Raw genomic sequence first — 72,089 nt, 5'->3', positions numbered from 1 at the left:
ACCTCCGGGTTCCTTAACAGCCAGTAAGTGAGAAATAAATAAAAACAAAAAAGATATAAATAAAATACAAAAGAAGAGAAAACATAAAAGAAGAGAGATAAACAAAAAAACAAGACATGAACAAAAAACAAAGAGAGATACATAAAAACAAAAAGGAAATGAATATAAAAACAAAAAAGTAATGATTAGAGAGATAAACAAAAAACATTGAGATATATAAAAAGCAAAGGAAATATAAAAACAAAAAAGTGATGATTAAAAAACAAAAAGAGATTAATAAAATACAAGAAACAAGAGAGATAAAAAATAGAGATAAAGAAAAACAAGATAGGTAAACAAAGAGAGATAGATAAAAACAAAAGGAAAATAAATATAAAAACAAAAAAGTATAAATAAAAAACGAAAAGAGATAAATAAAATACAAGAAACAAGAAAGATAAACAAAAAATAGAGATAAAGAAAAACAAGATAGGTAAACAAAGAGAGATACATAAAAACAAAAGGAAAATAAATATAAAAACAAAAAAGTATAAATAAAAAACGAAAAGAGATAAATAAAATACAAGAAACAAGAAAGATAAACAAAAAATAGAGATAAAGAAAAACAAGATAGGTAAACAAAGAGAGATACATAAAAACAAAAGGAAAATAAATATAAAAAGTATAAATAAAAAACAAAAAGAGATTAATAAAATACAAAAAACAAGAGAGATAAACAAAAAATAGAGATAACGAAAAAAAGATAGGTAAACAAAGAGAGATACATAAAAACAAAAGGAAAATAAATATAAAAAGTATAAATAAAAAACGAAAAGAGATAAATAAAATACAAGAAACAAGAAAGATAAAAACCAATAGAAATAAACAAAAATACAAGAGAGATAAACAAAAATACAAGAGAGATAAACAAAACTACAAGAGAGATAAACAAAACTACAAGAGAGATAAACAAAAATACAAGAGAGATAAACAAAAATACAAGAGAGATAAACAAAAATACAAGAGAGATAAACAAAAATACAAGAGAGATAAACAAAAATACAAGAGAGATAAACAAAAATACAAGAGAGATAAAGAAAAATACAAGAGAGCTAAACAAAAAAACAAGAGAGATAAACAAAAATACAAGAGAGATAAACAAAAATACAAGAGAGATAAACAAAAATACAAGAGAGATAAACAAAAATACAAGAGAGTTAAACAAAAAACAAGAGAGATAAACAAAAATACAAGAGAGATAAACAAAAATACAAGAGAGATAAACAAAAATACAAGAGAGATAAACAAAAATACAAGAGAGATAAACAAAAATACAAGAGAGATAAACAAAAATACAAGAGAGATAAACAAAAAAACAAGAGGTAAACAAAAAACAAAGAAAAATACATAAACATAAAAGGAAATAAATATAAAAGCAAAAAAGTATAAATAAAAAATGAAGAGACAAAAAATATAAGAAACAAGAGAGGGAAATAAGAACGAAGGGAATTAAAAAAGAAACAAAGTAACAAAGCAAATAACGAAGAACCGATGTTGTTGTGTATTTATATTGAGATGAGGTCCGCATTTCGATGCTCGGAATGGGTTACAGAGACAGGTTGCGGCGAGCAGTTACAGACACGTCCTCCTCGTCTCCTTACAGGCAATATTTTAGCGCTGTGTCTCGTTTGAGCTCGTCTGCACACAAGCGCGCAAATGACTATGTTTTGGAAGCACTTGAACACTATAACTGAGAGCCGGGCTAAAGAGTGCCTTGCAAACCTGGCATTAAAGCAATGGATCTGGCTTCTCTGTAATTTCCTACGCACGCAACCCGCAGCCCGGCCCGGCGGGACGTCCTCCCAGCAGCGACCACGCCTGTGTATTCATTATCGTAATGCCACAAGAAGAATAGCCTTACAGTTTAACACGCCACCAAGGGCTGTCCACCTGCATCACTCCTAACACCAGCCTCGATTCTTTTCGCTTCTCTTCTGACGGCTTTTCTTGGGTACAGAAATCTGTAATCGATAAATCTCAGAGTAGCCCACAATATTACAGTACCTTCTGTAGCTACATATTGGAATATACAGGGTGAGCCTTAAGTAATGTCATTAATTTCAGCGGGTAATTCTTTGACATATCACATTTAGGCCCAATTGTATAAAACTCCCTGACTAAAGATAAACTTTAATCGAAGATCGAAAAGTAAACCGAGTTCAGACACTTCTTCTATTGTACAAAACTTTTCTGCGATCAAATTACCTTGGTTCAAATGCAATCTAAGTTCACGTGAAAAGGATTTGGCAACATCGCATAAACAGGTGAAATACGTGATGTGCGGACAGGTTTGTTCAGTGTTGCCAATATAGCGATTTTAACTCTTTTTCAACAACAATTTCTTTTAACTTTTATATTGCTTAAATAGGGATTTAGTGACCTTTTTAGCACCCCATAGTGACAAAATTTAATCTTTCTTTGTTGATAATGAGAAATCTAGCGACTTTTCTACTACTTTTTGGCGACTTTCCGTATTACACTCTGTTGGAGACACTGTTTTTTTTTTGCAATGTAAATAATGGCGGACAATAAGAAGAAGGTTGACTGTTCTCCAAGTTGTTATCATGTTATGGTGTTTGATACTGCTAAACATAATAAAGCTTTATAAAACGACAATTTTCGTTTAGTAATACAGTTAATTGAACATTTATTAATGTACCTATCATATCCATTAATAATTAATGGTTGTTATAAACATAATATAATTATAGGTTATGTTATTTGATACTGCTGAACACGATAGAGCCTTATAAAATATAAGATTGTTTGTATATTAAGGCAAGAAATTGAAAGAAATATATATATAAACGTACCTAACATATCTATTAATATTAATAATAATGAATATTTTATTTGCACAATCTGTCACTCGTATATTTCAAACAGAAAAGAAATAACTGAACTTGGATCATCTAACTTAATCGGAGAAATTTCTTCAGTCAAAGTTGACTTTAGTTTGAGACAAATTAATCTCAGATTAGACTTTATACAACACAAAATTCCAAGTTCAGCTGAAACAAGGATCAATTTAACCTCTGATCTAAGATTAAATGGTTTGTACAATCGGGTCTTAAGTTATGGGACGCTTTTATGAGGTAATCATACTTCGGTTTCTAAAGGTCGTATTCATAGACGAGACTTTGGACCGAAGTTGACTTCGGAAAGTACAAAGTCGCCATTTTCCTATTCACAGTCGATACTTTGACGAAAGTAAACTTTAATCGTGACTTTACTTCGAAGTCGCCGAAAATCTAGACTTTGACTTTCGTTCGTGGACATAAGAAAAATGGCTGATATTTGGGAAATTGTTGAATTTGTGGAGAATATTAAAGACATCCAGGAGATTAATAAAACTGCTCAAGTTCCTTAGCGTATTATTATAGATTAAAAAATTCAAATCAAAGTACAGACTTGATAAACAGACAGTATTAAATATCCTCGTCATGTTTCAACTTTCATTGATGAATAATCAAAAAGGATTATCTGCTCCACCAATAAATAATACAATGTATTTAATCGTGATTTTACGCTATAGGTAAGGATTGATAACTTAATGATTTTGACTATTTACTTTTATAAAGGATAGGTTATACAGCTGGATATGCAGTTAATTTATAATCCTGCGGTCGTCATAATAATGTTTTCTACATATTGATTTCAGATAATTTTAAGTAGTTTCTGCAGACATGCAAGGAATAACTATGCCAACTGTCAGCAGGATAATATGTCTCTTTCATAGTCTGTCATTGGTGGCATCTTCTTTTCATCTATAACTTCAGAATAAAATTCTTTTGTGCGAGATCGTGCGTATTTGCTTGTTTTCCACACAGAACGAATACGCGGTAAGTGTGAAATACCACATTCAGTATTCCCAACCTAACACACATAACAATTTCCCTCTTCTTACAGCTTAAGCGCGAAATTCATTTTACTGCTTTAGGCTTTTAACATATTATTTTTAGAGACGTTTAACATAGTAATAATTATAAATTGGAAACTTACCACTGCAATTTCACCTAAATTACAATGTTAATTATTGTTTTTAAATATTTGCAAAAATTAAGTCTAGTCTACTACTCCACGAAACTTATTGCATTCCTGATACAAGTAACATTAAGGAAGGCGTGAAAAAATCAACAAGATTCCAGATGCGGATGTTATTACTGCAATATGTTATATAAATAATATTGTTAAAATATTAAAATGAAAAATAAATCATTACATAACCTTACCGTTTGTTTTAAGCTCGCATTTATAGACTGGGGCGGGAAAAAGACAGATGTACATCACGGCCTGCTGGAGTATAGTAAACACAGAAAACATTTTATAGCAACAATGTTGAAGAAAGATATTTCGGTTTTCCGAAGTTGCCGTCATTAAACAGAAACCAACATGGAGATTTCATTGCAACTAATTAGAAATTCGTCTTTCAGGTAAGTAATAAACGATCTTCGCACAAAATAATGTACGATACACGAGCGGTATGTTTGTTTACATGTTCTCGGAAATTAAAAAAGCTCAACTACGTTTCGCTTTTTCAATCTTTTCCTCGACCATGAAAACGTCAACATACCGCTCTTGTAACGTATATTACTATTACAGTGAAATAATTTGAGGGCTTAATGTGAAACTAATGTAATTACAATCGATGTTTTATTCACAAAAAAATTCTTAACAGGCAATACTATTTCAGATGAACTCTACCATCATGTTTTGTAGCTGCGAATTGTGTTATATACAAGACTGTTCGAACTGAGTTACGATTTTTGTGATCAAGTAGAACAAATTATTATCGATTGGTGTAAAGACCTACAAATGTCAATTTTTGTACTTACGTTAGTTCCAAACTAAGCCCTCGAATAATAATATTCTTATGTAAAGCTGCAAGAACGGCTAACAATCGCTTAACATGTATCGATGTTCAATTGTTTCATTGATTTGTGACTCAAAAGATGGCTTTGATTGTGGCAATGCCTACTCTATTTCAACTATCTATTAATTTAATTCGTTTACAAGACAGTGATTCTGATTGCCAAAATTAGAACCAGATCGTCAAATCTCGACTTACCAAAGTCAAAGTCTCAGAAGTATTGTCTATGAATACGACTTTTAACAAAGTTAAACTTTACTATGAAAGTCGACTTTGGGAAGTCTTCATCCAAAGTCTCGTTTATGAATACGGCCCTAAGTTGCTTATTCTAGAAAAGAAAGCTGTGAGAATTATTTGTGGTGTGTCTTCTAGAACTCGTTGTAAACCACTTTTCCTTCAACTAGGAATACTTAAGTTGCCGTCAATGTTTATTTTTGATTACCGTCTGTATGTTAAGCGTAATGTGCATAATCTTCCTACTTGTTCATCTATTCATAATTATTCAATCCGTTCCAGACTTGATATATATTGTGACAGCGACGTGAGAATCGAACTCACGACCAGCGTCCCGCAAGAGAGAAGATCGCGCGGAGCACTTTGGGACGGCGCGCGGCGGAGAAAGGGGAAAGGGGCCCACGCGACGAGGGGAGATCACGCGCGCAGCTGCTTACGGAGGGAAGGGGGAACGGACCTTCCCGACTCTTCGAGAAGTCCGTCGAAGTGGAGATATGCAGATAATTCTCTACACACCTGTAGAAATTTCTCGCAACTATGATTTTGCTATAAAAGCAGAAGCGCCAGCGAACTAGAGCAGAGTTTTCAGTTATTCAGTCAGTGAGTAAGCCAGAGCAAGCCAACCGGAGTTCGACTCGAGTGTGCGTCCGCATCTGCGTCAGCATCCGAAGGCCTGAGTTCGAGTGCAGTGGATCGCAGTTGGAGGGACCTGAGTTCGAGTGCAGTGGACCGCAGTTGGAGGGACCCGAGTTCGAGTACAGTGAACTGTCTCTGAAGGTCTGTGGTTCGAGATACTGTGGACTCGAGTGACTGAGATAGAAGAACTGTGACATGAGAACTGATAGTTCTGATTTGTAAATAGTGCTTTGTAAATATTAGTTAAGATTAACAGTTCATTGTTGTTCGTACTAGTCCAAGTAAATTGTCATTGTCGTCGGTGGAGTGCTATAACGAATACTGTGTTGAGTGAAAATCCAATTGTTGACGAGAGCGTTTAAGGCGAATTGTAGAAAGGGATTATTGTTGTGACGAATAAATTACATTGTTGTTACTAATAAAATTCACAATATTTAACTAAGTACAAGTATAGTAGTACAAGCAATACTTGTATTTCCATATCATATAAACTTTATAATTCTTTATCCATGAATACAAGATATGTTATATTTTACTTTCAGAAGGTTAGTGAGGAAGTCATAGATGGAAAATCAACTCTACAGTGTCAATGAATTTAGTAATATTATGTTTTAAATACTATTGTTTTAACCTTATGTATATGACACATTTGTACATTTTAACCTGATCTTATATCATTTCTGTAACACTTTAATCTGTCTTTGTGATTGTCTGGTAATTGTATATTTATTTTGATTTTATTTCAATATCTATCCATATCAGTCAGTATGTCTGTCTGTCTATCTATCTCTCTGTCTGTCTGTCTAACTACCTACCTACCTATTTTAAATAAAAAAAGTTTAATACAATTTTGCTCGTTTTTGCTTCCTTTTCGAGATAAAAATTGTTTTTTCTATTAAACATTTAATGCAAATGGATTTTTGTTGAACCCAGCTAAACCCGAACGTGTGATTTTTACTCTAAGGAAGACCGATTATAAACAAAGTCAGTTTAATATGTTGGGAATTATTGTTGATTCCAAGTTGACATGGGAAAGTCATATTGATCATATTTCTACTAGACTGCCAAGAACTTTGTTTCTCCTTAAGACATTAAAAACTGTTGTACCTGAAAACTATATTCGTGATGCTTATTTTGCTTACATTCAAAGTACTCTTATCTATGGAGTATTGCTATGGGGCAACAGTGCTTTTAATAGGGTCCTATTACTTGAAAAAAGGGCCATAAGAATTATATCAAATGCAACTTTTAATGAATACTGTAAACCATTATTTGTGAAAAACAAAATCATGAGTGTAATAAATTTATAGCCTATATTCTAGAGTTAATTTTGTATGTTAATCCTTAAATTCGCAAAGTATCCTATAGGATACAACAGGTTAATTGGCTATATGCTATAATTTTAATAGAACAATAGAAAAAAATAGGTATGAAAACTAAAATTTCACAATACTGTACGACACAAAATATGGACATTCCGACAGTTGTTTTCTTTACAGTCCGACACGGTTTAATAAACTAGTGTGAGAAATGAAGTTTTGTGAATTTAAGGGTTAAGGACAATCTTCCAATTTTAACATTAAGAAATTATATTCATTCCTATGACACAAGACAAGGAAATGATTTTAATATCAAAACATGTAGACTTGCTAAATCGCAAAAAAATATGTGTCAAATGTCATTGAAGGTTGCAAATATTTTTCCATCACATAGGCTATTTTTAATTTAAGCAGAGCTGGTCTCAAATTTTACACTCTAGTTGGTTAATTTTAAATTCTTTATATAAAACCTTGACGATTATTTTTATTGTACAATCTCTTTGTAATAATTGTTCCATTTTAACTGACCTTGTCTATACATATTGTTTCTAGACATGTAATTTAAACTATTAAACTATTTTACAGAGTGTCTTAGGAAAGGCATTGATTTAATTTCCAATATGCTCTGTCAATTTAAAAGAGCAATGTATTATGGTAATAAGTTATTGAAAGAATTTCAATTTTGTCCTTAAAATGTGCACAAATTTGATCCGAAATCGTTACAAACAGTTCGTTGCACACTCAACTGTTTGATAAGTACCCATACGTATTTGCTTGCGTTTACAAATTCAGCGTACTCCGAGGCAGTTAACGATAAGATCAGGAATCTGACAGCTCAATCTAATACTTTCACGCTCGTGATCTGACATCACGATATCATTTTTCCCCTCGTCTATCGACTCACTGCAATACTATATTAAGAAAAGCACAACCCGAAAGTGGGCAAAACGTGGAACATGAATTAACAGAACTAATCCTTCATTTTAATGGTGGTCCGCGGCTGAGAACACATCCTCCCTTTGTCTTGACCTCCTTTCCATTCTGTCCCAGTCTGTCTGTCTCCATTTCATCATCAATGTAACTATTATTTAATTTGCATTTACTTATCTCTTTGCTCCCTTATTTATTTATATACTTATTTACGTATTTGTTTATTTATTTATTTACTTGCTTGCTTATTTAGTTATTTTTTAATTATTTATTCAGTTTCTTATTTATTCATTTACTTATTTATTATTCATTCATTTACTTGCTTATTTATTAACTTACGTCCTTATTTACTTATATGTTTATTTAGGCCTATTAACTTACTTTCTTATTTATTTAATTATTTGCTTATTTATGAATTTATTTTCTTATTTATTAATTAACTTTCTTATTTACTTATTTGCTTATTTACTTTCTTATTTATTTATTTATTTGCTTATTTATTAATTTATTTTCTTATTTATTTATTTGTTATTTATTAATTAACTTTCTTATTTATTTATTTGCTTATTTATTAACTCAATTTCTTATTTATTTATTTGCTTATTTACTTTATTTATTTACTTTATGTATTTACTTATTTATTTACTTATTTACTTGCTATCCACCGTTTTTCCAAACGGATCTAAGGGCGTCAATTTTATTTTATCAGTCTTTGTCATTTGGACTCAGGCCAGTTTGGAATCCACCGTTTTTTTTTCAAACGGATCTAAGGGCGTCAATTTTATTTTATCAGTTTTTGTCATTTGGACTTAGGCCAGTTTGATATTCACCGTTCTTTTCAAACGGATCTAAGGGCGTCAATTTTATTTTACAAGTCTTTGTCATTTGGACTTAGGCCAGTTTGAAATCCACCGTTTTTTTTTCAAATGGATCTAAGGGCGTCAATTTTATTTTAGCAGTTCTTGTCATTTGGACTTAGGCCAGTTTGGAATCCACCGTTTTTTTTCAAACGGATCAATTTTATTTTAGCAGTTTTTGTCATTTGGACTTAGGCCAGTTTGGAATTCACTGTTTTTTTTCAAACGGATCTAAGGGCGTCAATTTTATTTTATCAGTTTTTGTCATTTGGACTTAGGCCAGTTTGGAATTCACCGTTTTTTTTCAAACAGATCTAAGGGCGTCAATTTTATTTTATCAGTTTTTGTCATTTGCATCTACCAGGCCCGTTTTGAATCCCCTGTTTTTTTTAAAACGGAAGTAAAGGCTTCAATTCTATTTTATCAGTTCTTGTCTTTTGGACTTAGGCCAGTTTCGAATCCACAGTTTTTTTTCAAACGGATCTAAGGACGTCAATTTTATTTTATCAGTTTTTGCAATTTGGACTTAGGCCAGTTTGATATTCACCGTTTTTTTTCAAACTGATCTAAGGGTGTCAATTTTATTTTATCAGTTTTTGTCATTTGGACTTAGGCCAGTTTGGAATCCACCGTTTTTTCAAACGGACCTAAGGGCGTCAATTTTATTTTATTAGTTTCTGTCATTTGGACTTAGGCCAGTTTGGAATCCACCGTTTTCTTTCAAGCGGATCTAAGGGCGTAAATCTTATTTTATCAGTTTTTGTCATTCGGACTTAGGCTAGTTCGGAATCCACCGGTTTTTTGAAACGGATCTAAGGGCGTCAATTCTATTTTATCAGTTTTTGTCATTTGGACTTAGGCCAGTTTGCAATCCACCGTTTATTTTCAAACGTATCTAAGGGCGTCAATTTTATTTTATCAGTTTTAGTCATTTGGACTTAAGCTAGTTTTGAATCCACCGTTTTTTTTCAAACGGATGTAAGAGTGTCAATTTTATTTTATCAGTTTTTGTCATTTGGACTTAGGCCACTTTGGAATCCACCGTTTTTTTTCAAACGCATCTAAGTGCGTCAATTTTATTTTATAATTTTTTTTTTTTTTTGCCATTTGGAGTAGGGGCACTTTGGAATCCAACGTTTTTTCAAACGGATCTAAGGGCGTCAATTTTATTTTATCAGTTTTTGTCATTTGGACTTAGGCCACTTTGGAATCCACCGTTTTTTTTCAAACGCATCTAAGTGCGTCAATTTTATTTTATAATTTTTTTTTTTTTTTTTGCCATTTGGAGTAGGGGCACTTTGGAATCCGACGTTTTTTCAAACGGATCTAAGGGCGTCAATTTTATTTTATCAGTTTTTGTCATTTGGACTTAGGCCACTTTGGAATCCACCGTTTTTTTTCAAACGCATCTAAGTGCGTCAATTTTATTTTATAATTTTTTTTTTTTTTTTGCCATTTGGAGTAGGGGCACTTTGGAATCCAACGTTTTTTCAAACGGATCTAAGGTCGTCAATTTTATTTTACCAGTTTCTGCCATTTGGACTTAGGTCACTTTGGAATCCACCGTTTTTCTCAAAGGGATCTAAGGACATCAATTTTATTTTATTAGTTTTCATCAATTGGACTTAGGCCAGTTTGGAATCCACGTCTTCAATTGAGGCTTTTATGGCGTATTTTCCATATCTCGATAACTCTAAGCATTATGCATTTCCCAATGCACTTGCAGACATCCAAGTTCGACTGCTTGCAGCATATGATTTTAAATTGGTTCAATCCATCTTCAGACGCTGAAGGTTCTATATTTGAACAACCCTGCTAATTTACGGAAACTCAAACAATGTTATTATCCATTCACAAATCTTGCTAGTCCAACTTTTTATAATGAGCTGACTTCAAACTGTAAGCTACCGCTCGAAGAGAGAAAGTAGCTATTAAAGGTCAATGAGAAACAAAATACCTATCAAAAACTGTGCTCTATAGCGTCTTTTCAGAAAGAAAAGGCCTCTAGAAGTGCCTTCATTTTAACAGTCAATGAATGTACTTGCCTCGTTCCCCTTCTCTTACAGCCATTAAATTACTAATCTCGAAGAGTATTAGGAAAAACAAAACACTAAGGTTAGATATGGCGTGGAGGTAATTACAAAAGTTTTTCGTTTGATCGTCGACACAATTGCCACCTTAATAATATATTTTGTAAGCCTACCTGAGGATTTTAAAAAACCAGTATACAAAGAGGACACTTAACAAGCTCATCTAAATTACAAATAGGAAGTATAAACTTTCCTTTTATTCAATAATGTCATACATAAAACTGTTAAGTCTGAATCACTTACTACAAAACTTGAGATCGTGCGTTTAAGGAGACAATTTAGAGTTAAAATATGGTAATAACATGGTATTCGTCAGACAATGAAGATATTATAAACAAACTTATTTTCTGTATTGATTTGCACAGGAATTCTCAAGACTTGATAACCGGAGTTCAGTCGAGTATGAACTTCAACTGACGGATGAAAATTCCTCAAAATAATAATAATAATAATAATAATAATAATAATAATAATAATAATAATAATAATAATAATAATAATAATTAAAGACGTGAATTTTACTGGAAGCAAGTAAAGAGATAGGTTTGGAAGTAAATCCAGAAAAGACAAAGTATATGATTATGTCTCGTGTCCAGAATATTGTACGAAATGGAAATATAAAAATTGGAAATTTATCATTTGAAGAGGTGGAGAAGTTCAAATATCTTGGAGCAACAGTAACAAACATAAATGATACTCGGGAGGAAATTAAACGCAGAATAAATATGGGAAATGCCTGTTATTATTCGGTTGAGAAGCTTTTATCATCCACTCTTCTGTCAGAAAATCTGAAAGTTAGAATTTATAAAACGGTTATATTACCGGTTGTTCTTTATGGTTGTGAAACTTGGACTCTCACTTTGAGAGACGAACATAGGTTAAGGGTGTTTGAGAATAAGGTGCTTAGGAAAATATTTGGGGCTAAGAGAGATGAAGTTACAGGAGAATGGAGAAAGTTACAGAACACAGAACTGCACGCATTGTACTCTTCACCTGACATAATTAGGAACATAAAATCCAGATATTTGAGATGGGCAGGGCATGTAGCACGTATGGGCGAATCCAGAAATGCATATAGAGTGTTAGTTGGGAGGCAGGAGGGAAAAAGACCTTTAGGGAGGCCGAGACGTAGATGGGAATATAATATTAAAATGGATTTGAGGGAGGTGGGATGATGATAGAGAATGGATTAATCTTGCTCAGGATAGGGACCAATGGCGGGCTTATATGAGGGCGGCAATGAACCTCCGGGTTCCTTAAAAGCCAGTAAGTAAGTAATAATAATTAAAGCCCGGATGTTAGGCAAGATGCCATTTTTAAACTGAGTTTATGTGTAAAAAACCTATTAGAGGTAAACAAGTTTCCACAAATTTGGGGACGATAGGCCCAATTTTTATTTTGCCTTTTTTTGGCTATTTTAGCTCCCGTTGCTTATTTTAAGTTTAAATGTGGTTTTTAGCCTTTTACGCCGTTAGTATACATTTTCTATATTTTTTATGCATTTTGATTATACAACTTTTAACACTGTATCACTTCGGAATATATATAATAAGACTTTCTTGTGTTAAATTCTAACGTACCTTGTCTACATGTTTCGACCAATTTATGGGTCATTCTCAGAACTGGTCGTTGTTGGTTTGGCGCCACTTGTTTTGTTTCCTGTGAGGGTGTGTTCGTGTGGTATAGTGTACAGTCAAAGAGTGTGTGTGTTCTGAAATTGAGTTGTGTGTTTAGAATTTCGTTGGGGCGTGTTTTTCACCGGCATTATCACCTTCATCTCATTCAGACGCTAAATAACCTAAGATGTTGATAAAGCGTCGTAAAATAACCTACTAAAAAACTTAAAAAGCATGTTGTTGTGACATGTAACCAAGGAAAGTGAGTACCGTATGGGATAGTTTATTAAGTACTAGCCGTACCCGTGCGCTCCGCTGCACCCGTTAGAAATAAATATAAAGTAATTACATAATTAAAATAGGACATTTGACCCAGGGAAGACTCGTGTTTGATAGAAGGATAAATCGTTTGATATGTTACTTAATTTAAATTATATTTAAATAATTAATATGCAGTCATTTTGGTCCAGAGAGCAATCATTTGGTGCAATGACAATTCCTTTAACATGTTTCTTAACTGTTATTACATGCAACCATAGTTTAATGAAGATTGACATATCATTTAGTTTTAATGTGTAAACTTTATATTACTTGCTATATGTTTCTGAAGTTACTGTAATAACATTGTAGAATTATGTCCATTTATAGAAACTACACTTTCCAATGGTGAAATAATAATTAAACAATTAATTAGCTTCCGATATTACTTCATACAAACACAGAAACATTCTCTTAGGCTATGTTTAATAGCTTTCGATTGTTATTGTCCAAGGCCCCTTATAGACGAAGTCATTAATTGTTTTTATTTCAGTTTTTATTTCAGTACAAATTCTGTATAGAATAAAACTTATCGGAAATTATTTTCAAAGAAACTTTTGTTATGTAATATTTTTAATGAAAATCAATAATAAGCGAGATATTTCGATTTATTTAATTCAGGCCTCCTTATAAACCCCCTTTTAAATAAAGTATTTTGAATGCCATATAGCCTAAAATCTAAGTTACAACGAACTTAATTTATATTCCAATTTTCATATAAATCGGTTCAGCCATCATCGCGTGAAAAGGTGGCAAACATCCAGGCAGACAGAGATACAAACAAAAATTAAAAAAAAAAAAAAAAAACGATTTTCGGTTTCAGGATAGTTAATTATACATGTTAACATCTATTATTTTTGGAAAATCGAAAATTACCAGAAAAATTTTGGCTACAGATTTATTATTAGTATAGATTTGTCTATTTTTTGTCTGTTTCCATGGTTAATAAATGCCCATTTCACTGCCTATTTTTACTATTTTAGTGCCTATATGCCTGTCTATTTTAACCAAAATAAATGCCTAAACATCCAGGCTCTACTGATCACCTAACCTCACGATGACTTAGTAATATCCAGAGCAGAGATCTCGCTGAATTCCGTACTCTAGTAACAATAGAAAACATTAGAAAAGTAGTAAATACTCGCCTCAGAACTTCCGCCTTCACACCACCCCCCTCCTACAGCGTTATATTCAAATCATCTTCACGGACTCTTTCACAAAGCTCCGATTCTTTAGAGCATAAAGATTCGCTTATCTCTCTAGGATGTGAGCTTCTTAAGGACGCTCCTGCCACTCGTTCGAAGATGAAAAAGTGTTTGATTACTTACAGAAAACGAGCTAAAGATCATACCGGGGAAAGATGATCAAGGTGACGCAGCATTGTAACAACGTTAGTGTTTTTACACATCCCCAAATCGTTAACTTAAAATACACAAAGCCACCGGCGTGGCTCAGTCGGATAGGGCATTTGCCTACCAATCAGGAGTTGCGATTGGGCGCAGGTTCGATTCCCGCGTGGGCTCATTACCTGTTGGTTTTTTTTCCCCGACGTTTTTCCCAACCGCAAGGCAAATGTCAGGTAATCTATGACCATGGATGGGGAACTCGTGCTCTCAAAGTGTCAACACAACCTCAGTGCAGGTAGAACGGACTCTGTACTAGCTGTAGTGTCTGTATGCGGTTCTTGCAAGACACAAGTTCGCTCGCGTCTACAGTACGTGGCGGTTCGTTTTACAACTTACATACAAATGGTTCATTGCAGCCCTCACATAAGCCATCGGTCCCTATCCTGTGCAAGATTAATCCAGTCTTTACCATCTTATCCCACTTCCCTCAAATCCATTTGAATATTATCCTACCAACTACATCTCGGCTTCCCCGAAGGTCTTTTTCCCTCCGGCCACCCAACTAACACTCTATACGCATTTCTGGATTCGCCTATACGTGCTACATGCCCTGCCCATATGTCAGGTGAAGAATACAATGCGTGCAGTTCAGTGTTGTGTAACTTTCTCCATTCTCCTGTAACTTCATCCCTCTTAGCCCCAAATATTTTCCTAAGCACCTTATTCTCAAACACCCTTAACCTATGTTCCTCTCTCAAAGTGAGAGTTCAAGTTTCACAGCCATAAAGAACAACCGGTAATATAACTGTTTTATAAATTCTAACTTTCAGATTTTTTGACAGCAGACTTGATGATAAAAGCTTCTCAACCGAATAATAACACGCATTTCCCATATTTATTTTGTGTTTAATTTCCTCCCGAGTATCATTTATATCTGTTACTGTTGCTGCAAGATATTTGAACTTCCTCACCTCTTCAAAAGATAAATTTCCAATTTTTATATTTCTATTTCGTACAATATTGTCGTCACGAGACATAATCATATACTTTGCCTTTTGGGGATTTACTTCCAAACCTATCTCTTTACTTGCTTCAAGTAAAATTCCCGTGTTTTCCCTAATCGTTTGTAGATTTTCTCGTAACATATTCACGTCATCAGCATAGACAAGCAGCTGATGTAACCCGTTCAATTCCAAACCCTCTCTGTTATCCTGAACTTTCCTAATGACATACTGTAGAGCAAAGTTAAAAAGTAAAGGTGATAGTGCACCTCCTTGGTTTAGCCCGCAGTGGTTTGGAAACGCATCCGACAGAAACTGGCCTATACGGACTAAAGCTAAGGAAACTTACTGAGCATTTCATGCAATAGTTGTGTTTGTGTATTAAGTCATTTTAAAATGGTGTATACCCTTCAAGAGAGAACATAAATCATCCTTACTGATTAAATTTAGGAAATTACACTAAATAAGCTGTGTTTTCATCCTACAATCAACTGATAATAACAAAAGTACAGGTTGCCAGGCGACGATAGGAAACAAAAGATGCGAAAACGAATGATGTGTATAAACAATTGAATGTTCTTTCCTATTTAAGTATAAAAATATTGGAGTGCCATTTGAATTTTCAAAATAGGGGAGACTGGGGTGGGGGTGAAATGTAAAATGCAATTAAGCCTAGTTTCAGACTTCCTCCTCAATATCTAAACTGAATTCTATTTATATAATTAGTTATTTAGGCTGGGAAGTTTTGAAATTGAAGCCCTGTATATAAATTAATCAAGAATGCAGAAATGTACAAATCGACTTTGTAAAGGAACAACAACTTTCGTACGATGCTGATGACTAGGGACCGGATTTTCATATAATATCAAGGTGTGAAATATGTACATATTTATATAAGAAAAATAAGCTGAATGTGTACCAAAATATGTAAAATCATTAAAATATTTAATATCAATATCTGGCAGGTATAGGATAGGTAAGACTCTCCAGTTGTGATTTCATAGAGCATCCGACTTTTTTACCGCACACTTGACACATTACTGTTTTTCCATCTGTAGTGAAAGCTTCGTCCATTGCAATCCATGATTTTATTTTTGTCGTTAGGGTTGAAGATACAGGAGCCATTTTAGATAGTTAAAAGCAGTAGATAAACTCACTTGCACTTTATAGGTGTTGTAAGTACTAAAACTAGAGAACTGAGTGAAATGAATGACACAACAGTACTGCAAGCACTGTTTCGCTTTACTGAATTAGGAGAAAATAAGAGGAGATGTGGGACACGCATTTTAGCTGCTCCCTGTAAGAAACAAAGTACCTACTAAAACCTCAAACTATAGGCATTTACACACTGTTGTTTGACAAGTGACATTCCTGTCTTATTCAGAAGGGTAGGATTATTCCAGACAAGAACCATACTTTCTAATTGCTCAGAAAATCCCATTTCCGTATAGGTCTACTAAATTTAAAATAAAGAGGTTTTTCCCTGGAAGATTAGGAAGAGGGTGGGTAAGGTTGCAATTGCATGGGAACGGCTAGTTAAGACGTGTGCAGAACAATTGAGGGGCTTAGAACAAAAAGCAGATAAGTGACATTATTAAAAAAATAGATAAGTGCATGTTGTGATAGCCCGAAAGGATGTTCCTTTGGGATAAAATCAGGTAAGTGATCACACTGTGCAGTGCTGCTATGTGGGCATCATTTCACCAATCTAGTGTATAATATTCCATTGCATGTAGAACTTTAACTGTAATTTCCTCAAAACTATGTTTCCGTCACTTACCTGCTTTTTGTTCTAAGCCCCTCAATTATAGTTCGAGACAAATCATGTCGTCCTCGTCCCACTCCACGGCATGAAGGCAACGCTGCTTTCCGAGCGATTTTTTTACAATACAAGGTAGCTGTATGAGAAAGGTTGACTTTTGTTCACTCATATTTACAGTGGGCGGTATGGGGTGAGTGCCTGTAATACTTCCTGGAACTAAGGACGTTATGTTTCGTCCCGAAATATATCCTTTCTTGGGTAGGTAAAAAGGCTTTTTAAATCCGTATATTTCAAATTGTAAACTTCTCCAGCAGAAGTTTTTTTTTTTTTTTTTTTTCCTTTTAGAAAAGTAAAAATGAATAAAACCCCTAAATATGTAGATTTCTGTAATATCAAGCCATAATATGTAATCATCATCATCAAGATCCTTCACATATTAGGCCTCTGTAGACCTGTTTCGGCCCCATCTAGCAGTCTTCTTAAAGGTCTTCCTGGTCGACGATGTCCTCTAGGTTTATATTGCATCATAAGAAACAAGTACCTACTAAAACCTCAGACTATAGGCATTTACAAACTGTTGTTTGAAAAATGACATTCCTGTCTCATTCAGAAGGGTAGGATTATTCCAGCCGAGAACCATACTTCCTAATTGCTCGGAAAATCCCATTTCCGCATAGGTCTACTAAATTTAAAATAATATGTAATGTGGGGTAAATATGTAAAAATATGTAGTATCAAATTGTAATATATTAATGGTAATTACAAGATTCGCAAAGATTTGTTATATACGGTTAGGTTGAAAGGAATATAATATGTAATTACATAAAAATCCGGTCCCTGCTGATGATCCAACGTTACTGTACAACCACAACAAGGAGCTGCCTTAAGTAAACACAGACTACCTCTTTCCTCTCTGTGCTCTGTGGATATAGTTTTACAGCACAATAAACAATGTTCTCCATGTGGCAGGAGCATGTTTGTCTAAGTTGCATGCATATAACTCTTGTACAACAACTTGAAAACAATAGAGAGATGGCTATAAGGAACCATTGTCCGAAACCAAAAGCCCGCTGCGCTCCAAGGGGTTGTGAAACAGCATTAACTAAGCGGTTTTGGAAAACAGCGTTGGCTGTGCTTGAAGGGAGAGTTTTCGGTGAATATTCCCATAAGAGGCCATTAGTTAGCTATCACGGCACGTTCTACCAATAAAGAACACAAACATTATCAGAAGCCTCTCATCTCACGACTCTTGTTAGCCAAGACTGGCTGCTTTCCCGGTGGCCACGATTACAATGCAACATTCTATTTTCGCATATGCGTGCTATTCACAGCCGCCGCTCTGCAGAAAAGAGTCACATTTCTTTTTCTTCTACTTAAAAATTCCTAAATAACCTAATAATGTATTCGTTTTATGTATCTTCAGATTACTGGGAAGAAAATATTTATACTATCAACAGTAATCTCACTAGAGGTTTTGATTTATCTAGAAAAAATCAAAACTCGAGTGGAATTTAATTACTATTACACCATTAGAAGGAAATATATGAAGATTAGAATAAATAAAGTACTCTAATACAATAAAATATTAATTGACTTACTAAAATTCTATTTTATCAATGTTACGATGCGTACACCTGCCTGGAGAGAAATAAAAAATAGGTTGCAGCCACCAAATTACTCTTCAAGGAACGACCACTCATATAAATTGAGGGAAAGAAGACAGAGGACGGACACTGGAAAGTTTTCTTTTCTCAATCGTACTATCAGGGACTGGAATGCTTTACCTGCAGACTTACTAAAGGCTTTACCAACAACCAATAATGTATTTAAAAATAGGCTTAAGGACCTTACTAATAGACGGTAATTATACACAGTATTTAAAGGGTGTAAATGTTATTTTGTTATTGAAGTGTTGTATCAGTGAAGAAGTATGTTGTGTCAGTGAAGTGTGTTGTATCAGTGAAGAAGTATGTCGTGTCAGTGAAGTGTGCTGTGTAAGTGAAACGTGTTCCTGTCAGTGAAGCTTTTTAGTTTATAGTGGCAGTGCAAAGTATTTGAACAGTGAAATGTTTTTGAAGTGTTAGTGAAATCAGGATAGAATCAGTGAAATGTGTCGTAGTTCCATTGCAGTGAGTGAGTTGACAGCGAAATGAGTGTAATTTGAAAGGTACTTGTGCAGATATGAACATATCATACTCGTGGGTTTTAGTTCGATCTTAGTCTTAAGATACAAATTAGATTTATTTCAAATGTTATTTTAAGTGATCGTTTCATTTAATTTAGTATATGACCTGTTGTTGTTGTTATTATTATTATTATTAATTATTATTGTTAGTATTAATTATTAATATTGTTATTAGTTGTATTTTTAATTAATAAGTTTATTATTGTTATTATTGAGTGTAATTAGTTACCACTGCCACCGGGTATATACCCATTTGCAGTGTGAATAAATACATACATACATACATACATACATACATACATACATACATACATACATACATATACACATAGCGAACAAACAACGAAAGAATAATGAAGCGAAACTTCATTCATCGTTCGCTGTTTGGAGCAACGTACAAATCATCAGCAAATGGTCAGAAAACATTGACGTTCGCTGATTATCAGCAATAATGGCAGACGAAAATATAATTATAGCAAGTGCAGCCGTTGTTATTACAGGCAGTTTAACAAAAAGGAAGTTGAATAATTTCAAGGGAAAAATTGTTCCGGGGCCGGGTATCGATCCCGGGACTTCTGGTTGAACGTACCAGCGCTCTTTCCAACTGAGCTACCCGGGAACTCGACCCGACACCGTCTCAACTTTTCCCTCTATATCCACACAACTCGCGTGGGCTGACGAAACGCCAGAGACCCACATCGAGTGCACACATTCTCTGTGTGACTTGGAATTGTGGTGGAGTTCCCGGGTAGCTCAGTTGGAAAGAGCGCTGGTACGTTCAACCAGAGGTCCCGGGATCGATACCCGGCCCCGGAACAATTTTTCCCTTTAAATTATTCAAATCTGCTTTACAGGGAGCATTACCTGAAAGACTAGATTTGCAAAAAGAAAGTTAAAAAAAACAAAAGGCGATGGTGGCAGACGTCACTATCAATCAATATAGAGGCACTGAGTTGCTTCAGGATTTGCATCGAATGGAATCGGAACAGTTTCATAACTTCTGTCACATTTCAGAAACAGACTTCGAAATATTACTGTGCAAAATAGGGCCAAAATTTTCCAAGAAAAACACAGGCTGGCGAAAAACAATACCTATCCACGAAAGGCTCGCTACAGGAGGTTCGTATACAAGTTTAATTGGTTGGGTCACTGGCTGAGAAGAAACTGCCTACTGAAGGATGCACTGAAGGAATGGTGAACGGGAGAAGAGTTCGGGGCAGAAGAAGATATCAGATGATAGACGACATTAAGATATGTGGATCATATGCGGAGACTAAGAGGAAGGCAGAAAATAGGAAAGAGTGGAGACTGCTGGGTTTGCAATGAAAGACTTGCCCATGGGCAGAACACTTGTATGTATGTATGTATGTATGTATGTATGTATGTAATCACAATGCCAATGGGTAAATACCCGGTGGCAGTGGTAAGTAATTACACTCAATAATGACAATGTTGTCATGGAAACTAAAATACCGAAGAAGTCTATCACTCATAACACAATCTCTGTCACTACTAACTTCACTTGAACGCTACAGAATTTCATTCCAATTTCCTGATAAGGAAACCCGGTGTCTAGCAGTTTGATTCACATACCTTCAGTAATCTGATAAGGAACAAAATACGCTTTGGACGACCAGAACGATTATGTCCAAGGAGTAGGATATAGTAAAGACCCTCGACGTCAATTATTGACCTTGACCTATACAATTTCCACTTGTGACATACTTTAACCCGGAACTACTGACATCTCACAATTTAGATAAAGTTTCGACATGGAGATCTGGACTCTTAGAATACTTCAAGACTCTGAACATCGTGTAACATGGAGTCTGTGTACAAGAACCTTTTTTAAATACAGAGACATGAAAAAAAAAAGACGTCAAGGAAGAGGGCCAGACGGGGGAGGGGGGGGGGAGGTAGGCTTGGGAGCGAGCGGTCGTCACGGGCTGCACACGTCAATCACAACGCTATCTTCCGGCACGAAATGAAAGTAACAATCTAAAAGACTGTTACGGAGGAATCTCTCCTGAAGGCTTCAGGTCGGCCGGCAGTCTTCCCGTAATAATGGCGAGGAAAAACACGAGACAAAAAAGTCGTGCGTGTAAAGAGAAAACGCACGTCAAACCTTGCCATTCAAACGGTGAAATATACTCCGCAGGCCTCGGAATACGAAGAATTGTCTACTCTGCGACATGAACAAATGCACCGGGTTTGATCTCCTACGATTGTGGTTTGTCAGATTTGAACCTCATAAGTGACACCAATAAGGCATCGCTCCTGAGGAAACTAAGCCAAGAGATAATGGGGTATTGTGGCAAGTTCCTTTCCCCTTCATTGCGTATATCGCTGACAAGTAATATATTACACTAATCGGACTTAAGATGTATACAAGAATTGAATATTTAAAAAACACGTATGACTCGGTTAAGAAAGAAGATTTATATAATATTCTTATTGAATTTGGTATTCCCAAGAAAGTACTTCGATTAATTAAAATGTGTCTCAGTGAAACTTACAGCAAGGAGATGCACTATCACCTTTACTTTTTAACTTTGCTCTAGAGTATGCCATTAGAAAAGTTCAGGATAACAGAGAGGGTTTGGAATTGAACGGGTTACATCAGCTGCTTGTCTATGCGCATGACGTGAATATGTTAGGAGAAAATCCACAAACGATTAGGGAAAACTCGGAAATTCTACTTGAAGCAAGTAAAGAGATAGGGTTGGAAGTAAATCCCGAAAAGACTAAGTATATGATTATGTCTCGTGACCAGAATATTGTACGAAATGGAAACATAAAAATTGGAGATTTAGAAATTAAACGCAGAATAAATATGGGAAATGCATGTTATTATTCGGTTGAGAAACTTTTGTCATCTAGTCTGCTGTGAAAAAATCTGAAAGTTAGAATTTATATTACCGATTGTTCTGTATGGTTTTGAAACTTGGACTCTCATTTTGAAAGAGGAACAGAGATTAAGGGTGTTTGAGAATAAGGTTCTTAGGAAAATATTTGGGGCTAAGAGGGATGAAGTTATAGTAGAATGGAGAAAGTTACACAACGCAGAACTGCACGCATTCTTTTCTTCAATTGATATAATTAGGAACATTGAATCCAGAAGTTTGAGATGGGCAGGGCATATAGCACGTATGGGCGAATCCAGAAATGCATATAGGGTGTTAGTTAGGAGACCGGAGGGAAAAAAAACCTTTGGGGAGGCAGAGACGTACATGGGAGGATGATATTAAAATTGATTTGAGGGAGGTGGAATATGATGATAGAGACTGGATTAATCTTGCACAGGATAGCGACCGATGGCGGGCTTATGTGAGGGCGGCAATGAACCTCCGAGTTCCTTAAAAGCCATAAGTAAATAAGTGTTTCTTTGTATAATCCCACAATAATCATTGTTCCAGCCACCGGCGTGGCTCAGTCGATTAAGGCTGTTGCCTGCCGATCTGAAGTAGTGTTCGGGCGCGGGTTCGATCCCCGCTTGGGCTGGTTGGTTTTCCCCAACCGTAAGATGAATGCCAGGTAATCTATGGCGAATCCTCGGCCTCATCTCGCCAAATATCATGTCGCTATCACCACCCTCATCGACGCTAAATAACCTAGTAGTTGATACAGCGTCATTGAATAACCAACTTAAAAAAAAATATTGTTCCTGCAACATAGGCTTCAGTTGACGCCATCCATGTATCAGGTAATATCGCATTTTATAAGCTGCAAATAGACGAAGCAGAAATGCAGCCTAATCAGTTGTAAAATAGAACTGGACAGCATGGAGCAGGTAGCAATAAATATGAAAGTTCCCTCACTGACGACAATCCGAGACCCAGCAATTATTGGAGCCCCCCTCTCCCCTTCACGGGTCCGGAGTGGCGGTTTAGTTGCCAGCATTGCAATTATCCAATTAGCCTACAGCGTGGAGTCATGTTGGTACAATGTCTTTCTCACATTTGTAATAAAACTACTGCGCGTGATAGGTTTAATGTCGTGTATTCACGCATACATGTGCTCTATTTCGGGGTTATAAATGTTTATCTTTTCTGATAGTTCATGCCTGGGATAAACAGTTGTATGGAATCAAACGCTGCGGTTTATAAACAAGTGTGCTGAGGAGCTAGACACAATTTCTGATCTGATACCAGTATCACCTAATAAATTATCGACGTCACAGACACTGCATTATTTTCATAATCTGATTCGCTCTTTTGCACTGAAATTCCACAGTTCGTATCTGCCTAAAGCTCTAAAGCCACCAACCGAATTGAATTAAGTGGAAAGACACGTTCACACAACCACATGGAATAATTTGTGAACACATCTTTACTCCTCAAATAATTTTGACGAACATCTGATATAATATTTAGGCCTATAATTAGGGCCCGTAAGTTCAGGCAATTATTTTGGCTAAAATGGGCAGGAAAATAGGCATTTCAAATTCAGAAAATAGGCAGTAAAATAATAAAAAAAGAACTGGCATTACAAAATACGAAAATAAACAGCAAAATAATCAAAATATAGTGAGATCCACGTAAGAGCAGTTTCTAAAAGGCTAATTTGGCGCCTCTTCAGTATTGCCAACTAATACGAGATATCACCAAAGAGAGTAAAATCACAATGCCATGTACTGTAATAATAATAATAATAATAATAATAATAATAATAATAATAATAATAACAATAATCATCATCATCAGCTGCTTGTCTATGCTGATGACGTGAATATGTTAGGAGAAAATCCACAAACGATTAGGGAAAACACGGAAATTTTACTTGAAACAAGTAAATAGATAGGTTTGGAAGTAAATCCCGAAAAGACAAAGTATATGATTATATCTCGTGACGAGAATATTGTACGAAATGGAAATATAACAATTGGAAATTTATCCTTTGAAGAGTTCGAAAAATTCAAATACCTGGGTGCAACAGTAACAAATATAAATGAAACTCGGGAGGAAATTAAACACAGAATAAACATGGGAAATGCTGTTATTATTTGGTTGAGAAGCTTTTATCATCCAGTCCGCTGTCAAAAAATCTAAAAATTAGAATTTATAAAATAGTTAAATTACCGGTTGTTCTTCATGGTTGTGAAACATGGACTCTAACTTTGAGAGAGGAACAGAGGTTAAGGGTGTTTGAGAATAATAATTTAATAATATATTTTTTAATCTAGCAGAGCTAAGGCCAGTAGGCCTTCTCTATCGCCCAGCCAGACTCTAATTCTAATTGAATACAATTGCTTACATAGTTATTACATTAATATCTAGACCATAAAACAACATGAAAGTAAATAATGAAAGTTGGATAAGTAATGTTAGTGTGACAATAATAAACATTGGTAAGAAATAGTTATAATAATAATAATAATAATAATAATAATAATAATAATAATAATAATAATAGTAATAATAATAATGAGATCATTTAGATATTTATCGGTGATATATATAAAACCATTAAACATTGAGAAACCTGAAACAGCTAGCTTAGGAAAATATTTGGACCTAAAAGAGATAAAGTTACAGGAGAATGGAGAAAGTTACACAACACAGAACTGCATGCATTGTATTCTTCACCTGACATAATTAGGAACATTAAATGCAGACGTTTGAGATGGGCAGGGCGTGTAGCGCGTATGGGCGAATCCAGAACTACATACAGTGTGCATATATATGATAGTGCATATAGAGTGTTAGTTGGGAAGCCGGAGGGAAAAAGATCTTTGGGGAGACTCAGACGTAGATGGAAGGGTAATATTAAAATGGATTTGAGGGAGGTGGGATATGATGGGAGTGACTGGATTAATCTTGCTCAGGATAGGGATCAATGGCGGGCTTATGTGACGGCGGCAATAAACCTCCGGGTTCCTTAAAAACAAGTAATAATAATAATAATAATAATAATAATAATAATAATAATAATAATAATAATAATAGTTGTTTATCCCTACAATTTTATCACTTATCTAGCATATGTTTATTTTTATCACTTCCCTAGCATTACTTCGTCTTTATCACTTCCCTAGCATTTGTCTCTGTGTTTGCCAACATTTCAAACTCTAAATTCTTTACGGTACTATAAAACATGTTCTGCGATCGTCATTTGTTTCCCTTATAAATAGCTAGTCGACTGAAAGTGGCGACTCCGTTGAAACGTTTTGTTGAAAGTAACATTACTGAAATAGAATTTTAGTAATCAATTAATATTTTATTGTATTTGTTGTTGTTTACTTAACTGTCCGAAGACAAGTCTGAAACTCACAAGTGATACCAAGAAGGCACCACTTATGAGACAACTAGGCCAGGAGATCATGGGGTAGGGTGACCAGTTCCTTCCCCCCCCCCATATAAATTGAAAAAGTGTAAATTTTCAACATTTAATTCATTGTATTAGAGTACTTTATTTCTTCTAATCTTTATATACTTTCTTCTAATCGTGTAATAGTCAATTAAATCCCACTATAGTCTTGATTTTCTCCAGATAAATCAAAACCTCTAGTAAGATTACTGTTGATAAAATGAAATGTTCATTGTCATTTTTGATAATGATGCTAGAATCCTGTATACTTTCTAGTAGTACAGTAGGTTATTTTACTACGCTGTATCAACATCTCAGGTTATTTAGCGTCTGAATGAAATGAAGGTGATAATGCCGGTGAAATGAGTCCGGGGTCCAGCACCGATATTGCTTATATTGGGTTGAGGGAAAATCCCGGAAAAAAATCCAACCAGATAACTTGCCCCAACCGGGAATCGAATCCGGGCCACCGGGTTTCGCGGCCAGACGCGCTAGCCGTTATTCCACAAGTGATGACTGTATACTTCGTATGTTATTTTTATACGTAAGGGGAAGTTATTTTAGATTGGGAATTACGAAGTTTATGATTACAAATTACTGTTTTTTTTATATTACTCGTTTATTATTTTCTTGTTCTAAGGCCGTGGACGATTGGAACACATGTTTGATTACCACCCGGCTGTACTACATGTTTGTCGTTCTGGTTCACTGGCATTGAGAGCTGCGCTACTAGACTTTTTATTCGATAGAGATATAGTCTAAGCTCACATAACTTAACAGTTTCGGTATCAACTCCCTAGCTCTGCTTATTATGTATAGCAGTGACGTCAAAGCAAGCGCATTTTTCTGACCTTGACGTCGTGCGCGGGCATCAAGCGCTAAGTATGGAAAGAGGAAGGGTTGTGTATATGAATAAGCAGCCTGTTGGATTAAGAAAACAGTGGTGCACAAACTTCAAACGGAACGTAAAATCTTACGTCGTTATTTTTATATGGCTTCTTTCTGTTTAATATTATCTATATTGTCTGTAAAACAAAAGTACTAATATCAATTTCTTAATATTGCACTTGTGTTTTAAATCTTAATAACACAATAAAGAGTTAAGAAGGAATATTCACATAAATTCCATAGTAGTACAACTATACTGCACTAAATGGATGAAACACATCATTCATAAAGAAAGTGATATCCCCGAAAAAGAGATTGAGTATGACATTATAAGTTGGAATTAATATTGATGGTAACTTTAGCCTTATAAAAGTAATCAATAAACTAATCAAAACAATATTACAGTACAAAGCAAAGTTACCTAGGTGCTTGTATATGTTTTAAGTATAACTAATAGTCCATAAAAAAAACTCTTATCGCATTATGCTTTTAAGGTGATATTGGTGAGCAACTTCCTATCATCAGAATATTAAATTATTTTCTCGAAATATGCTGAAGCTATAGAGCTGACATTTTTACAACACATAGGCATAGATCTTTTGCTTATGATGTAACAGTAGTTGCTTTGTTAATTAATTTTCTTACAAACAATTTCCATGCGAATATGTTCAAAAATTTTAATACACTATCTTCAGTAATACGTATTTACGGTTTATTAGATTTATGAAAACATTCTGTAAGGCTACTAAATAAATAGGCCTATGTCTTAAAATTTCACTTTTCTATTAAAAAAGTCGAGAAAATATTTCTTTTGAATAAAAAAATTAAACTTGTGAAAAATGAGCATTAAAATTAAAACTTACATTCTTATAATCCACTCATACTTCTCAGACAAATCTAAAAATTACCATGGATACAGTTTTAATAAGTTCTCTTCCCTTTATCTATTGAATCAGTGCTGGCCATCCCTGAATATAGCTCGATCAAGCGGCATATACTAATTCTTTCGTCTGTCTCTTTCCTTTCCACTGTAAAACGCTCAGACTATCCTGAGCTCTAAAGCGCGCGCTTGCTCCTATGGGCATCAATTGACATGCCTGATGTATAGTTTTAATTGAAATGCAGTCATGTACCTATGCTGCAAACGTCACTTTGTGTCTATTTTGGTATCAGCAGAAAATAAGAACTGTATAAATGTCGAATAATTTCAAGGGAAAAATTGTTCCGGGGCCGGGTATCGATCCCGGGACCTCTGGTTAAACGTACCAGCGCTCTGCCAACTGAGCTACCCGGGAACTCCACCAGACACCGTCTCAACTTTTCCCTTTTTTATATCCACACAACTCGCGTTGGCTGACGAAACGCCAGAGACCCACATCGAGTGCACACAATCTCTGTGTGACTTGGAATTGTGGTTTTCTGTTAACGTACACAGTGACTCGATGTGGGTCTCTGGCGTTTCGTCAGCCCACGCGAGTTGTGTGGATATAAAAAAGGGAAAAGTTGAGACGGTGTCGGCTGGAGTTCCCGGGTAGCTCAGTTGGCAGAGCGCTGGTACGTTGAACCAGAGGTCCCGGGATCGATACCCGGCCCCGGAACAATTTTTCCGTTGAAATTATTCAAATCTGCTTTACAGGGAGCTTCACCTGAAAGACTAGATTTGTATAAATGTCGTTTCATGTGATTAACACGGTGTTAAGGGTACACGAAAGTGAACACAAATTCTATTGTCAAAGCAAGTATTAATTCCACACAATATGAAGTGTAGCAAACATTACTTTTTTTTTAAAACAAATTGGAATTCTAACCAATTGCGATACGGAAAAAGAGTAACTTCCAATTTTTAAAGTATGTCGTTATAAATTTTCAGACTAGAGCAGTTTTCTTTTCCTTTCTCCCCCCCCCCCATGCCTGGCATTTGCTGCGCGCCAGGCAAACTGTATATAAAAGGCTTAGAGTGCCCCAGGTCGTAAATAAGTCAGTGGAATAGCAGCTCCATCTAGTTTATTTACATGAGACTACAGCGGCGTACTTTTCATTTGTTGCTAGGCTACAGGGTCCCTCGTTAATGGATATTGGTACATTTCCACGTGTGTTGTGTTGAATGGTGCTTTATGGGGCTATGTAATTAGCATTACTATCTATTCGAAATGTGTTGGTTGGATATTTGGGGTCGTAATTATCTCTGGCCGACAATTTAGAATTTCAAGAAATTATTGTACTGGCGTAATATTTTGGGTACTCTGATATTACCTTCACTCATATACTCGTGTTGGCAGTGAATCGTGAATTATTCGTCCGCTTTATTTTACTGTCAGGGTGGATAGGCATAGTGTGTTCAACAACGGTATATTTCAATATATTACATCGAGTTCGATAGTTTGTTTACTTTTATAGAAGAATAAATTATTGAAATCATAGAGTACAGAATACAACAGAGTCGCTCTATGTATTTTTTCAATGAAGTCAACAATGTCGCGCGGTAGCCATCTTGATACAACTCATCATTGCGTTGGAACTTACGCTGTAGGTTTGTTGTTTTCAGTTGTTAGGAGTAATATTTTGATAAATTTAAATATGCCGATCTGTATCTGTGTGTGTATGGTTACGGGAAATAAGGCGCCCAAAAATGTATCTGGAATAAACAATAAAATACAAAACATTTTAAGTAAACAGACTGGAAACCCTTGACAGCAAATTTTCTTCCTCAGATGCTGACAGATGTGTAGGCAAAATATCAGAAAAAAATCTCCAAATTTCTGGGAAAAGTAGTGATTATCCAAAATGGCTTTTGAATCTACAAAAACTTCAATAACATTTAGTAAATTATTAAATAAATCACATGAAACTTTGTGCAAAAGTTATTACACACAGCATGATAATTATACAAAATTTTCAGGCCTCTAATTTGAATACTTACAAGTGGTTTTTACAGAACCCAGCGGTTCATTATCGCCCTCACATAAGCCCGCCATCGGACCCTATCCTGAGCAAGATTAATCCAGTCTCTATCAGTATATCCCACCTTCCAAATATATTTTAATATTAACCTCCCACATACGTCTCGGCCTCCATAAAGTTTTTTTCCCAGTCTCCAAACTAACACGCTGGATTCACCCATACGTGCTACATGCCCTACCCATCTCAAACGTCTGGATTTAATGTTCCTAATTATGTTAAATGAAGAATACAATGCGTGCAATTCTACGTTGTGTAACTTTCTCCATTCTCCTGTAACTTCATCCTTCGTGGCCCCAAATATTTTTCCAACCACCTTATTCTCGAACATCCTTAAACTCTGTTCTTCTCTAAAAGTGAGAGTCCAAGTTTCACAACCACACAGAACAGGTAATGTAACTGAATAATTTCGAGGGAAAAATTGTTCCCGAGCCGGGTATCGAACCCGGGACCTTTGGTTTAATGTACCAACGCTCTACCACTGAGCTACTCGGGAACTCTAACCGACACCGATCCAATTTTTCCCTCTATATCCACAGACCTCAAAGTGGGCTGACAACCGTCAAGCAACCAACTTCGAGTGCACACTAACTCCGTGTGACTTAAATTGTGGTTTTCTGTTAACGAACAGTTATGTAACAGGTAATGTAACTGTTTTATAAATTCTAACTTTCAGTTTTTTTAAGCAGAATGAATGACAAAAGCTTCTCAACCGAAAAATAATAGGCATTTCCCATATTTATTCTGTGTTTAATTTCCTCCTGAGTGTCATTTATATTCGTTGGTGTTGTTCGAATCAGGATAAAAGAGAGGGTTTTGAATTGAACGGGTTACATCAGCTTCTTGTCTATGCGGATGACGTGAATATGTTAGGAGAAAATTCACAGACGATTAGGGAAAACACGGAAATTTTACTGGAAGCAAGTAAAGCGATAGGTTTGGAAGTAACTCCCGAAAAGTTAAAGCATATGATTATGTCTCGTGACCAGAATATTGTACGAAATGAAAATATAATTGGAAATTTATCCTTCGAAGAGATGTAAAAATTCAAATATCTTGAAGCAACAGTAACAAATATAAATGATACTTGGGAGGAAATTAAAAGCAGAATAAATATGGGAATAAATAAATTATTATTCGGTTGAGAAGCTTTTGTCATCCAGTCTGCTGTCAAAATATCTTGAAGTTAGAATTTATAAAACAGTTATATTATCGGTTGTTCTGTATGGTTATGAAACTTGGACTTAGAGGAACAGAAATTAAGGGTGTTTGAGAATAAGGTTCTTAGGAATGTATTTGTGACTAAGAGGGATGAAGTTACAGGAGAATGGAGAAAGTTACACAACACAGAACTGCACGCATTGTATTCTACACCTGACATAATTAGGAACATTAAATCCAGAACGTTTGTGATGGGCATGGCATGTAGCACGTACGGGCGAAGCCAGAAATGCATATAGAGTGTTAGTTGGGAGGTCGGAGGGGAAAATATTTTTGAGGAGACCGAGATGTAGATGGAAGGATAATATTGAAATGGATCTGAGGAAGGTGGGGTATGATGATAGAGACTGGATTAATCTTGCTCAGGATAGGGACCGAGGGTGGGCTTATGTGAGGGCGGCAATGAACCTCTGGGTTCCTTAAAAGCCATAAGTGAATATAATATATTCTGGTCACGAGACATAATCATATACTTTGTCTTTTCGGGATTTACTTCCAAACCTCTCTCCTTACTTGCTTCAAGTAAAATCCATTTGTTTTCCTTAATAATTTGTGGATTTTCTCTAAAATATTCATAAACGAGCAGCTGAAGTAACCCGTTCCTCTAGTTTGAAAAGTTTAGAAAACTGAAATATGACCTCAGTCTGTCGTTAACTTGGGAGTAATCCGATGAAGTTTACTTATTTTTGAGGTTGCGTACTTAAGTCTACCATAAAAAAAGCTACTTGAGTCATTACCTGGACTGGGATTACTACACGCTGATCAATGTTTTTTTTTTATCCTTACATTATTATGCAATTTTTCCAGACCGGACCTTGATGTGGCAAACCATTAATTTCAAACCTGAAATTCCGTCTGCAGTAAAGAAAGTGAAAAAGACACAATCCATTAAACCAGACAAGACACTAGATCTACAACTTGGACGCCAGCCTATTCGGTGACTGGAACAGCCAGTACAATGTCACGTCTCTGTGTGTTTCAGATGAGAAAGTAACTCGTCCCGATGTTCGGACCAACGCACATTTGCTGGACATCTTCAGCTAAATACAGTACTGAATTTTTGCGGCCATTGTATTCCTAAAGAATTCTACGGTGTTTTCTTTGGGTAGGGGGACTATGGGGGGGGGGGTTTAGCGGAATGTTAGTCCATTACGTTTTTGTCCATTCGTAATTTGGTCCTAATTTTACGTTTGTCCAGTTACATGTTTGTCCTACATCAAATTTTGTCCACCGAGGGGAGTCTTCACAAAACTCGTTATCTACAAAATCTTCTTTTTTTTCAAGACAACTCTTTTCTAAAATACACAACTGTAGATCAACTGTATTCCAAGATCAATTTACTGATATACTTACCAACTTTAGCTTAATTCTGATAGCACCATTGGATTCTCCTGACCCAAAAACATAAGGATGTGCTAAAACCTCAAAATCGAAAAAAAAATGTAGGTAACGAGTTTTGTGAAAACGCCCCTCTTTTGTTCATGTCATTTAGTGAAATTTCGTCCTATACCGTAAAATGGGGTAACTTTGCTCCATTTTCTAGTTAAAAATTTGTTTTCAGTCTGTATGTAGTCTTTAAGGGCCGTATTCAAAGACATTCTTAGCGCGGGCTTCCGGTGGATGATCAGCGAACAAAAGTTCTTCGTGTTCATAAACCAGTGTTAGCGATATATGATACGATATGAATCCTGTACAAGTAATCAGTCGATAGCCGGGGCTAGTTTAGCACGCTCGTAGCGCGGGCTAGCGAAATGGCTATGAATAGCACCCTAAGGGCCATACTCATAGTCATTCTTAGCGCGAGCTTCCGGTGGATGATCAGTGAACTAACGTTTTTCGTATTCATAAACCAGTGTTAGCGATATGATATGATATGATATGATATGATATGATATGATATGATATGATATATGATATGATATGATATGATATGATATATGATATGATATGATATGATATGATATGATATGATATGATATGATATGATATGATATGATATGATATGATATGATATATATGATATATGATATATAATATGATATATGATATGATATATTATATGATATATGATATGATATGATATATGATATGAATCCTGTAAAGGTAAGCAGTCGATAGCCGGTGCTAGTTCAGCACGCTCGTAGCGCGGGCTAGCGAAATGTCTATGAATAGCACCCTAAATGTCTAATTTTGAGATGGGCATTTATTTTATACGTTCTAGGAGCATGAGGGGATGTATTTAGCCTTTCATATCTTTGAAAATAAATGTCTTTCGAAATTTATAATCTGTCAAAAATTGGTGCAAAGTTACCCAGAGTTGGGGGGGTTACTTTGCACCGCCAGAGTTTTCAGAGGGGTGGTGCAAAGTTTGCCACTGCTAGTGGTACTTTGTTAAACAATGAAATATACTGTATCAGGAACAGGAAAAATGGAAACACAGATTCAAAAACTGCTATATATAGTAACACGGACAAAACTTAAAAGAAAAAATTACACAAAATTTCAATATAAGTGGCCACATTCTTCTAAAATGTTGTTTAAAAAATGCATATAGTGTGTTAGTTGGGAGGCCAGAGGAGAAAAAAGACCTTTGGGGAGATCGAGATGTAGATGGGAGGGTGATATAAAAATGGATTTGAGGAAGGTGGGATATGATGGTAGGGAATGGATTAATCTTGCACAGGATAGGGACCGATGGCGGGCTTATGTGAGGGCGGTAATGAACCTCCGGGTTCCTTAAAGGCCATTTGTAAGTAATAATAATAATAATAATAATAATAATAATAATAATAATAATAATAATAATACAAATATCATTTTGATAATGACACCCCCTCCCTTTAAAATTCTGCATAGCCACTGATACAGAATGTCCCATAATTTGCACACACGAACTAGGCCTACATTGTGTGAATTCTGGATGAAAATGAAAAGAAAAATGCTAATGACAAAATTTATCCAAAGAATTTTCGGCGATTCATTTGAGTACTTCCTTTCACGACACTCTCCTTCGTTCAGCCTCAGATTACGGAATATTTTCTGGCAAAGAGCTTCTCTACAATGCAATTTTACTCAACTGCTTCAACTGTGCAACGTCACAACATTACACAGCAGACACACTACCCGACTGCACACTTATGCTCGCTTTACCCCATTGTGAACGAGTGGCCAGGAGCCCTAGGCCCTTTCTGATCAGTCGACACTGACAGGTGGACCATCCTGCCTCGGCCCCTGGTAAGAGCTATAACCCATCCGTATACGAATGGCCTGAAAAGCCCGGAGTTCCAAACCCTTCCTATATGAGACTGATTGACAGACTACAGCGTGTTCATAATGCATGTGTTCGATTTATTTGCAACGTCCGTAGATCTGACCGTATCACACCTTCACTAAATATGCTGTCCTGGGCCCGTCTCAAAGAGCGAAGAACTATTCACTCTCTCACTTTACCCTTCAATATTCTTCAAACCTCTAACCCTAACTACTTAGCTTCTCGTTTTCAACATTTGTCCTCATATCACAAAATAGATACTCACTCACAACACCATATCACACTCTCCATTCCTAAACACAGAACATCCTTCTACTCTTCATCTTTCACCGTCTCTGCAGCTCATCTGTGGAACTCTCTACCACAACATGTCAGAGACTGTCGGGCATTGTCTAGTTTCAAAAATAAATTAAAATCGCACTTTTTGAATTAGATTCCTTTCAGTTATAAGCCCTTTTCTCTGCCATAGTTCTGTAAAAATATAGGCTATATATTTCTTTTTCCTTGTTTTCCCCTTTTTGTTCTCTTTATCAGCCGATGAATTTATTATCATAGCCTTTTTATCGTAAATTTTATTTAATTTTCGTATTTCTTTTCTTTTTTATTATTTTTATTACATTCCATTTTGATATATTCTTCCTTACGTTTTTCCATATTAACCATTTGTACTAAATGAGTTGCTTTCACTATATTCCAATGTATTTTACTTTTTTTTTATTATGGTAACATTTTCATGTTGTTTAGTGTCGATTTTATTATGCTGTTATTTTTTTTTTCTGTAACATGTTAGTATTCTGTTCTTTAACTTTTTGTTAAATTTTAACTGCTTGTATACTTTGGGACCTGGTAGAGTGTAAGAGAAGGCCCTATGGCCTTAACTCTGCCAGTATAAATAAAGAATTATTATTATTATTATTATTATTATTATTATTATTATTATTATTATTATTATTATTATTATTATTATATCAGCATCGGAAACCTGTATTCCCCCAAGACTTCACTCCTTTCTTTTATTAGTATTGCAGGTAATAAATGAAATTGGGGGAGGTGGAGAGTTTTGGTCGAATAATACAGGAAAACATGAGTACCCCGAGAAAACCCTCTGTAACGTCAACTTTGCCCACTACAGATTCCATCAGGACCTGGCCGGGGATCGAATCACGACCGCCTGAATGGAAGTCCAGCGCGTTAGCACTTAGGCTAAAGACACGGGCATACCTGTACCTTACCACCATCTTTATATGTCGGGTACTTCAATGCCTTGGGCTAGGAATGCATCCTGTTGCGTCAAATAACCGCATTCCACTGCCCGGGGTTCGGAATCCTGATCATCAGGTAGCATACGCATGTGGTAGCGGATTACACTGCCTGTACGAAATATTTTAAGAGAGATAAATCCAATAACAATGTTTTTGTCTTATGTTTGCAGTGTAAGGGAACTCAAGTAAGTCATGTTTTAAAGGAATTCCTTTTGCATTAATTCACGTCAGTGCAGCGACTTGGAATTACATACCGAATTTAGCTGAGCATGAAGTTCATCCGGAAAGGTCCTGGCCTGTCTTCGGAATGCACTGGGAATGAAATGTAACTTTTCTTATCGTCTCAACAAAAATTAGTGTATAATTTTTTTCCTCGGAATAAAATAAAGTTGAGCCCGCCGTAGGGCAGACAACGGTTAAGGTGAGATTCTGACTTGAGTAAGGCCGCAGTAGCGAACCAGCCTTAAGTTAGCATGTCAAGAATACGTTCATAGTTTTATGTATGGTTCATATGTATCACACACAATGACTCGTGTACTTAGAACTCCAAATCTCGCCTGTAGCCGAGTGGTGGTTAGCCCCTTTGCCTTCCTCCGTGGCGATCCGAGTTCCTTCCCGTACTTCTGGAAGTATCGTGACAAGAGACAGGCAAGCAAAACGAGAACACGAAGATAACAAAAGGAACACTAGACGAAATGGGAAAGACAAGAAGGAAAGATGGAATGACAAGAAATAAAAGAAGAAAAGAAGAAAAGGGGGAAGACGGAGTAAATACGGGAGAGAAAAATAAGAAAAGAGAGAAGAAAATGAGAAAAGAGAAAAGAAAATGAGAAAAGGGGAAAAGAAAATGAGAAAAGGGAGATGAAAATGAGAAAAAGGGGGCAGAAAATGAGAAAAGGGGAAAAGAAAATGAGAAAAGGGGAAAAGAAAACGAGGAAAGGGGAAATGAAAATGAGGAAAGGGGAAAAGAAAATGGGAAAAGGGGAAAAGAAAATGGGAAAAGGGGAAAAGAAAATGGGAAAAGGGGAAAAGAAAATGAGAAAAGGGAAAAAGAAAATGAGAAAAGGGGAGAAGAAAATGAGAAAAAGGGAGAGGAAAATGAAAAAAGGGAAAAATAAAATTAGAAAAAGGGAGAAGAAAATGTGAAAAAGGGAAAACAAATTACAAAAGGGGAGAAGAAAATGAGAAAAAAGGGAAAAAAAATTAGAAAAGGGAGAAGAAAATTAGAAACGGTGAGAAGAAAATGAGAAAAAGGGAGACGAAAGTGAGAAAATGGACAAGAAAATTAGAAAATGAGAAGAAAATGAGAAAACTGGAGAATAAAATGAGAAAAAGGGAAAAGAAAATGAGAATGGGAGAAGAAAATGAGAAAAAGGGAGAAGAAAATGAGAAAAAGGGAGAAGAAAATGAGAAAAAAGGGAAAGAAAATGAGAAAAAGGGAGAAGAAAATGAGAAAAGGGGGAAGAAAATGAGAAAAGGGGGAAGAAACTGAGAAAAGGGGAGAACAAAATGAGAAAAGGGGGAAGAAAATGAGAAAAGGGAGAAGAAAATGAGAAAAAGGGAGAAGTGAGAAAAGGGGAGAAGAAAATGAGAAAAAGGGAGAAGACACTGAGACAAAGGAAGAAGAAAATGAGAAAAGGGAGAAGAAAATGAGAAAAGGGGAGAAGAAAATGAGAAAAGGGAGAAGAAAATGAGAAAAGGGAGAAGAAAATGAGAAAAGGGAGAAGAAAATGAGAAAAGGAGAGAAGAAAATGAGAAAAGGGAGAAGAAAATGAGAAAAGGGGAGAAGAAAATGAGAAAAGGGGAGAAGAAAATGAGAAAAGGGAGAAGAAAATGAGAAAAGGGGAGAAGAAAATGAGAAAAGGGGAGAAGAAAATGAGAAAAAGGGAGAAGTGAGAAAAGGGGAGAAGAAAATGAGAAAAAGGGAGAAGAAAATGAGAAAAAGGGAGAAGAAAATGAGAAAAAGGGAGAAGACACTGAGACAAAGGAAGAAGAAAATGAGAAAAGGGAGAAGAAAATGAGAAAAGGGGAGAAGAAAATGAGAAAAAGGGAGAAGAAAATGAGAAAAGGGGAGAAGAAAATGAAAAAAAGGGAGAAGAAAATGAGAAAAGGAGAGAAGAAAATGAGAAAAAGGGAGAAGAAAATGAGAAAAGGGGAGAAGAAAATGAGAAAAGGGAGAAGAAAATGAGAAAAGAGGAGAAGAAAATGAGAAAAGGGGAGAAGAAAATGAGAAAAGGGAGAAGAAAATGAGAAAAGGGGAGAAGAAAATGAGAAAAGGGGAGAAGAAAATCAGAAAAGGGAGAAGAAAATGAGAAAAAGGGAGAAGAAAATGAGAAAAGGGGGGAAGAAAATGAGAAAAAGGAGGAAGGCAATAAACAAAGCCAGAAGATAAGGAGAAAAATAGTGTGTATCAGAGATAGTGATGTGGTCATCGCCGAGGGACTTGCCTCAATACTGACCTTGTCCACAACATTGCAAATGAACTGGCCGAGAATGAAATCCGGATCTCCGGTACGGCACAGACGAAGCTCGCCCCGTTCGAATAGCAATGTGCCTATACGCGCTGTTAATAAAGTAACAATGAAGTTGATTACATCCATCAGTCAAGTACAAATCAGTCATGACTAATTTTTGACACGACAAAATTAATTACCCGTGCAGGAAATTAAGACTACTTTCTGCTGAAATGTCGGTTAAATTTCTAGTTTACTCGCTGTTAGCGACTCAGTTGAGCGCCTGTACCCTGTCAGGCTACGGCCGAGTTAAGTACGCAAGACCGTCGCATAAAATAGAACAAGTGCTGTCTCAGTGAAAATACGTTATGTAGTCATATCTATAAGGTGAACTAGTCTTCATTTGTTAAAAAACAAATGATCACATCCTGGAAGTTTTTTGTTGCCATATCAACCAACAGAATTTCATATATTAAATGAGTGGAATATCTGACAATACAAATGAACATAAATCTTCATATTCTCAGGAATTTTTTTGACCCTTACAATCGGAAAATAAAGCAGACTTTATACGGTATAAAGGGGTGCGGCGCTAGTAGACAACGATCATTTCTCCTTCCCGCAAAAATTACCTTCGTGAGATGAAGAAGGCAGTGTTGTCATCCACCGACAGTCAAATGAAATTGAATTATGGATTTAATTAATGATGCTAACAATTTTCTGTTAGTTTCAAAGGGATTGTTTCAATACTTATTTTTGAAAATTTTTATTTATTTTTTTAATTTCTTAGGGTGCACAACATGCACGAAATTCCTTGTCTTTTCACGAAATATTCATCCAAAGTAAACAATTTTACTCACCGGAATCAGGGTAAAATAATCACAATAAAATCACATTAGAAACAACAACAACCAAATTTCTTGGCTTAAAAATCGATAATGTGTTAAATTGGAAAAATCATATTAAATAAATTTACCCCGAAACTAAATTCAGCTTGTTTTGCTATTAGATCTATGCAAAAGATAGTAAATATCAATACCTTAAAAACAATATACTTTGCATACTTCCACTCGGTAATGAGTTTTGGAATAATATTCTGGGGAAATTCCACAGATAGTAACGGTATATTCCTATCACAAAAAAGAGTAATTAGAATAATAGTAGGTGCCAAATCTAGGGAATCTTGTAGGACTATTTAAAAAAAACTACAAATAATACCCATGGCTTGTCAGTATATTTTTTCATTAATAATCTTCCTCGTATGTAATCGTGAAAACTTTGTAACTAATTCAACAGTTCATAGAATAAATACACGTCAAAAATTGACTTTCATACTCCATCGGCAAGTCTATCATGCTATCAAAAAGGAGTGCGTTATATGGCAATAAAATTTTTAATAGCCTTCCTATGAATATAAAAAATGAAACTCAAAACATAAAATTATTTAGGGCCAAATTAAAGAAGTACCTAATTTCTCACGCCTTCTATTCTGTAGGTGAATTCATGACATTCAGTAACGCTTCATGAAATTGATATTAAAACTTTGTGTTGTACTAGTAGACTATATTGTAAACCTTTTCTGTATATATTTCATCTAGACTGTGACTATAAATTAAGACTTTATAATAGTATTAAAGTATTTAGTATTTAGTATTTATTTATTTAACCTGGTAGAGATAAGGCCGTCAGGCCTTCTCTGCCCCTCTACCAGGAGATTCCAACTACAATATCAACAATAAAATTACAATTAGTATTAAATTTACAATTACAATTACAAATAATATTACAGTTAGTATTAAATTTACAATTACAATAAAATCAAAGTACGAAAAGATTACCTGAATAATTAAAGCTAGATAATTTATCATAGAGAAACAAAGAATATTTTATATTTACTGAATTACAAATTAAATCTAGAATAACAAAATTGTATAATGATGAAATTACTGGATATTGAAATATTTTGTGATAGATTAAAGAAACTATTTACAAGTAATCAATTACTGACCAAGTGCCTAGTAAGTTTTCGTTTGAATTCAATTTTATTTCGACAGTCCCTGATGCTAGCAGGTAGCGAATTCCAGAGTCTTGGCAGGGCTATTGTGAAAGAAGATGAGTATGAGGAGGTGCGATGGGATGGTATTGTTAAAGGGAGACGAAGGTATTTTTGGTGAAAAATGAGTAAATTTTCAAAAAAAAAAAAATCTTTAAAATACCCTGTGATATGTGTGGAATGCATAGCATAACATTTTGAGGGTATTTGTGCCTTTATCGGATGTTGAGTCTCCATGTTTAAACTTCCTGCGTTAAGGATTTTTAAATCGCTCGCCCACTTTTATTGTTGTTTCCGGTAAATTAAATTTTCAATTTTTTTTTCTTTAAAATACTCTTTGATATGTGTGGAATGCATTGCATAACATTTTGTGGGTATTTGTGCCCTTATCGGATGTTGAGACGTCATTTTTAAACTTCCTGCGCTATGGATTTTTAAATCACACGCCCGCTTTTATCGGTTTCCAGTAACTTCAATTTTTTTTTTTGCTACATTGCCAGACAAAAATGGATATAATTTCTGAACTATTAAAGATACATGCATGAAATTTAGAACACACATTCTTTAGACTATTCGGAAACTTTTCTCTGTAACAGAATTTTATTAATTGATTTTATTTTTATTTGCAAAAAAGGAAATCAGAAAATTGTTATTAAATTTTAATTGTTTATTTTACAAACGTAGGGGCTGATATCAAAATTCTGTTACAGACAGTTTGTAGAACATGCTTTTGCAAATACATTGCACAAAACTGTTTGAATCTATCTTTAAAAACGGTTCAGATATATCGGTTTTAGTACAATCCTGCATTGGGTATGTTTTTTTTTTCAAATTTGGGCCCACAAATAATTTTTTTTAGAAATATTCTTATTTGGTTGAGTTGCCACAGCTATGAGCGCTCTACATACAAAAAATTAATATTTTACACCAAATAGGAAGAAAGGTTTAAAAAATGCCATCCTGTCCCCTTAGGTTTTTTGACTTGTTCCATATTCTAGCTGTGAAGCAATGTATGAATACCATGGAATGTTAATAAATACAGCACAATACAATACAATACACGATTATAGATCAGAGAATATAAGTGGGAATCGAACCCACACCGTGGTTTTTAAAGTCTCTTCCAAGCTGGGTGCCATAAATGACAGACTAGAAGATAAGATGTCAATGATTTTTTGACGGAAAGATGGTTTACGTAAGAACTTTGGAATCAAATAGTCTGACAACAGGCCACTTGTACAAATCTGTCACTGGAAGTGTTTACCATGATTCGAAGTTAATATTTTCGTACAGGAAAAGTCGAGTTCACGACTCTGAACATGGGAATAAAAGAACTGCTGACAGAACACCTGCTTCTATTAATATCTCAAGTGCACCACCATCTGTCGCTGTAACAACTCTTGGCAGTGCACTTACCACCGCAAAAACGAATCGGCTCCGTCGCTCTGTGGGAGGGACTGGGATCAGATCTCGAGACGTCATCAAAACTGGACAGAATGCTTATACACCACCAAAACGTCTTAAAAATCTCCTCTCCACTTTCAGCAACTATTAAGTCATTGTCTACGTTCATTTTAAGAATTTATACGTCTGAAATAATTTCATTTAATTTTTGCAGCAATTTTATTGTAGTATTAACACTTATGTATGCATTTGATACCGTTAACCATGATATTTTATTACTTACTTACTGAATTTTAAGGAACCCGGAGGTTCATTGCCGCCCTCACATAAGCCCGCCATTGGTCCCTATCCTGAGCAAGATTAATCCAGTCTCTATCATCATATCCCACCTCCTTCAAATCCATTTTAATATTATCTTCCCATCTACGTCTCCGGACTCCCAACTAACACTCTATATGCATTTCTCGATTCGCCCATACGTGCTACATGCCCTGCCCATCTCAAACGTCTGAATTTAATGTTCCTAATTATGTCAGGTGAAGAATACAATGCGTGCAGTTCTATGTTGTGTAACTTTCTCCATTCTCCTGTAACTTCATCCTTCTTAGCCCCAAATATTTTCCTAAGAACCTCATTCTCAAACACCATTCATCTCTGTTCCTCTCTCAAAGTGAGAGTCCAAGTTTCGCAACCATAAAGAACAACCGGTAATATAACTGTTTTATAAATTCTAACTTTCAGATATTTTGACAGCAGACTGGATGATAAAAGCTTCTCAACCGAATAATAACAGGCATTCCCATATTTATTCTGTGTTTAATTTCCTCCCGAGTATCATTTATATTTGTTACTGTTGCTCCAAGATATTTGAACTTCTCCACCTCATCCATTTCGTACAATATTCTGGTCACGAGACATAATCATATACTTTGTCTTTTCGGGATTTACTTCCAAATCTATCTCTTTACTTGCTTCCAGTAAAATTCCCGTGTTTTCTCTAATCGTTTGTGGATTTTCTCCTAACATATTCACGTCATGCGCATAGACAAGAAGCTGATGTAACCCGTTCAATTCCAAACCCTCTCTGTTATCCTGGACTTTCCTAATGGCATACTCTAGAGCAAAGTTAAAAAGTAAAGGTGATAGTGCATCTGCTTGCTTTAGCCCATAGTGAATTGGAAACGCATCTGATATTTTATTAGAGAAATTGAACTTGTTAGGCATTAATGGTCATGTTCTAAGTTTATTTAAGTCATATTTGAATAACAGAAATCATGTAACTAAAGTTGATAATGAATTTAGTTTTGAACATAAAAGTAGGGGTCCCTCAGGGCACTGTTCCAATTTTATTCTTGATTTATATAAATGACTTGTTATTAACTGATTTACGCAAATATAAATGGTGTTATATATTTATATACAGATGATACCGTAATTCGTTTTGGTGAAAAATCTTGAAAAGGCAGTTACATTAATGCGAATAATGGATTACAGGTAATTAAAGAGTGGTTTCATTCAAACGCTCTTTCCTTAAACACATCCAAAACAACTGTTGTTCCGTTTTCACTAAGGTACAGTGGTCTTCTTTGGGGATTGTGCAAAAGCCTGCATGACTGCATCAACACTCTCGTTATCGGTGGAACTTCTCTTTCTTCCGCACCGCCCTTCCAACACATCTTGCACCATTGCGTCGACTTCAAACTTGTCTCGGATTCTTGTGATAGTTAACCTTGTTGGTGGTTGTGTTCCAAATTCAACCCTCCAACGTCGTTGAACCTCAATATTCTCAACTTTCCAATAACATTTCAGTATCCACTTACATTCATCGAACGATAATTGCACCGCCATATTTGTTTGTAAACAGCTGAACATATTTTCCACTGCCTTCTGAATCATAAACCGCAAAAATCATATTTCTATCTCATTTTTTGCTGTGAAGTAGTATTTCGAAGAGTGTATGCATCAATTTGGGACACCCTGTATATCTTTATTGCACGCAATCATGCTTCCAAAGTTTTACCACAGTTTGATATGAACACTCATAAATACGATGACAGCATATCTGCGGGCACTGCAACTTGTTACAGACCTTATGAATATTCATTAACCTTCCTTCTAAACCGTGAATTAGTTTTATTTTGTTCATTCCAGTGCTCGGTGCTAGCTCTAGAAACCACAGAATAAAGTTAGCTTCATTTACACTTCCAATGGCATCATGTTTCAGAACTGTTCAATTTTGTAAAAAATATGTACTGTACCTTGTAGCTACCTTAAAAATGTTCCGAATACACCGCAGCCTAATAGCTTATTGTGGATGTGATAGGGAGATAATTATTTATTCAATTATTTCTGGGTAATTTCGCCTGGCACAGCTAAGACCAGTAGGCCTTCTCTCCCGCTCTTTCAGACTAACTGAATACAATAGCCCCACATTACAATAATAATTAGAAATTTGAGCCAAACAAATGTAACTTTTCGTTCTGCAAAGAAATTTTTTTTGGCAAATCGCGTTTTTCTAACAACCTTACCGATGTTGTTGGTAGGCCTTGTAAGTTAAACTTACAACACATGTTCGGTAAGTAAATAAATCAAATCAACTTTTATTTACTTACTTAAAAGTAATGAAATATCAGTGTCGGGCATCACTGTGTCCTGTAAGGAAATAACTAAATGTCTTATTATACCTATTACTTACTTACTTACTGGCTTTTAAGGAACCCGAAGGTTCATTGCCGCCCTCACATAAGCCCGCCATTGGTCCCTATCCTCAGCAAGATTAATCCAGTCTCTATCATCATACCCCACCTCCCCCAAATCCATTTTAATATTATCTTCCCATCTACGTCTCGGCCTCACTAAAGGTATTTTTCCCTCCGGCCTCCCAACTAACACTCTATATGCAGTTCTGGATTCGCCCATACGTGCTACATGCCCTCCCCATCTCAAACGTCTGGATTTAATGTTCCTAATTATGCCAGGTGAAGAATACAATGCGTGCAGTTCTGTGTATTATACCTATACTCTTTCTAAATTAATTTATTGCAGTGAAGATTTGTAAGAAAACAGAAATTAATGTAAATAAGACGTAAGCGTGAAAACCATTTCTCACGCCTTCCGGTTGTTGCTCTGAGCGCCATTCGTGGGGTGGACCAGGTGGACCGGGTTCGAGTTCCGGTCCGAGGGTTTTCAGGGTTCTCCCTCAACCCAATATGAGTAAACGCTGAACTTTCGGTGTTAGACCCCGGACTCATTTCACCGGCAATATCACCATCTTATTCAGACGCTAAATATAACCTAAGATGTTGATAAAGAGTCGTAAAATAACCTACTAAAATATAAAAATGAATGTCCGGAGGACCTATGTACACATCAATACTTTCTGCAGTACCTGAAGGCAGTCTACGATTTGCTTCGTATTCAATCTTCACGATGACATAGAAATGATATTGTATGTGCTTAGCGTTTGAAAACGCAACATTACAATTTAGCAGGGTGGGGACGGAATATGGAGGAAGGCTGGCATATAAGTCTGCAATAATATGCAAATACAACTATTTTAGTACGTTGTAAGCAAATATTTACATATACTGGGTGTTCATTTCAAAGTGTATCATGACGTCATTGTTGATGAGTCAGCGATTTGAAGCGAGTTTCAGCTTTTGTGTCAGAGAAGTTACCTATTAATCAAGGCGTTCAATCTGAACTTGAGAACGTGTACGGTATAACTTGAACGTCGTAGCAACAGATGGCGGTCTGTACGGTCTGTGTACTACCATAACTCTTTCGAACTGTGTTTAGCGCGGCCAAGTCATACGCAGGGTATTTGTTATCATCGGTTGCGTACGGCAACATTCCACAATACAAATCAAATGCTCCGTGTCCATGTTGACCGTCCAAGTTAATGTCAACATATCCCGATAGTAAGAAAAAACTCACCTCAGTACATGTTCCCAAACAGTCCACATTCCTGCCACTACCGGCGTTACCGTACATATCGGTAAGTACTCTTCTGAATGAACGCAGTATTGCTAGGAAACTTCTCTGGCAGATAAGTAATACACCTCTGCGGAAGTGTAGGAAGATTGAATTCTCTACGCTCATCGACTAGCCACGTGAAGGCATAGACACACTTTGAACTGAACACCCAGTATATGATATAAAGTAAAAACAAAATAATACATTTTCTTCGACAAGGTGTGAGCGGATATGCCAATACTCTGACATGAAAATTAACGTCTCTCGCACCGCCACGTGAAAAATGAAATGAAAGTTAATTATTGTGCTGTAGGTTCCTTTGATTCTTCTAGTATACACAACAATGAAATAAAAGTTAATTTTGTAATTCATTTCTTTGCATTTTTGCAGAACAACAATTAATGCAGAATGTTGCGAAAACGAAACACTAGGCAGATATGGAGCTACCGATGTGTTATGAACATGGCTGATATTAAAATCACAACAAACGATGAAAGAAGTAGAACGTCAGAAAATATATAAAAAAAACTGTATCAATATTACTATATTTCTCTTTTTCGCTGTTTTTCACTTACCCATTACGTCGTAGTTATTCCAGAGGCTAGTATAAAGATGGCGGTAACAAAAGACTGTCGAACTTACCTGTAACAAACAAAAGAACATTAAGAAAATTACTTATTTACAATAAGTTGCAAACGTATAAAGTTGTAAGTGATTTTATTATAGTACTGCATAGACAAATGACTATCTTCATGACTGAGTGCCATGGAAACAAGCGAATTACACAAGTGAAGACAAAATTAAAAGTATCTCCTTAACACACCACGAAGAGGCAAAGGGGCATGCAAATAGAGCTGCACGCATTCATGATCTGCCACTGGTATGAGGTGAATAGGTGAGCATCACGCTCCGACCGCATTTTACCCCCTGAAAATACCCAGTACTCAACTTGACACAACGCTGAATGGAGTCCAGAACCATTCTGCAAGTTTTGGCAACGAGAAAAGCCCCAACACCACCCGACATTGAACCAGAAACCTTCCAGTTCCTCTACCAACTGAGCTACCCCGCCAAGAATTATATCAAATAATTGATACTGCAATGAAATTATCATACATTTCCGAAACAAAAATATTAAGTAAAGAATTCCTAATGGATTAGAGATAAGATAGGAAAGCGACAGAAACCATGGAAACGTTAGGTGACAAAAAAAAATGAAATTTGCGTCGACGAATGATCCGGACCCAAATTATGAGCATGCCTAATGCTTCAATGGTTGTTTTCGATGCGGTCCGTTTCCAGACTACTTAAATTCTGTGATCTCTTTTCGACAGTTAATAAGTGTATATTTAAAATCTGCTATCTCTTTTCGACAGTTAATAAGTGTATATTTAAATTTTGCTATCTCTTTTCGACAGTTAGTAAGTGTATATTTAAATTCTGTTATCTCTTTTCGACAGTTAATAAGTGTATATTTAAATTCTGCTATCTCTTTTCGACAGTTATTAAGTCTATATTTAAATTCTGCTATCTCTTTTCGACAGTTAATAAGTGTATATTTAAATTCTGCTATCTCTCTTCGACAATTAATAAGTGTATATTTAAATTCTGTTATCTCTTTTCGACAGTTAATAAGTGTATATTTAAGTTCTGTTATCTCTTTTCGACAGTTAGTAAGTGTATATTTAAATTCTCCTATCTCCCTTCGAATAAGTGTATATTTAAATTCTGTTACCTCTTTTCGACAGTTAATAAGTGTATATTTAAAATCTGTTAACTCTTTTCGACAGTTAATAAGTGTATATTTAAATTCTGTTACCTCTTTTCGACAGTTAATAACTGTATATTTAAATTCTGTTACCTCTTCTCGACAGTTAATAAGTGTATATTTAAATTCCGTTAACTCTTTTCGACAGTTAATAAGTGTTTATTTAAATTCTGTTATCTCTCTTCGACAGTTAATAAGTGTATATTTAAATTCTCCTATCTCTTTTCGACAGTTAGTAAGTGTATATTTAAATTCTGTTATCTCTTTTCAACAGTTAATAAGTGTATATTTAAATTCTGTTATCTCTTTTCGACAGTTAATAAGTATATATTTAAATTCTGTTATCTCTTTTCGACAGTTAATAAGTGTATATTTAAATTCTGCTATCTCTCTTCGACAGTTAATAAGTGTATATTTAAATTCTGTTATCTCTTTTCGACAGTTAATAAGTGTATATTTAAATTCTGCTCTCTCTCTCTTCGAATAAGTGTATATTTAAATTCTGCTATCTCTTTTCGACAGTTAATAAGTGTATATTTAAATTCTGTTATTCTTTTCGACAGTTAATAAGTGTACGTGTAAATTCTTCTATCTCTCTTCAAATAAGTATATATATATTTAAATTCTGCTACCTGTCTTCGACAGTTAATAAGTGTATATTTAAATTCTGCTATCTCTCTTCGACAGTTAATAAGTGTATATTTAAATTCTGTTATTCTTTTCGACAGTTAATAAGTGTACGTGTAAATTCTTCTATCTCTCTTCGAATAAGTATATATATATTTAAATTCTGCTACCTGTCTTCGACAGTTAATAAGTGTATATTTAAATTCTGCTATCTCTCTTCGACAGTTAATAAGTGTATATTTAAATTCTGCTATCTCTCTTCGACAGTTAATAAGTGTATATTTAAATTCTGTTATTCTTTTCGACAGTTAATAAGTGTACGTGTAAATTCTTCTATCTCTCTTCGAATAAGTATATATATATTTAAATTCTGCTACCTGTCTTCGACAGTTAATAAGTGTATATTTAAATTCTGCTATCTCTCTTCGACAGTTAATAAGTGTATATTTAAATTCTGCTATCTCTCTTCGACAGTTAATAAGTGTATATTTAAATTCTGCTATCTCTCTTCGAATAAGTATATATTTAAATTGTGTTATCTCTTTTCGACAGTTAATAAGTGTTTATTTAAATTCTGTTAAATCTTTTCGACAGTTAATAAGTGTATGTTAGAGGCATTATAGTATCCCGAGATGTTTTCTTTCCTCATTAATGTATTATCTGCCAAGAATTCAGGTCTTCCTATTCAATTCCTCTTTCAGGTTTTCTAGCTAGTATTATATTTTCAGTTTTTTTTAACACAGGATTGTGGGTAGAGGCCAACACCTTGCCCTTGTGATTTCAAGAAAGTTAGTATTTTCCTGCAGTCAGACATCCAACTAAAGTAGGGAACCAGCCATACGGTAAGGATCGTTAACTTCTTGGTAGCCACATTCCAAACAATCCCAACCCGCGCCCCCCCACAACCCTACCCCATACAGCATGACATATCGTATTGCCACAGCAAGATGGGTAAACTCCCGGCCCAACAAAAAAATATACATATTGCAGCAGCATTGAAATGGCAACATGTTTGGTGAAATGTCTGCCACAGACAGTAATTCACCATACCTCTAGTTACCGCAGAAATGTCCCGTGTGTGATGCCAGACATTCTAATATCTGCCTACATTCCATTCCGATGTCGTAGCGAACTCCCATGGACAATATCAAATGGCAGCCACATACATTAAGTGGGTGCAACGCAACAACAAACTTTTACAATTGTGTTGTCAGCCGCATCGCGTGACTGAGATTTCTAAACGTATTATCAACAGTTCCGCATCATTCTTTGCATCTCTGCCACAAGCATGGTGCGTACAGCATCATGGGATTTCGAATTGAAGATCAGTATTTGAGTAATTTGTAAATCTGCACTTCGTAAAACAAATATATAACCAAGAACAATAATAATAATAATAATAATAATAATAATAATAATAATAATAATAATAATAATAATAATAACAACAATAATAATACATTATTATTATTATTATTATTATTATTATTATTATTATTATTATTATTACTGTGTTGATTTGTTATCTACAGGTATCTTTGGTCTTTGGTGTGCTTTCTACGACAAGCCAAATAAGTGTGCATTCAACCCGAATTATTAGGCTATTATTATTATTATTATTATTATTATTATTATTATTATTATTATTATTATTACTGTGTTGATTTGTTATCTACAGGTATCTTTGGTATGTTTTCTACGACAAGCCAAATAAGTGTGCAATCAACCCGAATTATTAGGCTATTATTATTATTATTATTATTATTATTATTATTATTATTATTATTATTATTATTACTGTGTTCATTTGTTATCTACAGGTATCTTTGGTCCTTGGTGTGCTTTCTACGACAAGCCAAATAAGTGTGCATTCAACCCGAATTATTAGGCTATTATTATTATTATTATTATTATTATTATTATTATTACTGTGTTGATTTGTTATCTACAGGTATCTTTGGTGTGCTTTCTACGACAAGCCAAATAAGTGTGCAATCAACCCGAATTATTAGGCTATTATTATTATTATTATTATTATTATTATTATTATTATTATTATTATTATTATTACTGTGTTGATTTGTTATCTACAGGTATCTTTGGTGTGCTTTCTACGACAAGCCAAATAAGTGTTCAATCAACCCGAATTATTAGGCTATTATTATTATTATTATTATTATTACTGTGTTGATTTGTTATCTACAGGTATCTTTGGTGTGCTTTCTACGACAAGCCAAATAATTGTGCAATCAACTCGAATTATTAGGCTATTATTATTATTATTATTATTATTATTATTATTATTATTATTATTATTATTATTATCATTATTATTATTGTGTTGATTTGTTATCTACAGGTATCTTCGGTGTGCTTTCTACGACAAGCCAAATAAGTGTGCAATCTACCCGAATTATTAGGCTATTATTATTATTATTATTATTATTATTATTATTATTATCATCATCATTATTATTATAGCTTATTTGAAGGTTTCGTAACAAGATGTTTTTTACGGTGGTGGGTTGTTAGCCCTTCGCCCAAGTGTCTGCTGTCAAAAAATCTGAATGTTAGAATTTATAAAACAGTTATATTACCGGTTGTTCTGTATGGTTGTGAAACTTGGACTCTCACTTTGAGAGAGGAACAGAGGTTAAGGGTGTTTGAGAATAAGGTGCTAGGGAAAATATCTGGGGCTAAGGGGGATGAAGTTACAGGAGAATGGAGAAAATTACACAACTCAGAACTGCACGCATTGTATTCACCTGACATATCTAGGAACATTAAATCCAGATGTTTGAGATGGGCAGGGCATGTAGCACGTATGGGCGAATCCAGAAATGCATATAGTGTGTAAGTTTGGAGACCTGAGGGAAAAAGATCTTTGGGGAGGCAGAGACGTAGATGGGGGCTAATATTAAAATGGATTTGATGGGCGTGGGATACGATAGAGACTGGATTAATCTTGCTCAGGATAGGGACCAATGGCAGGCTTATGTGAGAGCGACAATGATCCTGCGGGTTCCTTAAAAGCCATTTGTAAGTAGGTAATATGCAGTACGTACGTACGTTAGACATGAACAGCAGGCTGATTCTCAGCAAGAAGTTTCTCATAGGTGTCGATAGATGGCAGGAGTAGTTTTTCTTACAACCATAGAGCAGTTATTTGTAATATTTCAACATACTTACCTAGGTTGGCAACTCTGAATTCAGTAAAATCAACTTACAATAGTGGTGGCCGTTTGTTGTAACGACAAAAAACACTCTATCGTGCAAAAAATAATTTTGTGAACCTTTTCCAAATACTTTCACATGTTATCAAGATAAATTTCATATTTGACAAACGTTTCCTCATATAATGCCGTTCTCTAATGATCAGAATCCATGTACACAGGGATTTCATTTCAAAATTTCACAGTCTAAATAAATATTATTTAAATTGAATTCATTTTAGACAAAAAACACGTCAATTTAAATATTGAGAGGGAAGCACACAGTCACGAAGCTTGAGTTGATGAGGGTACTAGGAATAACAGACTGTACAAGTACTATTTCGCATTGTCTGTTATGAGGCGATACTAGCGATCCTAGTGGGTAGCAACTACCTATGGATGCATATTTACTACGTATTGAGCTTCGTGATTGTACATACTGTGGGAAAAGTTTGAAACCAGACTTAATTGCATTTTAGATTTCACACCCCACTTCCAGCCACCCCCACTTTGAAATTTCAAATAGCACCCCTATATGTTTATACTTAAATAAGAAAGAGCATTCAATTGTTAAACACCTCATTCACTTGTTTTCGCATCTTTTGTTTTCTATCGTCGCTTGGCAACCTGTGTTTTTGTTATTATCAGTTGATTGTAGGATGAAAACACAGCTTATTTTGTGTAACTTTCTAAATTTAATCAATAAGGATGATTCATGTCCTCTCTTGAGGGGTAGACACCATTTTAAAATAATTTAATACACAAACACAACTATTACATGAAATATCAATAAGTTTTTCTAGCTTTATTCTCTTCAGCTCTATTCAACAATAACAACAATCCTGGTTGCCAGGCGACGATAGAAAACAAAAGATGCGAAAACAAATGAATGAGGTGTATAAAAAATTGAATTTGCCTGCCTCCATGGTCTTTTGGTCAGCATGCTGGCGTCCAGATCTGGAGGTTCCGGGTTCGATTCCCGGGCTCAGCTCTCGGTGAATTTTTCTTGAAGAAGAAAAATTCCCTGGGTGTCTAGAGTCTGGAAATTTGTATGATTGTGATTGTGAGTGTGCCGGGTTAATATTAATAAGCCAATCATCAGAAATATAAAAATACATCAGGACTGTCGCTGGGCAGTAACCTGAACACAGGTTTCAGCGTCACATTGTTGGCAAGTAACTCCATCTGCCAGCACAACCATGAAGCATTAATAGATGCTATAGAGTTACCAACAACAAAAAAGTGAATACTCTTTCATATTTAAGTATAAAAATATAAAGGTGTCATTAGAAATTTCAAAGTGGGGTGGCTGGGGGTAAGGGGTGAAATCTAAAATGCATTTAAGCCTGGTTTCAGACTTAACCCTCAATATCTAAATTTTGTTTAAATTGAGTTCAATTTAAATAATTATTTAGACTGGGAAGTTTCGAAATGAAAGTCTTATATTCAATTGCATATAAAGCGTTGTGCTTTTTTTTTCTGTTGCTTAGATATTTGCTACATCTCGGTTGTCATGGATATCTCAGATTATCTTCAACATTCTAAATGAGCAGATATCTAGATTCCCAATAACCAGACTATACAAAGAAAAATGCACGTGCACCCATAACTAAAAAGAAAATAAAAAATAAAATAAGAAACTTAGCTCTTCTCTTCTACCTTCAACCACATCCAATTCTCCCAGCATCCTCTAATTAACACAAAACCAGTTTAATGCTTACAGTCGATTACGCCGGAGCGGGACTCGAAGGAGAAGCAAGAAAACAATTATATAAAAAGTGCACTAAGTCAACCGCATCCAATCTTATCTGCCTCTAAAAGTAATTTATACTGGAACTCAACAAGTAATGGCTTCTCTAAACGGCACCATACAGAGCTGGGCTGGAAGAAGCTTAACAAAACCAAAATAAAAATATTTGTATCCTTTTAAAAACTTATTTCAAGCTACTTAATTATTCAGAAAGCTAATTTGCACATTTAGATATGAACCATGCTTAATTAGAAGACCGTTGGATTTAACAGACTTCTAATCACCGTTTCAATGGAAAAAGTAAGTTTGAGTGTTTAAAGCGGGCCTGCGGGAATCAATTACCTTAATCTACATTGGTGCAATCTTGCGCGCTTAATAGGCAATTTTCTAAATCTTGCGCTATCCCCACTTGCACTGAAATCTAGCTTCGCGATTGTTTCTGCAGTTCAAATTTCTACATTTTGCGTAGTAGTTCGAATAACTGGCTTTGTGAATTAATATCAATAGTATGTTTATATAGTAGAGCACTTCCTTACTTTTAAGGAACCCGCAGGTTCATTGCAGCTCTCATGTAAGCTCGCCATAGGACCCTATCCTGAGCAAGATTAATGCAGTCTCTACCATCATATCTCACCTCCCTCAAATCCATTTTAATATTATCCTCCCATCCACGTTTTGGCCTCCCCAAAGGTCCCAACTAACACTTTATATGCATTTCTGGATTAGCCCATACGTGCTACATGCCCTGCCCATCTCAAACGTCTGGATTTAATGTTCCTAATTATGTCAGCTGAAGAATACAATGCGTGCAGTTCTGCGTTGTGTAACTTTCTCCATTCTCCTGTAACTTCATCCCTCTTAGCCCCAAATATTGTTCTAAGAACCTTATTCTCAAACACCTTTAACCTCTGTTCCTCTCTCAAAGTAAGAGTTCAAGTTTCACAACCATACAGAACAACCGGTAATATAACTGTTTTATAAATTCTAACTTTCAGAGATTTTGACAGCAGACTAGATGACAAAAGCTTCTCAACCGAATAATAACACGCATTTCCCATATTTATTCTGCGTTTAATTTCCTGTCATTTATATCTATTACTGTTGCTCCAAGATATTTAAATTTTTCCACCTCTTCGAAGGATAAATCTCCAATTTCTAGGTTTCCATTTCGTACAATATTCTGGTCACGAAACATAATCATATACTTTGTCTTTTCGGGATTTACTTCCAAACCTATCGCTTTACTTGCTTAGAGTAAAATTTCCGTACTTTCCCTAATCGTTTGTGGATTTTCTCCTAACAATCACGTCATACGCATAGACAAGAAGCTGATGTAACCGGTTCAATTCCAAACCCTTTCTGTTATCCTGAACTTTCCTAATGACATATTCTAGAGCAAAGTTAAAAAGTAAAGGTGATAGTGCATCTCCTTGCTTTAGCCCACAATGAATTGGAAAAGCATCAGATAGAAACTGGTCAATACGGACTTTGCTGTAAGTTTCATTGAGACACATTTTAATTAATCGAACTAGTTTCTTGGGAATACCAAATTCAATAAGAATATTATATAAAACTTCTCTCTTAACCGAGTCATATGCCTTTTTGAAATCTGTGAATAACTGATGTACTGTACCCTTATACTCCCATTTTTCCTCCAATATGTATCGAATACAAAAAATCTGATCAATAGTTGATCTATTACGCCTAAAACCGCACTGATGATCCCTAATAATTTCATCTATGGAGTTAATCTTCTGAAATCTATCCATTAAAAATTCACAATTTCTTTACAGTGTCGCTGTACATAATAAACGTCTCATTTAGTGAGAGTCATGGCTTATTTTTATTTATTTGGACTTATTTCAAGTTTTCTTAATAATGAAATATAGTCGAACGTTAAATTCCAGCATGACGTCGCCGGTAATTGAACCTGCGTCTTCGGTACGGAAAGTCCTTGCACTTGGACACTATACCCATAATATAAGTGATAACATCGCTTTTATGATCAAGTTGTTCATGGGATTCAGCCTATATTTCTCTTATAATGTCTTAATCTTGATATAATTTCATACCGGCATTAAATATAATTAAAAAATTGTCATTCATCCATAATGACAATAACCACTTCCCTGATTAATCCGAGTTAACTCGGGTTCCTAACTTGTGTCAAAATTTATTAACCCAAGTTAACTCGTTTGAGTCCCATTTTCGCTGCTAAGGATTATATCCCGAATATATACGTTTCTATTCTTTCATTAACCTTTTCCTCACTAGATGGCTACAGAAGTTAGTGATATTGCTATATCTGGTGGTGTTTTTTGACTTCTTCCTTGCGAGTGGAATTCTATGCTCATATAGCATTCACACACAGTAGTGAGTAGGTGCTAGTTAGTTTTGGCGGTTTCTGTTTGTGTTTAGTGTTTTTTGTGCTGTTTTGTGTAAAGATGGATCAAGTTAGTGATTCCGAAACTTTTGATCAGGAATATATTCCTGTAGAAGATTAGAAAATAAAACATCGGTATCAGAAGACGAAGTTATAGACCAACAAACAAATTCAGATCAGTTGATGTCGCGTCTTTTCAACAGTGGTTTGAATAGAAGACATCTGGCACCATTTCTTCTGCACCTCCGAGATCCCCATTCCCTGAAATTTTAACATTCTTTCTGATAACGATAATTCTCAATTTTTTAAATTATTCTTTAATAATGACCTCATCAACATTATATTCGAGGAGACGATTCGGCATGCTAATAAATGTTCACAGAATGCTGAAAATAATTCGTGGCGGCCTACTACAGACTCTGAAATACGTGTACTTTTGGGCTTAGTGATACTGCAGAACATTATTCACAAAGCTGAAGAACAGATGTACTGGTACAAATATTCAATGACTGCTACACCATTCTTACCAAAACGCTCTCATATAGGAGAGCAGATACCACTGTCCGGAATGCAATGTGCGTAATACCCTGCTTTCGAGTCTATCACACGACAAGCAACATTTAACGCCTTGATAACAGCACTGGTATTGTACCTCATAAATTAATCCATAAAAAGAACGTAAGTTGGTAAATAGTTCAGAAGAAAATCAAAGTGGGACAACTACCAGAGCTGGAATCAAGGTGCACGAGATAAATCGGGATAATAATTCAGGTATGAATGTATGTCTATATCATAGTGATTTTTAGGTATATAAGAAAATTATTGATGTACAGTGATTCACCAATATTAAATGACCTCTTTACGAAAATAAAAAATATGACTTTTTTTTTTTACAAAACTGGTAAAATATATAGTAAGGGAAGAGGTTAAGTTCACACAAAAATAACAATATTTTAACTATCTACAAGCTTACAACTCTGTTATAATGTCACAATATAATCTTTTGACATTGAATGATGTAGATATTCCCGGAAGTAACTTAGCAACCCCGTCCAAAGCCCGCCGAATACACACATTTTCTATCGCATACAAGTCTAACTTTATCAAATTTTGCTATTCCCCGAGGAACTGATGTAACTATCGGATTATTCTAATCGATGGAGTTACCAACGCAGTATAGAAAATCACTTCAAATCCAGACAAATTTCCCCACAAACCACATATCATGTTCATAAACTTTTATCACAAAAACAATTTTTCACACCTCTCTTTTTTTTCTGTGTATGTATATCCGTTGTTCCCAAACCATCTAAACACGCATTACTTATTGAACACAACTACGAGATCATATCACAGATGTGCATGCTATAGTACAATATTGTATTTTGACAAATACATATGAAGTATATAACGTTGATTTTCCCTTTCTCACCCACATACACACACGTACCCTCCTCTCTCATCTCACCCCTCACCCCCTCCCCAAACCTCCCACGCCACGCCCCATTCATTTTCAACGTAGTTATAAATCTTTAGTCTACGCAGAGGCAATCGACACGTCCCAGCTCCTAATTATCTCCATATATTCTCCGTTCTCTGCTTGGTTAGTTGCACCAGCACACACATACATACAAACATACATACACACTTACACACACGAGATAACCAACCCGGTACACGAACATATATCACACCGGATGATCCAAAAAGTCAATCACTGAAACTTCCTTCAAGTTAACAACACAACATTGCAGTAGGGATCTCGAAAAAAAACTCAAAAGAAAGACTTTTAAAAACTGTATTTCGTTTATATGACGTCATTCCATTTCCGGCCAATGGAGTATAATAAAATTTTGAATTCCTTTGCTGTGGTCTTGCCAGAGAATCAGTCCCATTCCGAGGCTTATTGTATGGATTCGTAACAAGCTGTTTTTTTTACGGCGATGGGTTGTTAGCCTTTCGCTCAACCCCCAAGCTGGAGGACCACCCCTTATAGGCTGTCCACGACTGCTAATTCAATATATTCGCAGCTATCCTCCATATCTGGAGGCCGTCTCCTGTATGAAACTTACAGCAGAGTCCGTATCTGATGCTTTTCCAATTCACTGCGGGCTAAAGCAAGGAGATGCACTATCACCTTTACTTTTTAACTTTGCTCTAGAATGTGCCATTAGGAAAATCCAGGATAACAGACAGGTTTGGAATTGAACGGGTTACATCAGCTTCTTGTCTATGCGGATGACGTGAATATGTTAGTAGAAAATAAACACACTCGAATCGGGGAAAACACGGGAATTTTACTCGAAGCAAGTAAAGTGATAGGTTTCCAAGACAAAGTATATGATTATGTCTCGTGACCAGAATATTGTACGAAATGGAAACATAAAAATTGGATACTTATCCTTCGAAGAGGTGGGAAAATTCAAATATCTTGGAGCAACAGTAACAAATATAAATGACACTCGGGAGGAAATTAAACGCAGAATAAATATGGGAAATGCGTGTTATTATTCGGTTGAGAAGCTCTTATCAACCAGTCTGCTGTCCAAAAATCTGAAAGTTAGAATTTATAAAACAGTTATATTACCGGTTCTTCTATATGGTTGTGAAACTTGGACTCTCACTCTGAGAGAGGAACATAGGTTAAGGGTGTTTGAGAATAAGCTTCTTAGGAAAATATTTGGGGCTAAGAGGGATGAAGTTACAGGAGAATGGAGAAAGTTACACAACGCAGAACTGCACGCATTGTATTCTTTACCTGACATAATTAGTAACATTAAATCCAGACGTTTAAGACGGGCAGGGCATGTAGCACGTATGGGCGAATCCAGAAATGCATATAGAGTGTTAGTTGGGAGGCCGGAGGGAAAAAGATCTTTAGGGAGGCCGAGGCGTAGATGGGAAGATAATATTAAAATGGATTTGAGGGAGGTGGGATATGATGATAGAGAATAGATTAATCTTGCTCAGGATAGGGACCAATGGCGGGCTTATGTGAGGGCGGCAATGAACCTCCGGGTTCCTTAAAAGCCAGTAAGTAAGTATTATTCCAAAGACTTCGCAAACTGCACTGTAATGGTAACTAAGCAACAATAAGTGCATTGCAATGGGTATATTTCAGTATAGTTTTATGTTATGAAGAATGGTTTCCATAGCAACAAGTTTCTCTGTGGGAATTCTAACTTTCAATGCCTAACAACAATAGCTGCAAATACAACAACAAAAAAAACACGATCGTGCAAAAATATATGATGTTAAAGTAATGCAAAAGGAAGACTTCAATTTAACTTACAAGCTGTAAGTAAACGAACATAAAAGTGAACGCAAAACTGTTTCTCTTAGCACAGAAATGTGCTTCTTGGGTCTAAGCAGAAAGAGATTAAGAAAATATGATTGGTTCATGTGTATTCGAGTGAAATTAAATTGGAACTAGAACTTCACGAAGTGAATAATTAGATCAGAGCAGGCCTGTTTGATGAAGTAGAAACAGCCTGAATGCGTAGGTCCTCGTCATATCGGAGGATTGCCGCGTCTTCTAGCTGCCCACGGGATGTATAAACACGACATTTCACTTCTTGCGCTATAAATACATCCTAGTGGCTCCAAGCGTTAATTCTCCGTCTCTTTTTTGTTTTAACTTTCTTATTCCGTCCCTTACTTTAACTAAGGAGAGATCATAGTCGTCGTGTAGACTTTCCATGCCGGGGAAACAGATTCATATCCCTATGAGGGCAAGTGATGGACATAGCTGGGGCATATTTCTCGGTGTATCTCAATTTCTTCACTTACTACATTCTTCTTTTGTCACGTAGCTCAATACGTAGTAAATATGCATCCATAGATACAGTCCATGAGGATTTACTTGTCTAGTTCCTTTTAGAAAGAGAGAGAATGCTCACCATCTCTCTCTACCCTCATTTATGATGGTCGACACTCCTTCAAACGACCACGAGTTACCAGTGGCGGCATTTTCTTCCTCTTCAAATTCTGACTCCACTCCGCCAGAAAGTTCGTCCATGTCCGTGTCGTCCAAATTGATTACGAACGAATAATAAATTTCCATCTACAAGTCCATCCTTCGCCCAATAAAATTTTTCAACTTTTTCTACGTGTTCACATGCCTTACTCTAATTTTCTTCCGTCACTTTTGCAAGTGCGCTCATTTTTAACCTGTTACACACGTTTTTTAAGAATCCTATTCGGGCGTTTCTTTCCTGGAGATCGCAGCACGCTTCCAATTCCGCTTCCGCTTTCTTTTGTTTTTGTTTTGTTTTGTTTTTTTTTTTCTATTTTAATCCTGTTAACACCACGAGATGATATATCTGTCGCTGCAGCAGTTTTTTCGATAAAACTCGGCACAGATATTGTTTCTTTTCCGCATTTCAGTGCCTCATATTCTTCAGTAAAGAATTTATATGCATTAATAACCATGTTCATACCGTCCGACTTCAAGGCTTTCCCGCGTTTTCCCATATTGCCTACCATTATTATTAAATACAGGAGCACAACACTCATTACAATATTTAAGGTAACAGTTAAACCATGCATCTCCGAAAACATTTTAATTTCTGAATTATATTATATTAAATTGGTACAACAAGATACAAACTCGTCCACACCTGTGGAGTAACGGTCAGCGCGTCTGGCCGCGAAATCAGGTGACCGGGTTCGAATCCCGGTCGGGGAAAGTTGCCTGGTTGAGGTTTTTCCGAGGTTTTCTCTCAATCCAAAACGAGCAAATGCTGGGTAACTTTCGGTGGTGGACCCCGGACTAATTTCACCGGTATTATCACCTTCATTTCATTCGACCGCTAAATAACCTGAGCTGTTGATACAGCGTCGTAAAATAACCCAATAAAAAAAGACACAAACTCACTTCACTATTCATAAAATACTACTATAACTAATGAACTCAAACAACCCCGAGACGCCACTGAGAGATCCACTAATTGGGTTTGCAAAAGTGTGAAGGGAGAAGGGAGGAGAAAGGGAATTCCAAGAATTGTACAAAAGGAAACCTCTTGCCCGTCACATCTGGTGGCAATCGGTAGACAAGGACCTCAGACAAGGACAGTAGAAATCACGCCAACTTAATCCTCATGCACTGTAGTTGCTAACCACTAGGATCGCTAATATCGCCTCATTACAGACAATGCGAAATAGTACCGGCACAGTCTATTGTTCCTAGCACCCTCACAAGTCAAGCTTCGTGACTGTATATACTAGACTGTGGTATAGTTTCGTAGCTTCCTCCAGTTTCACAGTTACAATGTTTTCTCAAGTCTTTCAACGTTTCGTTTTCTCGGTGGTCCGGAACTATGATTTTTATCTGAAACATTTATGCGCTTGATATTAAAAAAACTTGGTCTTTTTTTAGTTACATGGCTAACGAGAAAGACGTCACATTCTTAGTCATAAGATGGTCAACATTGAACATGTTTATATATAAATGCACGTTTAACATGAGTTCAATATAGAAATTCCTTTGTTTTTTAGAACACTGAACATGATTTATATTAGGCGATTGTCAAGAGGGCCATGACTAGACCATGATATAATCACGTGACTTCAATTCGTGCCGAAGCCTGTCTTCTGTTAATAAGGTGACGTCATCCAAGAAAAGGACTCTTCCTGTAACTCGTCATAACTCGGAAATTAGCAAAGATTTTTAGTAGCGGCCATTTTTAAATGTAATTTCCATTCTTTCTCAACATTTATCCCGCTTCGACTCCCTAACTGAAGTGAAAAATAAAAAAGTTTGCCGCTCAACTATTTGCAAGGGTGAATGTCTCTTCTGAACGGATCACTTTGAAGTTAGTAATTTTTTCTCACTTTTCAAAAAATATTTTGATTTCGAATTTTCTTGTATGTCTTCTACAGATACTGACTTATCGATTACAAAAATTACAGAGCATTTGATTGACTGTCATAGGAGTTACATTATAAATGTTAACGGAGCGGGAAATATCGTTCCTCGTCTGCTACTGCAACCGGCAACGAAAGAACCAAAATGTCGGACGATTATACCCATTAATATACAGCCTTACAGACATTTACAAGAGAGCTACGTCACACAAGCGATAATAACCTTGATCAAACTCTGAACATGTACAGATGTTAAAAAAAAAGTGGTTACACTCGGTAACCGCGAATATTTTCCAAGTTCACTTCGGATTACGGTGATGTTACACGATGCATGCGCTTGTAGAAGTGGTTTCGGAACTATGATGTTTAAGCAGGAGTCATTCGACATCTGCGTCTCGTAAGCAGTGGTAGAGTTTACATTTAACGATTCGAAGATTGAGAGTTCGAGTCTTGTTAAAGTTATCATTTTATTTTATTACAGTTCTTTAGCGATATAAATAATATTCAAGTTATCATTTGTATTCTGTTATCGTTCTTTAGCGATATAAATAATATTCAACTTATCATTTGTATTCTGTTATCGTTCTTTAGCGATATAAATAACAAATTTTATGTTAGGTTTTCACCAATAGGTCTACAACTGCATAATACAAGTGTTAGTTTTTTTCTTCTTATATTATATTATCCTATAACACAATAAAATGAAAAGGAGTGACGAGGATTTGAACCTGAGATGTTGATATCTAAATTCCGACGTTCTTCCGACTGAGCTACTAAGGCACAAGTAAAAAATCATATGCGAAAAAATTGGCCGAATCTCCCTCCAAGACGTCCTGATGATTTGTGGAAGCTCGTCCAGGATGCCTTGGATGCCGTTGCTGAGAACAGTCGCTATTTGAAAAGACTAGTCGATTTCATGCCCACTCGACTGCAAGATGTGATCGAGAAGGAAGGAAGATGGACTAAATATTGAATCGTGGCCTTTTGTTTTGTTTTTTGAACTTTTAACTCTTTGAATTTTCCAAGGCAGACATCAGTAAGTATGTTTTGTTTATACCACGAAAGATGTTAAATTGATGTTATGTTTTATTTAACGACGCTCGCAACTACAGAGGTTATATCAGCGTCGCCGGTTGTGCCGGAATTTTGTCCCGCAGGAGTTCTTTTACATGCCAGTAAATCTACTGACATGAGCCTGTCGCATTTAAGCACACTTAAATGCCATCGACCTGGCCTGGGATCGAACCCGCAACCTTGGGCATAGAAGGCCAGCGCTATACCAACTCGCCAACCAGGTGCCACGAAAGATATTTTTGTTAAGAATAAAATCTTTCTTCTTTTCCACTTGCAGCCATAATTTCATAATAAATAATGCTAAAGTCATGGCATAATACATTCAATGAACCTGATGTTAATTACTGAAACAGTCATAAAAGAGAGAGGAGCAATTATATTTTCTCTTTTTCTTAAAAACAGCAAAAAAAAAAAAAAACATAAAAATATCACTAGGTTGTGTTCGAACACACGAGATCATACCAGCCCGGAACGGTACCACTACGCTAGAATAGTAACATGCAGAACACTTCACTTGCAACTGTAGGTATCAGGCCACGTTGTCCAACAACATGTAACATCGCCTGTCTCCGAATTGTAGTGGAAGGCTCCAAAGCAGTGGTACACGCGATATTCTTTGACAGTTACTGAAATTCTGTTAAGCTGATGTCACTATCCGATTCAATAATTTTTTACTTGGTTATTTAACGACGCTGTATCAACTACTAGATTATTTAGCGTCGATGGAATTGAGATAGCGAGATATTTGGCGAGATGAGGCCGAGAATAACATAGATTACCTGACATTTGCCTTAAGGTTGGGGAAAACCTGGGAAAAAAACCAAACCGGGTAATGAGCCCAAGCGGGAATCGAACCCGCGCCCGAGTGCAGCTCCGAATCGGCAGACAAGCGCCTTAGCCGACTGGGCTACGCCGGTGGCATTCAATAGATTACTATAAGCTTTAGTATTGTTCTTATCTAAACTGTAAAAAGGAGAATTATCACCATGGAAACAATCCGTAATTTTTTCAGTACGAAAAGCAATAAATTTAACAGTAATACAATGAATTAAACCTTTATCACTGATCCTTAACAGAAATATAATATTGATCGCTTTTCTCTCTCTATATTTTTATATTATGTTACTATGAAGATCACTGAAGTGTAATCAATATAGCAAGTTCAATGGAAGAAAAGAATGTTCTAATTATAGGTACATCACTCCAGAATTACCCTAATAATAGAACTGTACACAGTAGCAAACATCTCGCATAATGACACTTCTTGTACTTGCTTGTGATGCCATTGTGCACCGAGTGAGTCACTCTTGCCAAATTCTGCACACGAAACTCACAAAACAATTGAACCGCCACACTGTTATTGCAAAACCCATACTTAGAAATACAGATTTCCTCACGAAATTAAAATTTATGAGACTTTCACTAGCAGGATATGTAATTGCTACTGTTGGAGAATAAACTAACCGTGACAACATTTCACTTCTCGTACTTTTATAATTAAATTACAGGTTACTGCAAAAAAAAAAATGCAATATTTCGAAACGCCCTGTAGTTAGTTGTCCAGAAGTGGATTCTGTACGCATTGATAGCGTCATTGCTGTGCACGGGCACGCACACGCACGAACAACGCAGCCACACACAACGCAACTCGCACGAGCTGGAACTCAGTTCGAGGGACCACGTTCTTACACCGGAGAAATCCTCGCCACACTTGCTACTTGCCTACAAAATCCGGAAATCCGCTCACTGAATTTTTGTATTCTTTCGCTCAGTCGCAGTTTCGTTCATTCATTTATTCACACATTCATTTGTTTTATTTCATGTTGTACGAAATGCCATAAAATGCTAATTTCTAGATATACTTTCTATTAAAAATGGTGCGGGAGTTTTAAACATGTCTGTGTAACATTTGAACTATTAGTTATGTGTTGTCCTATGTTGTTGTTTAGACAACTGTCCGAAGACATCTGAACCTCACAAGTGATACCAACAAGTCGCCACTTATGAGGCAACTAAACCTAGAGATAATAGTAGGCCTATAGGGTGACCAGTTCCTTTCCCCCTCCATTGCATACATCGCCGATTAGCTAATTGTTACGCTAATCAGACTTCAGATGCACGCAATAGTAATATGCGTTACAAGAGCGGTATGTTGAAGTTTTCATGTTCGAGGAAAAGTTTGAAAAAGCGAAACATAGTTGAGCTTTTTTAATTTCCGAGAATTGAAAGAAAACATACCGCTCGAGTATCGTACATTATTTTGTGCGAAGATCGTTTATTACATACCTGAAAGACGAATTTCTAATTAGTTGCAATGAAATCTCCATCTTGGTTTCTGTTCAATGACGACAAATGTGCAAAACAAAAATATCTATCTTCAACATTGTTGCTTTAAAATGTTTTCTGTGTTTACTATACTCCAGCAGGCCGTGATATACGTCTGTCTTCCCCCCCCCCCCAGTCTATAAATGCGAACTTAAAACAAACGGTAAGGTTATGTAATGATTTATTTTTCATTTTAATATCTTAACAATATTATTTATATAACATATTGCAGTAATAACATCGGCATCTGGAATCTTGTCGATTTTTTCACGGCTTCCTTAATGTTACTTGTATCACGAATGCAGTAACTTTAGTGGAGTTGTAGAGTTTACTTAATTTTTGCAAATATTTAAAAACAATAATTAACATTGCAATTTAGGTGAAATTGCAGTGGTAAGTTTCCAATTTACAATTATTACTATATTGAACGTCTCTAAAAATAATATGTTAAAAGCCTAAAGCAGTAAAATCAATATGTCACTTAAGCGGTAAGAAGAGGGAAATTGTTATGTGTGTTAGGTTGGGAATACTTAATATGGAATTTTACACTTTCCGCGGGTTGGTCTTGTGCGGAAACCAAATAAATACGCACGATCTCGCACAAACAATATTGTTCTTCCTCTGACACACATCGTCAAGTGAGATGTACTGCCTGATAATAGATGTACATAATAGCTAGAACCTTAATCAGAGGATTTATCCTATTCATTCATTCATTCATTCATTCATTCATTCATTCATTCATTCATTCATTTATAGTGTTCTGCCCAAGGGCAGGTCTTTCACTGCAAACCCAGCTTTCTCCAATCTTTCCTATTTTTGACTTCCTGTTATGCTCCGCATATGATCCATTATATTTTAATGTCGTCTATCATCTGATATCTTCTTCCGCCCCTAACTCTTCTCCCGTTCACCATTCCTACCAGTGCATCCTTCAGTAGGCAGTTTCTTCTTCTATGGCTCCCACTTCATCAAGATCGGCGTGTTTAATTTTGTTCATATTCTGTGCGCTATTTATAATAGTGTCAAGGTCTCTGTGCATTTGTTTGTTTCTACTCCTACCATGAAAAAATCAGAAGCTTCTTCTGTCTTCAGAAATTTCTAACTGAATACAGTGAAACCTGTCTAAAGCGGCCATCTGAAGTTACCTTGTAAAATGGCCGTTTTATCAGGTGGCCGCTTGATTAAGGTTGCGGTTTTTATTAATCAGCATGAAAAAACTGAATTTCACTGACTTTTTAGTACTGTGCGCACACAACAATCGTGCATATTAATGTCAGCCACTTCCATCTTGCAACTAGCCTTTTCAAAACTCGCTTACGGTACCTCAGTTTAAATTAATGGATAATACCTTGATCAAGGGGCTGGACGTGTGATGTCTGCTCTAACCACCCATTACTAGCAAAAAATTGCTTACATTGAGTTCTTTGGTAATTTCAAGAGCTTTCTCTTGAATTATATACCCACTTACTGGCAATTTCTTCGCCCTCGCACACTTGAACCATTCGTAAACGAAATCATTCACATTACTAAACACAGATTGTCTCTTCCTTTTTTGGCCACCACGCATATTTTTCTCTCATTCTTTTAATATTTCATCTTTATTCTTAATTATACCGATTATTTGTGTCCTTCCACATTTGAATATTTCTGCAATTTTTCTCGCACATGTTCCCTTCTCACTTTCTTCACTCATTTTTCGTCTTGCCTCTAAACTTAACACCACTCTAGATTTATTTTTAGATATGATTTCTCTCTCAAACTAACTTCACAATTCCTCTGAATCAACTGAATGAAAAGAAGAAAAATTCGTAAAAGCTGGCCCAAATAGAGAAAGATAGAAAGTGGAGAAAAAAATAAAAAAATTCGAATGGTTAACTACTGACCTAAAACATACTGTGACATTTTCGATAGAAAAATGTCCGTGTTTCAAACCTTTAAAAACGAGTAAGAATTTAAAGCTGTGCAGGGTCGGAGTGGAAAGTGACAAAAGAGTCATAAAACAGTAACCAACTAACCCCAAAGATATGGAGGGTGTACTGTTGTACACTTAGCTATTGTCCTCGTGACATTGCTTCTTGTCCTCTAACCATTGAAAAAATAGGTCAGACAGTATCCGTGAAAAGATTTTTTGTTGGACAGTGACTGTTATAGTCAGGTTCCAATCCAAATAGACCCCGGCCGCTGGTCAGCGCAAGAGGTGGCCGCTAAATAAAGAGAGAATTTGTATTGATCTTATGGAAAATCCAATTGGTTCCAGAGAAAATTGGCCTTTTGGTCAGGTGGTCGTTTAAATGAAGTGACCGCAAAGGCAGGTTTCACTGTACACTCATATTCAAAATTTTATAAAAAAAATTGTTTCCTGATATGTGGAATATTATTCCAGAATGGTCTTTGTAGCTGATTTCGAATGAGACAACAGAATTTAACCATCACCATCATATTTTAAGACATTGCAAAGAAAGATTTTATGCAATAGCAAAACTGTTGTCATTTCTCTTTCTCATCAGTTTGAGCATTATTCTTTATTTATACACTGTTTCTATCACAGTTTCATTTCTCATTTTATATTTCCATTTCATACGCTCCATTCTCCTCCATAGCCACATTTCTAGTCGCTTCTCCTCTCTTCACTTCGTCGTAATGTCCATGTTTCTGCCCCCATAAAATGCCACACTCCACACAAAGTACTTCATTGGTCTCTTCCTTAGTTATTTTTTTTTTTCAAAGTTTCTCAGAAGATGCTCCTTTTTCTATTGAAAGCTTCCTTTGCGAATATTAATTTAATAGGAAAGCGAGAAATAGAAGGCAGACAATCTAGGTATGAGATAGAACAGAAGAAGGTAGATAGGAACGGATAGATAGCAATTCAGTTAAAACAGAAGAATAGGAAGTACCGAGGAAATACATGGGAAATGAATATATTAATATAAAAGTGTGGTATGTGGATGGTGAATCGAAAAGCAGAAATTTAAAGGTCCACCATAACTATGAATTGTAAAGTTAGCTGAGAAATAAATGAGCCCTTCAGAGCAAAAGCGGTGTAAGTCAAAATTGGGTAATGAGGTTTGAAGTAAAAATTCTGTAAAATACAGCGCAAAGTAGCAATTAATATATCCTTCTTGCTATCCACTGACTACTGATAGTTTAAATAAATTGAATATTAATTGCTACTTTTCGCTGTATTTTACAGAATGTTTACTTTAACCCTCAGTACCAATTTTTTACTTACACCACTTCTGCTCTGAACGGCTCAAATGACGAATGAATGAATGAATGAATGAATGAATGAAGAGGTAGGAGAAACATTAAAATGTATACGAAAACGCACCCTTTTGCAAGGGAGTTTGAGGCTGAGAAAAACTGAATATTATGTGAGCTCCAAGCCAGTTGGCCACTTCTCCCACTCCGAGTTTCGCTGTTCCGCTGAAGGAACCCTCGAGAATTTTGAAGGGGAAAACCAGAAACGGACGTACCCTAACAGCTACAACATAAAAGTTGGGAGAAAAGCATGACAAAATAGCAGCAGGAAAAGGAAAGCCGGGAGATCTACAAAGCCTGCACTTTGAGAGTACAGAGTCCTTTCGCAGTGCAAGGGGACTAAATAAACTCACTCATGTCCTGAATGCGACATACTAAATTTCCCTTTCTCTCTTATATCGAATTTTGCACACCTCTACTCCCTCTTACTTATCTGTCCGATTCCACAGTCTTTCTCGGTATCATAACTTAAATACTCGGTCACAATATGATAACACGCTAGAAATACCACTGCACACAGCATCTCTCTATTCTTCATCTTTCACTGTTGCTACTTCTCGTCACTGGAATTCTCTGCCGCCTGAAGTCAAGGACTGCCGAACTTTAATTTCCTTTAAATGTAAATTAGAAAAATATCTTATGATGAGTTGCCAGATCTAACGCGTTGCAAATATTTAATGGAATGTGTTCCACTGTATTTATTTTTATTTATTTATTTTTTTTTCTTTCTTATTTTTATTATCTAAATCGTGTTTATTTATCACTTAACACCAATATGTATCCCACTGTGTTGTTTTTTTATTATTATTAATCTATTTTTTGTGTACATTTTATTCAATTGTCGGTTTCTGGTTTAATTATGTAAATCCTACTTAATTGTAATCTAATACTAATATGTATATAATGTATTTATTTTTATTTTTACTGTGTGCATTTTTTTTAATTGAATTATCGGCTTCTGTTTTTATGTGATTCTTATTTGATTCTAACAACATTAATATGTATTCCACTATATTCATTTTTATTTTATGAGGTAAATTTTTATGTAACTACCTCTTTTGATCTCATTATGTACCTAAATTGTATCAGTATGTAATTACTTAATTCCGATCCAGTTTTATGTTCAATTATGTAAGCAAGTTTTAATCCTGGTTGAGTGTAAGAGAAGGCCTTACGGCCTTAACTCTGCCAGATTAAATAAAGCCATTATTATTATTATTATTTGGGAAAATCCCTAAACTTTTTTGGGGAGGAAGAAATAGGTCCGCGGCCCATATATTTTAGGGCTCATCCCGACATTTGTCTTAATGCCTTACGAATATGTAGAAAACATCAGGGCACACTGACCAGAAAATAGAGGGGGACGGACCGCGCTGAAAACGACTTACGCTTCTGTTACACGTTAAAACAGAAGACAAACGGACTATAGTAATTGACTCAATTTTAAGTGTGGCAAAAAAAAAAAAAAAAAGAACAACGATAAAAAAAAAGAACAAGGAAAAAAAAAGACGACAAAAGTTAAAGTTTGCATAACTATTAGTGTGGAAAATAATAATGTAATGGTAACACTACAGCGAGTGCAATCTGGCCAATTAATCAGAGGTCGCATAACGCTGCCGCTTATTAACATCGACCTGCAAGCCCAGCAGGCAACTTCAAAGATTATAGAAACAAGGTCTGTCACCGTGGGGGACAGCCCCAGGTCAATACACGGTATGTTTCAGCCATGAGTAGAAAGAAATTTTCCTTTTTCGGCTGTAATTTACCGTGAAACATTTAAGCGGAACCCAATACGAATAAAACTGCCCCATTTTCTTGTAATACGATGACGTCACTCGTAGTACCATCGAAACAGAATCGTCAAGTGGTATTTCTTGCGGTCTATCTCGTTTTATTTCCTATTTTATGTGCCTCGAGGTTTCCCCACTTCAAAATATTATATTACTTCATAAGCAACGGCGAAAATTGGAGTGAGACAAGTGGTCAATAGGCTTGGAGTTCACGTAGAAATTTTCTATCTGTTTCTATCTGCGTTTTCGCGCATCTTTCAAAGTGGTGCATTCACTTTTTTTAGTGTAATATGTTACTAATGTATGCAATGGAGGGGGAAAGGAGCTGGGCACCCTACCCCGTTATCTCCTGGCTTTGTTTCTTCATGAGCAACGTCTTACTGGTGCCACTTATGAGATACAAACTTGTTTTCGGACTGTTGACTACACAACAACATCAACCTTTTAACACTATAAATACCGATAAAATTATACTAAAAAAACCATGTGTGTATTATATTGAGAATTTGTGTAATAAATATTCACTACCTATAGGCCTACTTTAAGAAGAATATTCAGATATTTAAAATAATTTATGATTACCGGTAACTTAATATTAAAAAATCGCGCCTATGAAAAATGCAATGGGAAAGAGTTATTAATTTTTTAATATCTTATGATTATTCTCCAATTTATTCTTAAATCGTACATCTAGAAAATGTATCACACACAGTTTTCTTAACATAAACTCTTTAAATGATATAAAATATTAACTGCCTTGAAAGATATCAAATTCATGTTCATGAAAAAGAATTATCTATAGTAATCAAAGACCTCTAGTGACATTTATTAGGAATATTTCGGGAATAAAATAAAAATGTAAATAATATATCCCTAAAATTTACTCACAAAATGTTAATAATTGTATATTTATGAATACATAACCTATTCAGACATTGTGAAATCGAAATAGATGAATAACGATTACAGCAATAAAGAAATTGAATGTTATTCAGTAATGCCAATTGAGAAAAGCGAAATACAGGTTTAACAATGTTAATTACATGTATTGCGCTTTTCTCTTTCTATAATATACGTATGAGTATGTCATCTATCATGCTATCAAAAAGGAGTGCGTTATATGGCAGTAATATGTTTAATAGCCTCCTTATGGATATAAAAATGAAACTCAAAAAAGATTATTTAGGGTCAAATTAAAGAAGTACCTAATTTCTCACGCCTTCTATTCTGTAGGTGAATTCATGACATTCAACAACGCTTCATGAAAATGATACTAAACTCTGTATTGTACTAGTAGACCAGGCATGTCAATTGATGCCCACAGGAGCAAGCGCGCGCTTTAGAGCTCAGGAGAGCCTGAGCGCTTTACAGCGGAAAGGAAAGAGACAGACGAAAGAGGTGGTATATGCCGCTTGGTCGAGCTATATTCAGGGATGGCCAGCACTGATTCCTTATTAAAACTGCATCCATGTTAATTTTTAGATTTGCCTGAGAAGTATAAGTGCATTATAAGAATGTAAGTTTTAATTTTAATGCTCATTTTTCACAAGTTTGATTTTTTTATTCAAACGAAATATTTTCTCAACTTTTCGTATAGAAAAGTGAAATTTTCAGATATAGGCCTATTTATTTAGTAGCCTTACAGAATGTTTTCGTAAATCTAATATACCGTATATACGTATTAAGGACTGAAGATAGTGTACTGAAAATTTTGAAAATATTCGCATGGAAATTGTTTGTAAGGAAATGAATTAACAAAGCAACTACTGTTACATCATAAGCAAAAGATACGTGCCCATGTGTTGTAAAAATGTCAGCTCTATAGCTTCAGCAGATTTCGAGAAAATAATTTAATATTCTGATGATAGGAAGTTGCTCACCAATATCACCTTAAAAGCATAATGCGATAAGAGTTTTGTTATGGAATATTAGTTACACTTAAAACAGATACAGTACCTAGGTAACTTTGCTTTGTACTGTAATATTGTTTTGATTAGTTTATTGATTACTTTTGTAAGGCTAAAGATACCATCAATATAAATTCCAACTTATCATGTCATAATCTTTTTCTTTGGAATATCACTTTCTTTATGAATGATGTGTTTCATCCACTTAATACAGTATAATATTATACTACTATGGAATTTAAGTGAATATTCCTTCTTAACTGTCTATTATGTTATTAAGATTTAAAACACAAGTGCAATATTAAGAAATCAGTGTTAGTACTTTTGTTTTACAGACAATATAGATAATATCAAACAGAAAGAAGCCATATAAAAATAACGACATAAAATTTCACGTTCCGTTTGAAGTTTGTGCACCACTGTTTTCTTAATCCAACAGGCTGCTTATTCCTTCCTCTTTCCATACTTAGCGCTTGCTGCCCGCGCACGACGTCAAGGTCAGAAAAATGTGCTTGCTTTGACATCACTGTAGTAAAGTATATTGTAAACCTCTTCTGTACATATTCGAACTAGACTGTGACTATAAATTAAGACTTTATAGTAGTATTACGTTTTTTTGACTTGTTCCATATTCTAGCTGTGAAGCAATGTATGAATACCATGGAATGTTAATAAATACAATACAATACATAATTTATAACTTTTGAACCCCGCACAACGAAGGGTGAGGACGTCTGAAAGTGCCGAGGACGGACGCTCAACTTGGCGGGAGGCGAGGCATCAACTGCCGGGAAAACTCCAGTCTAACGTTCGCACAAATATCAACAAAGGAAACGCGCGCTAGTGAGCGAAAGAGAAAGAGATGTCTCCTACCAGTTCAGAATAAAGTTATCGATCTCTCCCTTCCTGGCTAAAGGAGACTAAGAAATAAAAAAAAGAACCTGAATTGACAGCATTACGAAACTTTCTTTTCATTTTCTCAAACCGCTTCACCAAACTTTTCTTACAAATAATCCTTTACTCCCATTACTTTTTTTTTATATATGACAAAAAGTCATACTGAAAAGGGATGAGAAATCAAGTCAATGAGGAATGATGGCGACAAAAATGGAGCAATTCGAGAAGGGAGTTGG

At 35.5% G+C, this 72,089-nt stretch overlaps 1 non-coding gene across 1 annotated transcript; it reads right to left on the bottom strand.

The window, feature by feature from the left end:
- Positions 1-29,779: 29,779 nt before the first annotated feature.
- Positions 29,780-29,851, bottom strand: TRNAN-AUU (transfer RNA asparagine (anticodon AUU)). Its single transcript has one exon. It is a non-coding gene; the product is annotated as a tRNA-Asn (tRNA).
- Positions 29,852-72,089: the final 42,238 nt, after the last annotated feature.

The sequence above is a fragment of the Periplaneta americana genome, chromosome 14, assembly GCF_040183065.1.
Source record: "Periplaneta americana isolate PAMFEO1 chromosome 14, P.americana_PAMFEO1_priV1, whole genome shotgun sequence".
Lineage (NCBI taxonomy): Eukaryota > Metazoa > Arthropoda > Insecta > Blattodea > Blattidae > Periplaneta > Periplaneta americana.
Note: the sequence above shows the minus strand (reverse complement) of the source record. Positions and strands in the feature narration are given on the sequence as shown.